Source organism: Arvicola amphibius, chromosome 12, assembly GCF_903992535.2.
Source record: "Arvicola amphibius chromosome 12, mArvAmp1.2, whole genome shotgun sequence".
Taxonomy (NCBI): Eukaryota; Metazoa; Chordata; class Mammalia; order Rodentia; family Cricetidae; genus Arvicola; species Arvicola amphibius.
The window spans coordinates 130,606,783-130,678,871 of NC_052058.2; the positions used below are offsets into that span (position 1 = coordinate 130,606,783).

General features: G+C 43.8%; 2 protein-coding genes and 2 long non-coding RNA genes across 5 annotated transcripts in view; all 4 read right to left on the reverse strand.

Annotated features, from left to right (window-relative positions):
- Positions 1–35,687: 35,687 nt before the first annotated feature.
- LOC119803097 lies at positions 35,688–36,709 on the reverse strand. Of its 2 annotated transcripts, XR_005283522.1 has the most exons (4): positions 36,456–36,709; positions 36,275–36,382; positions 36,014–36,145; positions 35,688–35,754 (listed from the first exon to the last, which is right to left on the reverse strand). It is a non-coding gene; the product is annotated as an uncharacterized LOC119803097 (long non-coding RNA). The 2 variants fall into 2 exon arrangements; XR_005283521.1 differs by lacking the exon at positions 35,688–35,754 and having other exon boundaries at positions 35,950–36,145; positions 36,456–36,707.
- A 2,982-nt stretch (positions 36,710–39,691) lies between these two features.
- On the reverse strand, positions 39,692–48,564 carry LOC119802994 (putative sperm motility kinase W). The gene is made up of 3 exons (XM_038314186.1): positions 48,438–48,564; positions 45,923–46,011; positions 39,692–41,261 (listed from the first exon to the last, which is right to left on the reverse strand). The coding sequence occupies exon 3, from the start codon at positions 41,201–41,203 to the stop codon at positions 39,692–39,694; it is 1,512 nt and encodes a 503-aa protein (XP_038170114.1). The 5' UTR covers positions 41,204–41,261; positions 45,923–46,011; positions 48,438–48,564.
- Positions 48,565–52,378: 3,814 nt separating this feature from the next.
- LOC119802719 lies at positions 52,379–56,787 on the reverse strand. The gene is made up of 3 exons (XR_005283496.1): positions 56,521–56,787; positions 53,391–53,489; positions 52,379–52,846 (listed from the first exon to the last, which is right to left on the reverse strand). It is a non-coding gene; the product is annotated as an uncharacterized LOC119802719 (long non-coding RNA).
- A 13,643-nt stretch (positions 56,788–70,430) lies between these two features.
- The window catches only part of LOC119802995 (putative sperm motility kinase W), a 4,124-nt gene continuing 2,465 nt past the window's right edge, over positions 70,431–72,089 (reverse strand). Inside the window, exons 2-3 of the mRNA XM_038314188.2 lie at positions 71,098–71,248; positions 70,431–70,616 (exon numbers count right to left, since the gene is read on the reverse strand). Coding sequence (XP_038170116.2) covers positions 70,431–70,616; positions 71,098–71,248 — 337 coding nt within the window. The remainder of the gene's footprint in view (positions 70,617–71,097; positions 71,249–72,089) is intronic.

The window sequence follows — 72,089 nt, forward strand, 5'->3', positions numbered from 1 at the left end:
AAACGTTAAGAATATAAATATTTAAGTGTTCCTGTACAAATCAATCTGGATTTATTTCTTTTTCATTATGACATGGTGGATACCACATTATAACTGTTTCTATTCATAAGAGTGCTTGAAATCTACATTTTTCTCTAGAAACCATTCATATCCTTTACAACTCTCCAATGGACTTATGTATATTATGTATTATTAATAGTTAACTAAATGGAAATTTTTAATTATGTATTAAATTTATAGATAATGCATATTTGTTGTATTATATGTAACATATGTATTTATAATTTGACTGCATAAAAACACACACAGCAGCAGACAGAAACAGGTCATAAAGAATCAGAAGCCAGATGCACTTGGCCACACAGACTCACAATCAGAAATTTCCAGACAGGAATGGAAGCTTCCATGTATATTTCTAGATCGAGGCAAAAGCAGATGCAAGGTCACACAGACATCCTGTCATATTAGCCAGTTTTCTGTGCTGTTAACAGGAGGCAAAACATTGGAAAAAACTACTTTTTATCCTCTGTTCCTATTTCAATTTTCTTCTTCATTTTACAACACTCATGGAGGAGGAAGACACAGATTAATCATCAGCTCTTAATGAGATAATCAAGTAAAATTCAGTCCTGTGGTGCTTTACAATCCTTGGTTTGAGATCTCTCTACTTATTGGTTCATAGATGGCATAAAAATGTCTGCTCTGAAGGATTTTACCAGTCAGGCTGCTGACTAAAGCCGACTGGACTTTAGTCAGCAGCCTGATAGTAAAAAACCACAGAGAAGAAAAAACTGTCCCTCAATTCCAGAGACATCAGGAAAGAGAAGCAATAGAAACCTAGGAAAATTAGGGTTTGTTGTGATTTCCCATGTTGCTACTAAGAGGCACCTGTTTCTGCTTGCAGTGTAGGAAATGTGTTCGAGTCTCTGAAGCCAGTGCTTCAGCCTTAATATCTGTGATTCGTGGATTAGTCTTGAATTCTGCATTTTCTGTAATCAAAATTTACTTCCATGGCCAATACCTGAAATACAAACAGGAAGTACTGATATGTGCCATTGAATGCCCGAGTAAGATAATTACAATACTGGGAGATTATTTCAGGTATATGGGATTCTCAAAAATTCAAGCGGTAGATTCCACAATCAGTGTGTTTGGGGACTATGACATGGCATTTCTGAATATGATAACAGTAAGCTGCAATCGGCAGCACAGGTTCACAATCATTGTCAGCAAGCATAAATGGGAAATTTCAGGTAGATAGGAAGGGTATAGACTTAAAGATGGTATGTATAATCATTTCCTAGTTATCTGCGATGTTTTCCATTTTTGATAATTGGATTCTGGTCCTAGGTAAACGACATTTTTTCCTGACATCCACTTTCACTTTCATTTTGCTGCTGGACCGCACAGTTAGATGGGAGGGAAAAATGTGTCAGAAGCTCTGATGGAGATCTCCAAGGTTACCACAGAATTTGTTCCTATTGGTTGTATTGAGATTATTCTCCTCATTGTTCAGGAAACAATTTGAATGCACACATTCCTTCAGTCACATACACTAGAACTAATTATATTTTAAGCATAGCAGGTCCTTTATAGTGAGTTTCTTGCTATACCAGCTCTCAGCTGCTTATGTTTATACCAGAAACACAAATGTACATTGACAAAGACAAGGCAGACTGCTATTGACTTGTATATGAGACTAAGTCAAGGGAAATTACCAAAGTCAGGTACTGGTTTATTCCCAGTATTAAAGTCACCTGCTATGGTCTCCTGTGAAGCAAATCAATTCTTGGTTAAGAAGCCTCTGCTACTCTTTTAATTTTTGGAACCACTGTCTCATTCTTGAAACACTGCAATATCTATAAGGAAATAATTCACTTCAGGTTTTAGCATCTGACAGAGTAAAGGGGAGTCATGATCTTTCCTCTTTTCTCTGATATTCTGTGTGGTAATTGTTATGACCTTGTAGGTTTCCTTTTCAAGAAAACTTAGAGTCATTGAAAATATTATGCAGTAACACATGAAGGCCCAACCCTACCTTGCACCACCAAAGACTCTCATAGTACAATGAGTTATAGAAGAGGAAACATACTTCTTATTATTTTATTACCTTTTAAGTTCTTACAGACTCAACTTTGTTGTCTTGGTTGGCATAGTTTTGTGTTTTGGCATATAAATATTCTTGTACATAATTTTTTCTTACCTGTATTCCCTTTTCTATTTAGGAAATCAGACAGCATGATCTTTGTTTGAAATCAACTATTTATTGATCATGGCAGCAAGGTATAACATACTACCCTTTAAAATAATTAACACATCAGATTTATTTGTTACTTGTAGTAGGAGGAGCAGGCTGCATCCTGCTGCCTAGCTAGGTTAACCCCTGAAATAATCACACAGAAATTGTATTAGTTAAATTACTGCTTGGTCCATAAGATCAAGCTTCTCATTGGCTAATTCTCACATTTTGATTCAATCCATTTCTAATAATCTGTACATTACCACGAGGTTGTGGCTTACTGGGAAAGATTCAGCATGTGTGACCTTGCCGCATCATGGAGTCTTGGCCCAATCTGCTGCTATTTTCCTCCCAGAATACAGTTCTGTCTTCTCTGCCAATCTAAGTTCTGCCCTATTAGGCAAGCAGTTTCTTTATTGATTAACCAATGAAAGTTACACAAATACAGAAGGACCTTTTATACCAGTTACTGTGTTGTTTTGTGTGCTTTGACAAGTGCATATCTTATCTTGTATCTTACATCTCAGACTCTGAATTCCTATGTCTGCTAGTAATGTTGAGACTGGTACTTTGGCATCAACAGTCTCCATTTGAATCTGTTCCAATATTTCTTCTATCTTTTCAATATAAATGTACATGGCCTTCAAGTAGGTTTTAAAGTCATGAAACATCTTAACATAGTACCACAACTCCTTGTATTATTTTTATAGAAAGAGCTTCCCTGCACATCATTCTGTTATTTTCCAAGTAGTGCCAATGGAACTTCTCTGATGTGGTTCAAGTGATGCTCATATATATGAGTATATCAGTATTTCATTTGGTTTTGTTTTTGTTTTATATTTGACTCTGGAAGAATAAAAGCAATTATTTTTATGTGAGTCTGTTATCATTTTATTATTAGATTCCTAGCCATAAAGTCAGTGTGTGTTATGCCTTTCATCACATAGTTTTAATAACAATATTTATTTGATTTCTCTCTTGTTTTTTTGGCCACTATGACAAAAATGTAACTGAAGAATTCTCACTATTTTCTCTTTTGGGCAAGGAGATAATGAGAGTGAAGAACTTTGGTCATGCTTGATTAAGGATTTACCTGCAATTATAACACAATTAGTCAATCCCATGTAAATTCTAAATGTTAGCAGATGTAATCGCAGAGATATGGAGGTGTTAGGAAAACTTGAGTGAATGCAATAGTCAAGATGTAGAAGGGACAGAGATGAGAACAAAGCAAGAGATAACTTGATTGAGGGAGTCATTATAGGGTTAGCAAAAACTAGGCTCTAGAGAAATTCCCAGGAATCTGCAATGATGGATTCACAGCTAAGACCCTAAGCTATAGATGTGAGGTGTCCCTGATCTTGACTTGCCCTGTAGTAGGCCGGATGCATATCTTAAATATCCCCATAGAACCTTCATCTAGAAACTGATGGAAACAGAGGCAGAGAACCACATGGGAGTACTGGACTGAGTTCCCAAAGTCCAATTAAAGAGTGGGAGGAATGAGAATATGAGAAAAGAGGTCAAGTCTATGATGCATTCAACTCTGAAACAGTATATCTGAGCTAATGGCTGCTCAACAACTCCAGCCAGACTGGAAAGGAACAAGCATAGGACCAAACTAGTCCCTCTGAATGTGGGTAACAGTTGTTTGGAACAGACTGCTGGACCACTGGCAGTGGCAGTAGGATTTATCTCTACTGCAGGTATTGACTTTTTTTTCTCATTTTTTTATTCAAGATTTCCATCTCCTCCCCTTCTCCTCCCCCCTCCCTCCCCTCCCCTCTACCCACACCCCCACTCCACCTCTCTCCAAAGACAAAGAGCCATCAGGGTTCCCTTCACCATGTTCAGTCCAAGGTCCTCCCAGCTCCCCCTAAGTCCGGGAAGGTGAGCAACCAAACTGACAGGCTCACAGTGAGCCCATCCATGCTGTAGAGTTCATGTTCATTGCCATTGTCCTTGGTTTCTCAGTCCTCCTCCACCGTCAGCCACATTCAGAGAGTCCGGTTTGGTCCCCTGTTCCATCAGTCCCACTCTGACTGGACTTGGTGGTCTCCCGTTAGATCTGTCCCACCGTATCAATGGGTAAAAGCACTCCTCGTGGTCCTGGCTTATTTGTAATAGCCAGAACCTGGAAACAACCTAGATGACTTTCAGTGGAAGAATGGATGAAGAAAGTGTGGGATATATACATATTAGAGTACTACTAGGCGGTAAAAAACAATGACATCTTGAATTTTGCGTGCAAATGGATGGAAATAGAAAACACCATCCTGAGCAAGGTAACCCAGGCCCAAAAAGATGAACATGGGATGTACTCACTCATAATTGGTTTCTAGCCATAAATAAAGGACATCGAGCCTATAATTCATAAAAAAATCCTAGAGAAGCTATATAAGAAGGTGAACCCAAAGAAAAACATATAGTTATCCTCCTGGATATTGGAAGTAGACAAGATTGCCGGACAAAAAATGGGAATATGGGGGTGGGGGGGATGGAGGGATGGGGGGATAGGGAGAGAAAAGTGTGAAGTGGAGGATGGGAAGAGCTTGGGGGAATAGGATGGTTGGGATATAGGAAGGGTGGATATGGGAACAAGGAATTATATATCTTAGTTAAGGGAGCCATTCTAGGGTTGGCAGAGACTTGACTCTAGAGGGGTTCCCAGGTGTCCAGGAAGAAGCCCCCAGCTAGTTCCTTGGGCAGCTGAGGAGAGGGTGCCAGAAATGTCCAGATCCTATTGTCATACTCATGAATATCTTGCATATCACCATAGAACCTTCACCTGGCATTGGATGGAGAAAATGACAGAGCCCCACATAGGAGCACCAGACTGAGCTCTCAAGGTCCTGATGAGGAGCAAAAGGAGGGAGATCATGAGCAAGTTATTGACTTTTTGTAATCCTAGTCTGTTTGGATGTATACCTTGCTCAGCCTAGGTATGGTAAGGAGGGCCTTGGAACTTTAACAAAGAAATGTGCCCCTCTCTGCCCCAGACATAAACCATCACCCACATTCTGAGTATCTAGTTTGGTACTTTGCTGTTTCTTTCACTGTCAGGCCAGAGTTGTTAGGTTCCCATTAGCTCTGGTAAGCTGTTTCTGTGTGTATTCCCATTACAGCCTTGATCTCTATGCATGTATTCTCACTCCTCCAGTCTTAAACCGGATTTTGGGAGCTCAGCCCTGTGACTGTCTGTGGATCTCTGCATTTGCTTCCATCAGTAGCTGACTTAAGTGTATTATGAATTATAATTCAAGTAAATGGATATTTTAATTATGTATTGTATTTATATATAATACATATGTATGTATTGTGTGTAATATTTATTTATAATTCCACTGCATAAAACACACACACACACACAAGACAGAATAGATCACATAGAATCAGAAGACAGATGCACTTTGCTGCACAGAGTCACAATCAGGAATCTCCAGACAGGAATGGAGGCTTCCATGCAAACTAGTAGATTCGAGGAAAAAGGAGAAGCAGCGTCGCTCAGACAGCCTGTCTTACTTAGTCAGTTTTGTCTGCTATTAACTAGAGGCAAAACACAGGAAAAATAAATTTTATCCTGAGTTCCCATTTCAATTTTTCTGCTTCTGTTACCACATGGGGAAGAGGGAGACACAGATGAATCATCAGCTCCTGATGACATCATCAAATTAAATGCAGTCCTTGCCTTTCAATCCTTATATGAGATCTCTCTCCTTATTGGTTGGTAGATTGCATAAAAATGTCTGCACTGAGGGATTTTACCAGTCAGGTTTCTGACTAAAGTCCGGCTGGATTTTAGTCAGAATCCTGACGGTAAACAACCACAGAAGAAAATCTGTCTCAGAGAACTACAGGAGAGAGATGCAATCCTAACCTAGGAAAACAAGGGTGTGAGGTGATTCCCATGCTCCTGCTAAGAATCGCCTGTTTCTGTTTACAGTGCAGGAAATGTGCTCGAGTCTCTGAAGCAAACGATTCAGCCTTAATATCTTTGATTCTACGGTTAGTCTTGGATTCAGCATTTCATGTAATGAAGACTTAATTTGGAAGTCAATACCTGACAGCACCCATAGATATACTGATAATATGCGCCACTGGACGCCCCTGTAAAATAATTGCAATGTTGGAAAATGTCTCCAGACACCCAGGAACCTGAAAATTTTTAGTTCCGGTTTCCCAATCAGTGTGTTTATGGACTCTGACACTGCATTTCTGAATGTGATAACAGGAAGCTGCAATCGGCAGCACAGAATCAAAATCAGCCATCAGCAGGCAATAATGGGAAATTTCAGGTAGATAGGCAGGATACAGACCAAAAAGAGTGGGTTGTATGATCATCTCTTAGTTATCTGCAATGTTTTCCTTTTTTGAAAATTGGATTCTGGTCCTGGGTAAGCTACATTTTTTTTCCTGTCATCCACTTTCATTTTCATTTTTTTTCTGCTGGACCACACAGTTAGATGGGAGGGAGAAATGAGCCAGCAGTCGCGATCAAGATCTCCAAGGTTACCACAGTTTTTGCTCCTATTGGTGGAATTGAGATCATTCTTCTCATTATTCCGGGAAGATTTGAATGCAAACACTCCTTCAGTAAGAGACAATGAGAGCTAGTTACGTTTTCAGAATAACGGGTCCTTACTAGTCAGGCTCTGGGTATATGCCATCTCTCAGCTGCTCATGTGAGAGAACCTCACCCGCCTGGGTGCAGGCCCATGAGGGAGAAGCCCCACGACTCAATTAACCAGTCCAGCAGATGTAAGAAGCAAGAGGCTTTATTACAATAGTGGCACCTGGTGTCTCTAGTCTCCAAAGAGGTAAAGCACCCAGAACAGCAATTCCAGCAACTTTTTAAAGGCAAAAATCACAATATTATAATAATGGGTATAAGGAACAAAACAATTGCATACAACATTTAGCATTATGGGTCAGTTTTAGGCCATAGCTATTTGTTACTTCTATTTTCCAGAGATACCATAAAAACCCTAAACCCTGTCCTGGAATGTCCCTAATCCCTATCATGGGTGCTAGTTGCTCTTGGCAGGCTGGTGGTAGGGTACTGTGGACAGGGTGTGACTTTCCTAGCAGGCTGGTGGTGCAGGGTACTATGGTCAGGGTACAAGTGGCAGTCAGGGCTGTTTTGCAAGTTTTGTAGAATTCCATTGCTGATTGCCATCTATCTAGTGCATGTGCTAAAAGCAGCTGCAAGCAGGCTTTTTGAGTTGGGTCTTACACATGTTTAAAACCAAAACCCGAATGTATATAGATGCAGACAATGCAGACTACTATTGCCTTCTTCTGTATGAGACTAAGCCCAAATATTAGCAAAATTAGTTACTGGTTTATTCCCAGTATTATACTTCTGTGTCACCTGCCATGGTCTCCTGTGCAGCAAGTCAATTCCTGCTTCTGAAACCTCTGCTACTCTTTAAACTTGTGGCACCACTGTCTCATCTTGAGTAGTACAATACCTTCAAGAAAATAATTCACTTCAGGTTTTAGCATCTGACAAAGTCAAGGGGACTCATGCCCTTTCCTCTGTGCACTGAGTTCCTTTGTACATATGGATATGACATTGTAGTTTTTATTTTCATTAAAAATTAGAGTCATTAAAAATTATGCAGTAACATATGAAAGCACTATCCTATCTGTCACCAAAGACTCTGAAGGTATAGAAGAGGAAACATACTTCTTTTATATTAGATATTTTTTTAAAAAAATTCACAATCCAAATATCCAAACCCTCTCCTCCTCAGATTCCCTCCACACATCCTCCCACCACACACCCATCTAATCCTAAAATATGGTAAGACGATTTGCTTTATGAAAGGTCCAAGGCCCTCTTTACTACATCTAGGCTGAACAAGGTATACATACAAAAAGAATAGGATAATAAAAAACCAGTACATGCACTAGAGTAAATTTTATTGCCAGTGGCCCCTCAGTTTCCCCCAAATTTCAACCACATTCAGAGGGTTTAGTTTGGTCCTATGCTTGTTTCTACCCAGTCCAGCTAGTGTTGGTGAGCTCCCATTAGGGCAGGTAAACTATTTCATGAACCATTCATGATCTTGACCCCTTTGCTCATTTTCTCATTCCTTCTACTCTTCAAATGGACATTTGGAGCTCAGTACAGTGCTCCAATGTGGGTCTCTATAATATTTTTTCTAAATGAAAACCTCCAACTATTGTTAAATAATCATGGCGTTCTTAGATACCAGAAGAAATTGGGTATGCTCAGAATGGATTTAAAATAACATTTCATAATTATTTTTATGTGAAAACACATATGTTAGAAATATATTCTATAACTCACGCATTTATTCATTGCATTTATCAAATCTGACAAGGTCTTTTAGAAAATACCAGCAACAAGTTTCAGTGAGCATCCCAGAATCACATCAGATATCTGAAGCCAGAATTGAGTCTTTCATGTTGATATCCCAGATATATCCAAATATTAAATATTTTGTCACTAGTACTTAACATGAGTTTTTTTTCTTTCACTAAGTGGTCACAGTGTCAGTAGTAAAGATTTTATCTTCTAGTCCACTTTTAATTTGGTTGATAGTGCTACAAAACATATTTAAAAATGTACGAGAAATAAATGATCAGCTATGATTGAACTCTCTCAGATTACCACAAGATTTATCTCCATTGTTGGAATAGAGATTGCCTTCCTTGGTGCGTCTTATTTCATGCTCAATTTGAATGCACAAACTTCTTCAATCAGAAAACAGGAATGCTTATCAAACTGTTAGCAGTGCTGGTTCTTAGAAGTGAGGCTCTATCTATAAGCCAGGTCTAAGTTGGACCTGGGTATAACCAAAACCTACTGTTTATTTATCTAGACAAGGCAGGCTGCTCCTGGCATGTACAGGAGTCAGAGTCCATGGAAATTAGAAAAATCAGAAAGTACATTCACAGTAACTATTCCAACTGTTTTGAAAATTTTGGAGTATGTATTCTATTATCTACCCTATCTCGGTGCTTACAAAGTTTTGTGCCAAAAATACCTTCTATATTAACTTGTATTACAAAATATCTTCTCAGTCCTGAAATTATTTTCTCTATTAAACATGGTAGTGTTTCATATCTCTCAAGCTTTTTAAACATTACATCACCCTTACGAAATTTTTTTGTAGCAAGGTAATATGTAAAATCATAACAATCTAGTCTTCAAACATATTAATGTACTGAGCAGGAGAATATATTACTTGAGTAAACAGCAAGTTCAAAAAAAATTATTTAAAACTATAGAATTTAGGAGATTGTGGCTTGTGAGAACAGACACACTAGTTTCTTCTGCAATACTTAGGCGTCTGTCTTTAGCTTACTGGACTAAAATATATCTCAGATGATGCTAAAAGACATTAAATTGAAGGACAGGCCTATTTCATCTTGACAAATTTCAGTAACCCATATCTTTTGTGTCCTTTTTGTCAAATGTGGACAGCATACTCTCTGTAGATGAAACAAGGGCAGCTTCTTGCCTGGTGTCTAACTTTGCCACGTTGAAATCACACTCCATTTGGAGATTCATTGAAGGCCATTAGCTTCTCTGTAGTAGATTGATGCTTGCAGGAGCAGTTGTATATAACTCTCATAATGAATCTTGTGCTATTAAAATATCTAACATTCTACATTCTTTAGACCTCTGATGTGTTTGAAAATTACCTCTCTAGGAAAATTCATCACTGATTTTCTTAGAAAACATATCTGACATTATTGCAATTTTTATTGTTAGCAGTGATTAACTACTACCTATAATTGTTGGTTTTTCTAAACAGTTTGTAATAGTAGCTTTCATGGTTTAGCATTTTGTGTTACATTTTACAATAAGTGCATGGAAAAAAATAACCCAAAGAAGAATAGAAATTTATGTACGGAATGTTGCAAAAATAATATGGAATCTCTAGCAATAAACCACAATTCATAGCAATGTAAAATATTTCTGATGAGTATCTCTACTTAGTTTAAACTAAGACTAAATAATCTAAGCTTTTAATGCTCTCATTCCTATATCATCAACTCCATCATAAATTCTATTGAAACAGACAAACTGAGCAATCAATCCACAGTAGTCACAGTGATAGAAATTTTGAATTTCCTTAGGTACAGGAATAAGAATCAGTTAATGTTTGAATATTATACATCAACCATTAGACATATGTGGGAGGAGTCACATCAAAGACAGATGCCTTCACTAGAGCCAACCGCATGGACTGGTTTGTGTAAGAGAAGGAAATGTGAGGAGAAATATTTGCAATGCCTGGGTCACTGGGGATTATAGTATACAATAAGCAGAAAAGACCCTAATACTTTCTGGATCTTTAGAATGCCTTGGAGAATATATGGTTTTGCTGAGATTTCTTTGACCAGTATATTTATGCAATTGGGAATATTTTGGAAGATCTAATTGACTAATTATTATGTAAAACAGTCGATAACAGAACATGCTATGTTTTATGAGGTAAGAGAGAGTATAAGAAAAGAAAGTGGTGAAAATGAGTTACTAGAAAGCAATGGTGGCAAGATTTGAGTGGAGCCTCAGTCATTCCAGGGAAATTTTTAAAGAAAGACATCTTTTGTGTTAATGCTATTGTACCAGGATTTTAAGACTTCCAGAAAGTATTAGGAATAATTTAGAAAGCATTCTAGAAGAAGACAAGCTTATACCTTTGGTGGGCAAAACCCATTTTACCTTTTCACTATGCTGCCCATTTTATCATGAACAGCCTAGCAATCCTTATTCCATTATGTTAAACAACCAAGAGACAAGGAAATAAAGCTTTAAACATGTAGGACTAATGTAAAAAAAAGAGGTAGATTTCAAGAATGTGAGACCTAACCCCTAGTTTGGATTGAGATACAATCTGACATCTGTCAGAATGGCTAAAATCAAAAACACCAATGATAGCCTTTGCTGGAGATGATGTGGTGTAAGGGGTACACTCATCCATTGCTGGTGGGAATGCAAACTCGTGCAACCACTTTGGAAATTAGTGTGGCGGTTTCTCAGGAAATTTAGGATCAACCTACCAAAGGATCCAGCAATACCACTCTTGGGAATATACCCAAGAGATGCCCTATCATACTACAAAAACATTTTTTCAACTATGTTCATAACAGCATTATTTGTAATAGTCAGAACCTGGAAACAACCTAGATGCCCCTCAATAGACGAATGGATAAATAAAGTGTGGAATATATACACATTAGAGTACTACTCAGCGGTAAAAAAAAACAATGACATCTTGAATTTTCCATGCAAATGGATGTAAACAGAAAACACTATCCTGAGTGAGGTAGCCCAGACCCAAAAAGATGAATGTGGTATGTAATCACTCATAAGTGGATTCAAGCCATAAATAAAGGACATTGAGTCTATAATTAGTGATCTACAGAAGCTAAATAAGAAGGTGAACCCAAATAAATCTTGTAGTTATCCTCCTGGATATTGGAAGGAGACAAGATTGCCAGTCAAAAATTGGATTGAGTATTTTAAAGCTAGAGAAAATAGTAGTACTTTTATAGCTCATTCAGGTAGACATGTTTATGGCATAGCTGTAGGCATTCTCAACATTACCCTGTAATAGGATAACTATTATGTCTAAGATTAACAGAATTCAAAATCTATAAAACAGACTTGAGGTAAGTTGAGTGATCTAAGCCTGGTGTGCAAATGTAGTTAAATCAAGAGGATAGAGGCAGGATCCAAATCTCTCAACTCATGCATTGGTGGATGAAATAAGGAGTTCCAATGATGAGATCTAAGTGATTGAATTTGTTAGACTCGGGGAAAATTAATGTGAATTTTTCACATCCAAAACATTTAGTTCATTTTATTTTTCATTTGTATATACAGCTTATATGTCTCAAATAATAAATAGTACTAATACATATGAACTACACATCCTCCACAAGACCATGCCTATATATATATTACTTAGTGTATCATTAATTTTGGATATTTTGACACTTTCTCAGAACAGGTGACAATGAAATTCACAAATCTTCACCTTCTTTTGTATCATTACAGATTTATTTTTAAAGTTTTATAAAATTTTATTTTATGTGCATTGTTGTTTTACCATGGGTGGCCTTCCCTTCATATCACTGACATGTTTCCAAACTAGTGCCAGAAGTAACATTTATGATGAGTGTCAGGATATGCACAGATATATAGGCATATGAATATATCATTAGCAATCAGTTTACTTTTATATGATTTTTCAGAAATAAGAAAACTTTCTGTATAATTGTCATCATTTTAGTCTCTGTCCAGTCCTAAAGAAGTGTGGGGTATCCTTCCTGGCGGTTGTGGCTCATGCATTTAATTCCAGCACTTGGAAGGCAAAGGCAGGTGGATCTCTGTGAGTTTAAGGCCAGCCTGGCCTACAAGAGCTAGTTCAAGGACAGGCTCAAGAAAGCACAGAGTAACCCTGTCTCAAAAAACCAAAAAAGAGAAAGAAAGAAAGAAAGAAAGAAAGAAAGAAAGAAAGAAAGAAAGAAAGAAAGAAAGAAGGAAGGAAGGAAAGAAAGAAGGAAGATTGGAAAGAAAGAAAGAAAGGAAGGAAGGAAGGAAGGAAGGAAGGAAGGAAGAAAAGTGTGTGGTATCCTTTAAAAATACTGCTCTTAATCATAATCCTCATAATTACTTAATTTCTCGAATGGTTTTAGAGCCACATTGACCAAAAGATATCTGAAGATTTTTTATGATTTTCACTTTTATGCCACATATCACATAAGAGTGGGGAATTTTTTCTGCTAATTTAAGCCACTATCATGTAGACTCAATTTTAGTCATGTCTCAAGTAGTCCATTCCTGTGAAATTTCTAATAGCAATGGAGGTATTTCTATTCTATGGGAAATAGGTTTGTAGGAACTTTAAAGATAGATGTTTTGCATCATAGTGGATATGGGAAAAGGGAAGAAGATATCTTAATTAAGGGAGCCATTTTAGGGTTGGCTCTAGAGTGGTTCCCAGGTGTCCAAGAGGATGTCTCCAACTAGGTCCTTGGGCAGTAGAGGAGAGGATGCCTGAACTGGCATTGTCCCATAGCCACACTGATAAAAATCTAGAATATCACCATAGAACTTTTGTCCAGCAATGGATGGAGACAGAGACAGAGACCAACATTGGAGCACTGGACTAAGCTCCCAAGGTCCAGTTGAAGAGCAGAAGAAGGGAGAAGATGAGCATAAATTTAGCACCATGAGGGGTACATCTGCCCACTGAGACAGTGTGGCTGGGCTCAGGGGAACTCACCAAGGACAGCTGGACTGGGATTGAAAGAGCATGTGATCAAACTGGACTCTCTGAATGTGGCTGACTGAGAAGCCAATGATAATGACACTGGGTTTTGATTCTACTGCATGTACTGGTTTTTTGGGATCCTAGTCTGTTTGGATGCACACCTTCCTCGGCCTGGATGGAGGGGGAGGGCCTTGGACTTCCCACAGGGCAGGGTACCTTGCCTGTGGTACCTGGAGGGGGAAGGAGGAGTGGGGGAGCAGGAGGGAAATAAGAGAAGGGAAGGAGGTGGAAATTTTGAATGGTATTATTTATAAAGCAATAAAAAATCTAAAAAGGAGACATGTGTGACAGTACTGGAAGGTGCTCACTGAAGGAGGACATGATACTCTTAAACATGGTCGGTTTAAGGTCATGTATCCCATCCCATGCTTTTTTAAGTAAAATGAGAGAGGGCTGGTGGTGAGAAAAAAAAAACCCACTGACTGACTGTATCCATCATGGTACCTAAAATGTAAGTTGACAAGGTCTGAGCAGAGAAACACACTTAAGATTGCACTAATGCTACTTGGAGAGGATAGGGGCATGTCAGGAGAATACAAACGCCCTAGAAATAACTGTACATCCCTGCTCATGTCCATGCCATTAGTTGCTCCCTTTATGTTGACCTATGTTTTTATCAATCTGAGGTTAAATAAACCATACCTCTTGTAAGTGGAAGTCTCCCAACTACTAGATCACAGCTGTGATAAAAATTACTAGTATAGTGGCTGGAGACAAGAATGTAAGAGGAAAAAATTCAAAAATTACTATGGATTTGCCAAGCCTTGATTGGGCCTTTGCATGTGCTCACATGGAATTCATATGAGGTAAGCTAGATATCAGTCAATAGCAGGGCGCCACCTAAGACTGGGATTTGTTGTTGTCCTTCAGAGAAGCAGTTGCGTGCTGCAGGTTGAGCAGTTGAATTCAGTTGTTTCTCTTAGATTTGGACTTTTCAAAATCCTGAGGATCCTTATAGAGTGAGTATATTTCCCAGGCTTTCAGTTTGGTCTTTTGTCATTTGGTATCTATTTATTTCTTTATTTACATCATTGGTTTGGATTTTGATTTAGTCTTTACGTAGTTTTTCCTCATTTCACCCCATTTTCCTTTTATCAACTTCTTTTGTCATTTTTGCCTTTGTTCATGTGTGATTTACATAATTAGTGGTACATGCTAACTGTATAAGATGAGGAATTTGATCATGACTTCCCGTATCTGCCTGTATTGTATTTTGATCATATTTACCTGCTCTATTTCACTTACCCACCCTCTGAATATTACAAGGACTTCTAAATGGAGAAAGGTTCTTCCCCATGCTTCTTCATGACCCCTAGAAAACAAAATGTGACGCTTGTGTTTCTGAAACTGAAATATTTGAAGTGACACTTTCTCTAGTTCCAAGCTTTTCCTGAAAAGGCATTTCATTCATTTGATGTCTGATTATTGGACTTACCTATAATGTTGCATGTACACTATGCTGTGAGTCAGTTTGTGTGTGTGGATGAATCCTAATGTTCCTGGTGAATTCATCTTGAACATAAAGTATGTTCTCTTTAATGTGGTGTTGAATTTGGTGTGAGCTACTTCTCATTATATATCATCAAGGATTTTCTAATCTGTGCTATTCAAGGACATTGCCTGATACTGTCTCTTTTTAAGTTTTATGTACTTGGTTTGAGAAAAACGATAATGCATCTTTTATAAAAAACTTAAAATATTACTTCCTTCAGGTTGATAGGCTACTGAAATATTTGGAGAACATTGCTATTAGATGTTGAGATTGTAAAATTCATCAGTTAATTGCCTTGGTCACTTGATACTCAATAATCTCTAAGTGTTTTGTCTAGTTTTATTTCCTAGACTAAATTTCCTTTTGATTTATTATTTTACTCCTTTTTGGATGTATTATTTTAAGCAGGAAAGAGAGGGAGTGGCCAGAGGTTATAGAAGGGAAGTGTTGCTAGGACAGATTTTCCCAAGAGACAAAATGTTGTTAGTAATCATTGACACTCAATGGGTGTCTGAAGTTTTATTCCCACCAGACAAAAATGTCTCCATGAATTTCAAGGTTTGTATGAGAAAGGGAGTTACTGCAATACCAGGGAGCAGGCTTGGTTAATATGAGACCTAAGGTACATGACAGAGGATGATATCTGGAATTTAGGCTACTTGAAGAGCTCATTTATAATATTCAGGGGTGGGTGGGAGAGATATGTTCAATGTGTGACTGTGGCAGCAATGACTCTATCTTGACTCCTGGGAAGGTAAAGGGTTGGTTGGGGATGGATAGCAGCCCTCTCTGCTAAGAGCATTTGTCCTTTGAGGCAAGAATGTAAAAAAAAAAAAAAACAAAAAAAAAACAAACAAACAAAAAAAAAAAAAACAAAACAACAAAAAAAAAAAAAACCTCTGTATGTTGTTCTTGATATTAGCCAATAAAAGGCACTTCCTGTACTGGTTTTGTTTGTACTTCAGAGAAGTGGTTGGTTGGTGGGAGAGCAGTTGGACTCCATTGTTTCTCATATTCTTGGTCTTTTCCCCAACCTGTTGTAACTGGACATAGTGAGTTTGTCTCCCAATTTTCAGTTTGGGCTTTCAGTATTTGGCATTTATTTATATATTTACATTATTGGTTTGGGTTTTAATTTGTTCTATAAGTCCTTTTTTCTTCATTTCAACTTGTTTTTCTTTTATCAACTTCTTTTCTTGTTGATTTTGGTCTGTGTTCTTCTGGGTTTTTTTTTTGTTTTTTTTAAACAAATTTAGTGATACATATGAACTGTAAAGGATGAGGAATTTGATAGTGATTTAATATCTGTCTGTGCTCTATTTTAATCATGCTTATCTGCTATATTTCACTTCCCCACCCATTGAATTTGACAAGTGCTTCCCATTATACAAAGGCTCACCCCCTGCCTGCTCATGTTATTTGGGAAACAAAATCTATGGGAAACTTTTGTTTGTAGAATTGACTTGTTGTGGAATTGATATATTTGCAATAACTTTCTCTAGTTCCAAGCTTTGTTCTGAACAAGGCATTTCATTCCATTGATGTCTGATTACAGGACTTTGTGTGCTTGCCTGGCTCCCAGCCTCTTGGCTAGCTTATGCCCTGAAATAACAACACACAAACTGTATTCATTTAAACACTGCCTGGCCCATTAATTTCAGCCTCTTACTCACATCTTGCCTAGCCTATATCTAATAATCTGTGTAACACCACGAGTGGTGTCTTACCGGGAAAGATTCAGCATGTCTGACCTGGTGACTGGCTTCATGTTGACTGGCTTAGAGAGAAGAGAGGCATGGCATCTGTCTGAGCCATCTACCTCACTTCCTTCTTCCTGTTCTGTCTACTCCACCCACCTAAGGCCTGGCCTATTAAATGGACCAAGGCAGTTTCTATATTAATGAATGAAATTAACACAAACAGAAGACTCACCCACATCAGAGTCTCATGTACATGACTATGTGTCAGGTCCTCCTCAGAAACACCTCCGCTAGAGGAAAACTTTAAATACACATACATGGCAAGGTGTCCTGTCATGCTAAGAGTCTCCTCCCCTATAGCCAATTACACCCATATACATAAGGATGGTGTAAGCTAGCAGGCACCTACCTTATATGTAAACTCTTCTCTCTCTCTCTCTCTCTCTCTCTCTCTCTCACACACACACACACACACACACACACTCTTCTCTCGCACGCACACACACAAACACACACACACAAAGAAAGACAGATTTAGAGAGAGAGAGAAGTGGCGAGAAAAAGTTAAGAGGGGAGGAGAGAAACAGTAATAGAAGCAAAACTAGGGCTCAAGTCCTCGATGGTGTCCCCACACTTACCTCAAAAGTCCTACCCACATACATGCATAGGTTTTTGGTCCTGATAGTAATGCTGACGTCTAGAGTCAATGACAGAACACAGGACGGGTGTCACGTCACACCAGCTGTTCCTTCTGTCACAGCCTTTGCTCCACCTGCACATTGGTCTTAGATCATGCTAGATGTACACTACCTTACAACCAAAATTCAGACACACAAACACAATGCAGGCACACATGTGTGCTTGGCTATGTACCATATTGTCCCTCCTGTTCCCTCAGGAACAGATGAAGCCTCACCAATACACTCATGGCTATACCTCAAGTCCTTCTAGACCCTCCAGTCAAATCCACACACTCAACTTTTCATTTAGACTTTCTATGTATCCACTCCTCCATAGCCAAATCCCCATACACACACACACACACACACACACACACACACTCACACAGAGACACACACACACATGCACACACCCATGCACACACCATTATGTCTAAGTGTCATTGCTAGAAAACTCTCCCTTGGAGTGCCACACCTAGGTATGCCCCATACAGCCAATGGCTTTCATACATGCCTAGGTCTCATGTCCACCTCATTTATTCCTCATGTAAAGCAAATCTCCAAACATGCATGGAAGACTAGGAGTCACATCATGCTAGGTGTCTCTGCCCCTACATCCACTGTCACAGATACACATAGGCTGTGATGGCTGTTCCTCAACTTGTATTCAAAACCAACTCTCTCTACCTTCTCTCTCTCTTCTCCTCTCTCCTCCCCCACTCTCTCTCTCTCTCACACTAGGACCCTGGTCCCTTCGTTAATTCTATACCATATACCCAAGGGCAAACACCTCTTACACCTAAAATCCTGCTAGGTAACACACACCTTCTAGCCACACCATCTCATACATAAACAAGTAAATGTCTCGTTCTTCTAGACATTGCCTCCCCACAGCAAAGCCTCTAATGCACAAACAGAGCTATGTTTCAACTCCTGCTGATTATGATCTTCCCTACAGCCAAAGCTACACATGGAAAGATAGATGTCAGTTCCTGTTGGCCTCCTTCCTTCACCGCTGTTCCTTCATGTTTTATTCTCACCTTAGAAGTTTGGGAGATAGAAACAACAGATCGAGAAGGTTCCTGCCATAAGTCTCTTGGGATCTAGGATCTGTCACTTGATAGCTTTTCCACAGACATCCATTTACACAGAAAGATGGCTTTAAAACAAAAAGGGTTAATGTGTGCTGAGGATCTGAAGCTGAGCTTGGGGTTTTGCAGCTGCTGGCAGGTTACAGGACCCATTTCATGGTAATGACTAATACGGGAGATCTAGGCCCATCTCCATCCCTGTAAGTTGTCTTGAATTGTGTAAGAAAGCGAACTGGGACAGCCATGAGGAGCGAGCCGGTAACCATCTGTCCCCTGCTCTTGAGTGAGTTCCTACCCTAACTTCCCTAATGATGGACTTTAAGCAGGACACGAGAGCCAAATAAAACCTTCCCCACCAGTGGGTTTTGTCGTGATTTCTATCAGCAATAGATAGTACTATAGTGGTATATCATTTGTGTTTTAATAAATAAAGCTTACCTGAAGATTATTGGCAAAGCAGCCACAGTCGTCAGCCATATAAGCCATGCAGTGATGGCACACACCTTTAGTCTCAGGTGTCGGTAGGATCTGTGTGATGTCAAGACCATCGGGTCTAAAAATGATTGAATTTATCTAAAAGAGAAAGAGGTCATCCCAGCACTTGGGATCACACACCTTTAATCCCAGTACTAGGGAGGTGGGGACAGAAGCCGTGTGGATGGGAAAAGAATATAAAGGGGAAGAGACCAGAACTCAGTGGAGCGTGGAGTCTGAGGCTGGTGGAGAGCATTGCAGGATCCCCCTTTGTTTGTCTGACCCTTGGTAGAGGTAAGATCTCTAGTGGTTTGCCCACTTTGTTTCTGGACTTGGATGATGAGAGCAACAACCAGCAAGCAGGAGCCACACAGAGCCCAGGAGACTCTCACCTGAGCATCCAACACTGCATATAGGCCTGCCAGTTCTGCACCGTCAACTGTTCCCTGTCTTCCTGCCAGAGGATGCAGAGGACCATGCAGTACAACCAAGGCTGGGAAGGGAAACTAGTGGTGGATGCCTCATCTTCAGACAGCTTTTTGCCCTCTTCTGGAACCATGCCAAGTGCTGCCAAAAGAAGAAATGCTCGGAGCTATTATTCCTCAACATCAGCCAAAATCTCCTATTGCCACAGCTGCGGCACTGTCTCCAACAGGCTCAACGCTGCGCAGGAGGATGGTCAGCAGTCAAGGGACTGGTGTGGCAGGACAGCAGCAAGGCCTGCCGTCCCCAACTCCTGCTATTCCAAACACTCCCACTGGACAACAGTCAGTCACCCCACAGACACTCCAGCCCCCACCTACCTTTCACCCTCAGCTCACTCCACCCAACACCATGCCACCCTACTTGCCCAGGAGTCTATACCAGCCCTGTGTCCCAGGGTAAGACAGTAGGTCAAGGGACCATACCAACCCCACCTCAGAGTGCTCAGCCCTCCCTTCAGGGTGTCCACCTCATCACAGGGCTTCCACCTCATCGTTCATACATGCATGGGCAGCCCATTTACATTGGGCCTCATGATCTGAGTTGATGAGGACGACTGACCAGGTCTCTCCCTTATGTTTTCATTATAGGGACCTCGTAAACTGGCTATGATGGCCCCTGCCTGAAATTTTAGCACCTGGAGACAGAGGCAATGTATCAGAAGTTCAAGGTCGTTCTTGACTACATGATGAGTTCAAGGCCATCCTTGACTATACTAGACTCCAGGTCTTACAGAGGAGAAGCGCCAAAGCCACGACCCTTCCTTTTCTTTGCTTTTTCTTTTAGTTTATGGATGCTCTGGTCCCCATCCTCACCCATGGTGAGATCCTCACCCCCGGCCTTGTGAAGATCCAGCACATCTGTCATCTTCCTTCTCTCAAGCTCTACCTGCAGCCGTAGAAATGAAAAACAGTCAGTAAACAAAGGCTAAAAAGGAGAAATAAAAGCATTATTTTAACATAAGATGTGTTTGCAGGAAACAATGTGACCTGATGGACCACAGTACAGCTTCTACAGGATTCTTTTATTTCTGTTTTTGTTTGTTTTTCCCAAAGATTTTCTTTGAAAGACTGTTTTGGGTGAAAAGTTGCAAAGACAGAAAATGGATTTGAGATGACCAGGAGATAAGTGGTATCTCAAGGCTTGATATAGTATCCATGAAGAATACAAGTTTAAAAAAAAAGAAAAGAATGTTAGCATTCACCAAAGACAACCTTGTATCAGATCAACTCACCCAGCGGACACAGCACCTGTTTCTGGGCTAGGTCTGAGCAAGCATTCAAACATGCTTTCTGGCCCCTGAGCAAGCTGGCTGTGCACTCAGGTTGGTTTCCATTGGGTTGGGGATGGATGAGCTATAAGCACTAGTTTAACAGGGCTGGAGCTGTGAGTTTTTAGAGTGCTTCCTTGGAAGCTAAGGCCCTGGGTTTGTCCCTCCAGTCATTATTTCTCTCCTTTTCTTTATGAGGCCCTATAGTTAGAAAGAGAGCAGACCGTGGTGGTGCTTGTCCTTAGCACTTGGGAGAGAGACTGGCATATCTCTTGATATGGCCTTCATGGAGGGTTCTAGGCTAGTCCAGGCATACATAGTAAGACCTTGTCTTAAAAGTTTTAAAAGTTAAGAAACAAGAGAAGGAATGCCTAGGGACATGGCTAAAAAAGAAAAATTGTGGCTAGCCTGGGCTACAGCTACATAGATGCCCTGCCTTGCTGCTGCAAGTGCAGCCTGGATGGCCAAGACTGGCGGGGAGTGCCGGGATTGACACATGGAGGCTTCTTTTCAGGTTGAAGAACAGCAACCTTTATTTTGCCCAGAAACCTTTTATACCTCTACTCCTTCTGTGGAGACCCACTGGCTAGAAAAAACACAAACATCCTTGTCAATTACAGACCACAAGGAAGTTCCGCTGTCAGTAAGGGGGCATGAGGGCAGCTGGATCACAACACTGCCTAAAGAATAAAAATTATTGTGCCTGCAAGATGGCACAACAGATCGAGGTCTAATAGATAGAGCTCAATCTCGGATCCCAAAATGTTGCAGTAAACAACTACTTCCCAAAAGTCATCCCCTGACTTTATTGTATAGGTATGTATGTATGTATGTATGTGTGTATGTGGTAGAATGCAGGCACATACATGACACACTGCACATCTGGAAGTCAAAGAATAACTTTTAGAGTTTAAAAGATCAAACTCCGGTCATCTGACTTGTCCTGAAAGCCTTTTTTTTATGTTCCCTCCTTTGTTTTCTTTCACCAAGGTTTTTATTATTATTTTATTGTTAATAGTATTATGAGAGCAGGATGTCACTTTGTAGCCCTCGCTGGTCTGTAACTTGGTATGTAAACCAGGCTGAAACTCCTGAAGCTCCTCCTGCCTCTGCCTCTCATGTGCTGAGACCAAGGCAAGCACCACCATGCCGACGTGTTTGTTGTTTATATATAATTTCTGTGTTTGTGTAATTGTAATTGTGTGTTCCCTGTGTCCTGGTGACTGCAGAGGTCAGATGGGAGTGTTGTAGCCTCTGAAGATGGAGTTCCAGGCAGTTGTGAACTGTCTGATATGAGAACTGAACTTGGGTTCTCTAGAAGAGCAACAAGTACTCCTAACCACTGAACCATCTCTCCAAATTCTTATCCCAACCACCTTTTCTTTTTTCGTTTTTTTTTTTATTTATTTATTTTTATTTTTTGAGACAGGGTTTTGCTGTGTAACAGCTTGGGTGTCCTGGAACTCACTCTGCAGACCAGATGGGCTCAAACTCACAAAGATCTATAAGATTCTGCCTCCCAAGTGCTGAGATTACAGGTGTCCACCAGCACAGCCAAGCTAAACGTTCTATTTGTTTGTTTGTTTGTTTATCTGCATTGATGTTGTGACTGTATGTCTGTGAGGGTGTCAGATCCCCTGGAACTGGAGCTACACACAGTTGTGAGTTGCCATGTGGTGCTGAGAATTGAACCCAGGTCCTCTGGAAGATCAGCCAGTGCTCTTAACCACTGAGCCATCTCTCCATTCCTGTCATCTTTTATCTGAATCATTACAGGACTTTTCTATTTATCCCTCCTGCTGTTTCTCTTGACCCACCTTCAGTTTGGTCTACACACAGCAGCCAGACAGTGATCGCTATCTTATTTTTGAGACTCTATCTCCTGTAACCAGGCTATCTGAAACTCATTACATAGCAAAGGGTAAACTAGAACCGCTCATCCTCCTGCCTCTCCCTCTACATGGGTGTTGCAAAACAAATTTTGTTTCTCTGCCAGAATCTCCAGGGTTCTCAACCACTGAGGCAGGAAAATGACTGTGTCACTTCTGTAAGGTTTTGAATGTAACTCAAAGTTGGACACTTTCCTAGCATGTCTGAGGCTCTGTATTCTTGCCCCAGAAGTAAAAGGAAAAAAATCATTTGTGTGGATTAAAGGTGAAAATTCAGTGTTAGCATGATGGTTCAGTAAGTACAACCCTTTCCATGTAAACACAAGAATCTCAGATGATTTCTGTAGACTTGTAAATCTGTCTACAGCACACCCCTGTCAACGCAGTGCTGGGGAGATGGAGAGACAAGCCCTGGGACTGGCTGGCCATACAGTCTCAGCAATTTGTGATCTCCATATTCACTGAGAACCACTGTCCCAAAACAAAACAAACTTCCAGGCCATCCAGGGGTACATAATGAGTCTCTGAAACAACACCCTGTTAAACAAACAGACAGACAGACAGAAAAACAAAAACCCTCACTAAAGTCCAATCCTGTTTGCATAAACTCACAAATGGTCACTTGGCAGAGAATGAGTGTCAGTGGAAGACTCAACCACAAATGGGACAGTGCACAGCCTCTGTCCCCTGGGTCTCAGGGATCCGCACAGAAGAGGAGTTGACAAATTTTTTGTTTTTGTTTTTCTTTTTCAAGATGGGGATGAGTTCCAAACATGCTTGTATTATGCTGATTAAACCTTCCTTATTACAGTCTGGACCTACCTCTCTGGTGGTCTCTCCTGGGGGTCGTAATCTGGGCACAACACAGCCATGTAATCCTGTTTCCAAAAACAAACCAAAAAATGTAATAAAAAAGTAAAGTTGGCATACACAGGACGATGAGAGCAGCACCTCCAGGAGTTTTACACTTTGCTAATGCCATGCCCCTTCTCGTGCACGGCAGAGGTAACTACAACTCCCATAAGTGCCCGGGATACCCAACCCCTCCATATTGGAGGCGGGGCGCGGGGGGGGGGGGGGGGACAAGGAACAGGCTTATTCTATTTCCTACGATGTGATTGTTCCGAGCTCAGGTGCGGTAGCCAATGAGCACACTCTCAGTGAGAGGGTGGGAATATATGACTTTCTGCTACCTGTGACAGTGAGGAAATTGATTTTGGTATCCTGGGGAAATCGCCAGGCACTGAGGTAAGTGGAAAAGGGTTCAGTCCCGCCGGGAAAGGGAACCCCCGAAGACCTCACTGGGCGGACACGTCGTTTTAGCGACCCCTTGGGGGCAGAGTGTTGCAGGGTTGGTAAACTGAGGTAAGGAACTTAATCCCGACCAGAGACCACCCGGGTTCTTTTTTGCTCCTGTTAAGCTGTGGGCTCGGTCCGTGGAAGAAGGTAGGAAGGAAACGCCACCCTATCCAGAGGCAAGGAAACAGGGCTCGAAACTGCGACGCCTCTTCTTTTGTCTTCATGGTTTTGTGGATCTGTGCGGCCCGTCACTTCCACGGTGGAAGTAAAGGGAAATATGTTGACTTTTACTCCACGCTGGGGCGTTCACGGGCCTGTCTGCCAGTTTGGGCACAACCATCTTCATTAGGGAGGGCTTAAAAGAACCTGTTGGTTTCCCCTGGAAGTTGACCCAGCTGCAAAGGGCAAGAGGTTGCCACCAAGTATGTCAGTTTCCAAAGCCTTGTCATGTCTTCCATGGCGGCAGCCGGTTTCTAGCCCAAGTAAAATACATAAAATGTTTTGAATTATTTCAGTCTTGCAGAGTTGCCCTTCATCTTATTTTTCCCTCCAGGTTTATAACGCACGTGACCATAAAATGGAGGAACTAGGCTCTCGCTTGGGTGAGGAGAGCAACAACCAGCAAGCGGAAGCATCCAGACAGAGCCCAGAAGCCTCTCGCCTCCTTAGCATCCAAAGCTGCATACAGTCTCTGGTACATGCCTGCCAGTGCTACAATACCTACTGTTCTCTGCCTTCCTGCCAGAAGATGAAGAGGGTCGTGCAGCACAACAAAGGCTGTAAACGGAAAACCAATGGTGGATGCCCCGTCTGCAAACAGCTTATTGCCCTCTGCTGCTTCCATGCCAAGCACTGCCAGGAGAACAACTGTCAGGTGCTGTTTTGTATCTACATCAAACGACGCTTTGAACTCATCAGCAGCAGCTCCTGCGGGCTCAGCTGCTCTGCAGGAGGATGACCAGCCTGCCACTGTACTGGTGTGGCAGGACACCCACTGGGTCTGCTGTCCCCAACTCCTGAGACTCCAGCCAGCACTCCTGACCAACCGCCAGCCACCCCACAGACACCCTGGACCGAACCCACCTCTCAACCTCAGCCCAGTCCTCCCAACATCATGCCACTCTGTTGGAGCCCACAAGACTCTACAGGAAATGCACAGATTCATAAAGGCAGACCCACAGTGTACACCTTATGGGGTACCTCGTTTTGCAGATCTGCAGGTACATTTGTCTTTTGGAAAAGTTGTTGTCCTATCTGCGGAAGCCCTGTGAGGCTATGATTCCCCCTTCAAAATGGAATTCATTCCCAAACACCTCAGCAGTGTAACTTCTCCACAGGCAAGGGACTGACCTTTGGTTTCCCCACACCAGGAAGCCTAGAGCAATAACATTCACTCTTTGTTCTAATGGTCAAATTTACATAGAGTCAATCCCACACAATTACCTGCTAACAGACCACATAGAAATTTCTGTAGAAGACAGGCACTGAACAGGAAGGCAGCATGCCCTGCCCTGGGTGAAATCCAGGTTCAGGGACCTTTAGTAACTTTACCTGATGGTTTGGAATGTCTGATATTTCCCCTTGGGTGCTGGCTCTTTCCTGGGTGGTGTCTCCTGGAGTGCAGCTTTGTCAGGTTCTACCTGCCCTTTTTAATGATTTTAATTTGCACATTATCATTTTTCTTGCCTATGGAATTTTTCAACTATGTAAAAACTAGAAACCTCATGGAGATCACCCCTTATTCTTGTTGAGATTCTCACTGTTTATTCATGCAAAGGAATAAAGAACATACAGCAATAACTTGCTTGAGTTTTTTTTTTTTTCCCTCAGATCTTCACTTGCCATAGAAATCCTATTCTGAGACTGAGGTGGTGCTGAGGCTGTTACTCAAGGCTCTCCCCCATACCACCCTACTTGCCCTGAGGTCGAAATGTTTCTCAGGGTAAGGCAGCAGGTCACGTGACCAAACCAACCCCATCTCAGACTGCTCCTTCCTCCCTTCCAGGGTCTCCACCTGCCAGTAGAAATGGCAATGCAGACTCAGAGGGCAGCAGAGACACAGGGCCAGATGGCTCATGTGCAAATTTTCCAAATACCAGTCCAGCACCAGATGCCCGTGATGATGCCCATGACCACTATGGCCAGAGGTCCTGGTGGGCATTTGCAGCCTGGTGGGTCCCACAGGAATGCAACAGCAGCCACCTTGGGCCCAAGGAGGAATTTCTCAGCCACAGCAGTTGTACTCAGGGATGCCGCAATGATGTCAGTGGCCCATCATGGTCAGCCCTTGAACATGGCTCTACAGCCAGGATTGGGCAAATAGGTGTGAGCCCCCTCACACCAGGCACTGTGTCTCAACAAACCTTACAAACCTTTCGTGGACTCTCAGGTCTCCCAGTTCTCCCTTACAGCAGCAACAGGTGCTTAGTATCCTTCACGCCAACCCCCAGCTGTTGGCTGTATTTATCAAGCAGCGGGCTGCCAAGTATGCCAACTCTAATCCACAACCTCTCCCTGGACAGCCTGGCATGCCTCAGGGACAGCCAGGGCTGCAGCCACCTACCATGCCTGGTCAGCAAGGTGTTCACTCCAACCCAGCCTTGCAGAGTATGAATCCTATGCAGGTAGGTGTGCAGAGAGCTGGCCTGCCCCAGCAGCAGCCCCAGCAACAGCTCCAGCCACCCATGGGAGGAATGAGTCCTCAAGCTCAGCAAATGAACATGAATCACAACACCATGCCTTCACAGTTCCAAGACATCAGATGATGCAACAGCAGGGAGCAGGGCCTGGAACTGGCCCTGGAATGGCCAACCACAGCCAGTTCCAGCAGTCCCAAGGAATTGGCTAACCACCCCAGCAGCAACAGCAGCAGCGGATGCAGCACCACATGCAACAGATGCAGCAAGGGAATATGGGACAGATGGGCCAGCTCTCCCAGGCTTTGGGGGCAGAGGCAGGAGCCAGTCTGCAGGCATATCAGCAGAGACTTCTTCAGCAACAGATGGGATCTCATGCTCAGCCCAACCCAATGAGTCCACAGCAGCATATGCTCCCAAATCAGGCACAGTCCCCACACCTGCAAGGTCAGCAGATCCCTAATTCTCTCTCCAATCAAGTGCGTTCTCCCCAGCCTGTCCCTTCTCCATGACCGCACTCAGCCCCCCCATTTGAGCCCATCTCCAAGGATGCAGCCTCAGCCCTCTCCACACCATGTTTCTCCACAGACCAGTTCCCCACATCCTGGGCTGGTAGCTGCCCAGGCTGCCAACCCCATGGAACAAGGGCATTTTGCCAGCCCAGACCAGAATTCAATGCTTTCACAGCTCGCTACCAATCCAGGCATGGCAAACCTCCACGGTGCAAGCGCCACAGACCTGGGACTGAGCACCGATAATGCAGACTTGAATTCAAACCTCTCACAGAGTACACTAGACATACACTAGAGACACCTTGTAGTATTTTGGGAGCAAAAAAATTATTTTCTCTTAACAAGACTTTTTGTACTGAAAACAATTTTTTTGAATCTTTCTTAGCCTAAAAGACAATTTTTCTTGGAACATGTAAGAACTTTGCAGTAGCTGTGTGTGTGTTAAGCAAAAATGCCAGATGAGCCTGAGGGATGATAGATTACAAAGAATTTATTTTTGTTATGGCTGGTCGGTCACGGCAGCCATTTTCCCCACTTGTGTGTGTGGTTTATGTGAACTGGGAGGTGACTGAAGCCTGAAGCCAACCATATCTCCTGCCTTGCACCTCCAATAGGTTTTACTATTTTTTAAATTAACGAGAATATATATTATTAATAGTTATTGTAAGAAAACTCCAGTGGGCTGATTTTAACCTCCAAATGTCCAGGTGCTTGCCCCTAGTTAGCACTTGGGAGAGAGACTGGCATAGCTCTTTTTATATTTATTTATTTATTATGGATACAATATTCTGTCTGTGTGTATTCCTGCTGGCCAGAAGAGAGCACCAGACCTCATAACAGATGGTTGTGAGCCACCATGTGGTTGCTGGGAATTGAACACAGGACCTTTGGAAGAGCAGGCAATACTCTCCAGCCCCCTGGCATAGCTCTTGATATGGCCTTCATGGAGGGCTCTTGGTTAGCCAGGTGTACATAGTGAGACCCTGCCTCAAATGTTTTAAAAGTTAAGAAATAAGAGAAAGATTATCTAGGGACCAGGCTAAAAAAGAAAAATTGTGGCTAGCCGGGGCTACATAGAGAGACCTCGTTTGAAATATAAAAATTATCAGACTTGAAGGATGCCCCAACAGAAAGAGGCCTAATAACTTGACTTCAATCTCTGATCCCATAAGGTTGCAGGAGAGAACTGACTCCCAAAAGTCATACCTTGACCACCAGTCCTACACTTATACAAATAAATGTCAAGCATTTTTACCTTGATTTCTTTTGTATAACTGTATACCTGTGTGGAGGCCAAAGGACAAGCTCTCTTCTAACATGTAGATTCCAGAGTTGGAACTCAAGGCTTCAGGCTTGACTAAAAGCACCTTTACCTACTGAGGTATCTTGCCAGTTCAAAGGAAATTTCAAAAGTTAAAAGTACTGGAAGGTGCCGGGTAGTGGTCACAATTGCCTTTAATCCCAGTTCTCCAGAGGCAGAGGCAGAGGCAGGCGGATCTCTGTGAGTTCAAGGCCAGCCGGGTCTACAGAGCAAGTTCCAGGACAAACTCTAAAGCTACACAGAGAAATACTGTCTCAAAACACCAAAATAAAAAAAAAATGATTTGTCTTTATATACATGGACATTCTGCCTAAATGAATGTATGTGTTCCATTTGCAATGTGGTACATAGAAGAGGGTATAATGCCCTACAATGGAGTTTCAGCAATTTGAGAGCCACAATTTTTCTTTTTTAGCCATGTCCCTAGGCATTCCTTCTCTTGTTTCTTAACTTTTAAAACTTTTAAGACAAGGTCTTACTATGTATGCCTGGGCTAGCCTAGAACCCTCCATGAAGGCCATATCAAGAGATATGCCAGTCTCTCTCCCAAGTGCTAAGGACAAGCACCACCACGGTCTGCTCTCTTTCTAACTATAGGGCCTCATAAAGAAAAGGAGAGAAATAATGACTGGAGGGACAAACCCAGGGCCTTAGTTTTCAAGGAAGCACTCCAAAAACAGCCCCAGCCCTGTTAAACTAATGCTTATAGCTCATCCATCCCCAACCCAATGGAAACCAACCTGAGTGCACAGCCAGCTTGCTCAGGGGCCAGGAAGCATGTTTGAATGCTTGCTCGGACCTAGCCCAGAAACAGGTGCTGTGTCTGCTGGGTGAGTCGATCTGATACAAGGTTGTCTTTGGTGACAGCTAACATTCTTTTCTTTTTTTTTTAACTTGTATTCTTTGTGGATTTTATATCAAGCACATGGTTAGGCATCAGGTGTAGCAACATAGTCCCACCCTTAGAGCCTAAGCAAGCACACATACATGGATTGTCAGGAGTCAGGTCTGAGAGGATCTACTCTTCTAGAGCAATGCCACACACCCAGAGCCAGGTGTCTAGTCCTGCCAGGTACCCCACTCCTCAAGACAAGACTACACCTACAGGGCTAGGAGAAATCTATTGGCACCTTACAGCCTGGTGAAGGTTCCTGCAGACCTGAATGCATGATTGTTTGCTAGTTCACATGTGTAAATACATGTGTCTATGTGTTTGTGTGTGTGAACCTGGCATTTTACTGTTAGGAGGAGTTACATAGCAGGACCTGACCTAACCATGTATGTCTATGTAGTTGTATGTGAACAGATAATACCAGAACCTGATCTTGGACTTGTAAGAATGAATACGGGGTGCTGTGTATGGCATGTTTGGCTGTGGCATAGTATATGAAGGACCTAGCCCTGTGCATGTGACTTTATCTGTAAAGTAGGGGCTCTAAGGAGGACATGCTACACAGCTGTGTCAGAGGAAGGTTGGTTGCAGGGGAGGGTGGACTTAGCAGGACCTGACATCTAGCCCTGTACGTTTGCCATTGGCTAGAGTAGTGAGGATTCATAGAAGGACCTGGCATATATCCATGTGTTTATATTTTGGGGGTGATATTTCAATTTAAGTAGGGGGATACCTACCATGTGGTGGTGGCACACACCTTTAATCCTAGCACTCAGAAGGCAAAGGTAGGCAGATCTGTGTGAATTCGAGGCCAGGACAGGCTCCAAAGCTACAGAGAAACCCTGTCTCGAAAATCAAAAATGGATGGCGATACATTTCAGGTGATTACACTTAGACATGACGGTGTGTGCATGGCTGTGTATGCATGTGTGTGCATGTGTGTGCGTGCATGTGTGTGTGTGCATGTGTGTGTGCGTGTGTGCATGTGTGTGTGCATGTGTGTGTGCATGTGTGTGCATGTGCGTGTGTGTGCATGTGTGTGTGCATGTGCGTGTGTGTGTGCATGTGTGTGTATGTATGGAAATTTGGCTATGGAGGAGTGGATACGTACAAAGCCTACATGAAAAGCTGAGTGTGTGGATTGGACTGGAGAGACTAGGAGGACTTGAGGTATAGCCACGAGTGTATTGGTGAGACTTCATCTGTTCCTGAGAGAACAGGATGGACAAACTTCTACATAGCCAAGCACACATCTGTACATGTATGTGTGTTTGTGTGTCTGAATTTTGGTTGTAAGGTAGTGCACATCTAACATGATCTAAGACCAATGTGCAGGTGGAGCAAAGGCTGTGACAGAAGGAACAGCTGGAACAGCTGGTGTGACGTGACACCCGCCTTATGTTCTGTCATTGACTCTAGACGTCAGCATTACAGTCAGGACCAGAAACCTATGCATGTATGTGGGTGGGACTTTTGAGATAAGTGTGGGGACACCATCAAGGACATGAGCCCTAGTTTTGTTTCTATCTCTGTCTCTCTGTCTCTCTCTGTCTCTGTCTCTCTCTCCTCCCCTCTTAACTTTCTCTCGCCTTTCCTCTATCCATCTCTCTCTAAATCTCTCTCTGTTTGTGTGTGGGCCACAAAGAGAGAGAGAGAGAGAGAGAGAGAGAGAGAGAGAGAGAGAGAGAGAGAGAGAGAGAATGGTTTTCATATAAGGTAGGTGCCTGCTAGCTTACACCATCCTTATGTATATGGGTGTAAATGGCTATAGGGGAGGAGACTCTTAGCATGACAGGACACCTTGCCATGCATGTGTATTTGAAGTTTTCCTCTAGGGGAAGTGTTTCTGAGGAGGACCTGACACATAGTCATGTACATGAGACTATGTGAGGAGGTATACCTAGCAGACACTGACACTAACTGTACATCCGGGGACTTTGATGTTAATGGAGGGAATCACAGAACATGACGCCTAGTCCTATGTGTATCTGTTTATACGTAGGGTATGTGACTATACTTAAGGGAGTCCCTGGCAGGAGCTAACGCGTAATCCCCATTGGAGGGGGTTAACTGTAGGTGGGGGATTCGTAGGGAGACCTGATATCTAGCTGTATAAGAAGAATGTGGCTGTCAGCTAGGGTTTACCTAGCAGGATCTGAAACCTTGCCCTGTGTCTTTGGCATTGTGGTGGTAAGGAGTCCAAGAAGGCTGAAGAATAAGAATGCATATCAGTGAGGAGCAGTAGCAGGGGGTGTCTAGCAGCACCCCATACCTGATGGGGTGAATTAGTATCCATCCAGGCCTGTTAATATACGAGATTGGCAGTGGTTGGTCTGATATCCAGGGGTACCACCAGGGATATATACCTAGAAATATATTTGAGGGTGCTGCAGGGTGATGTGTGTGTTTCAAGGGCCTTCAGCTACCATTATGGGAGTTATCATGGCCTGAGTGTTTGGATACCAAGGTTTGATATCCTAAAATTTATAAGAGTTGGTGTCATGAGGTATCACACAGTCTGATAATTAACACTGGAGAACGTCACTTGTGTGGTGGGATGGTTTCCTGTGGGTACCAAATAATATCAGTGTGTTTTGGGATGAGTGAGAGATCATCAGCCATGGCCTGGTAACTAGCACTTAGTGGGGTTAAGTGAGTGTCATTCAAGGTCCATGCCTTGGTATACATACGAGGTGTGGGGACTCGATTGCTCAGCAGGGCCTGATACCTAGCAGCCTGTATGTGTTTGAGTGGGAGCTTCTTCATGGATCAGTATTTAGGAATGTATTTGAGGTTGTGTATGTGTGTGTGTGGGGGGGGTTGTTCAGCAGGGTCTGACAGCTGGCAGAGCTCCCTTCTTGGGAGATCCAGTCAGAAAGAGAAACACATTCACTGCTCAAGGCCCTTCTGAGATCCTTTCTTAGCCTGCTCACACAGGGTTTCTGGGTTATCTGAGAGGACAAAGAGGCACAGGTCACGTTCTGCACTGTCAAAATGCACAGGGGTCTAAGTTGGGCAGGGATACAACATCTATCCACTGGGAGGCTTTCCCAGGGGGCCCTTCCGATAGATTCCCCAGATCTTGTCAGTAATTTGGGTGGTTGTCTGTAGATGGAAGGCAGAAGAGCAACCACTTCATTGTCCTCCACAGGGTGTCCTCATAACGTCCAGTGCAGCCTCTGAGATCCTCAAGAGCTCAGGCAATGGTGTGCTAGTCGTCCATGAGAAGTGACAGTGACGGCCGAGTCCTCCTTCACTCTCACTACTGCTCAGTGTGCATATCCTCAGGTCAGGAATTTCGGGGTCTATGCTTCAGTTTGTGGCCCGGCACCTGTAAGAGAAGCCTTACTTTAGACTAAGGGTGAGGCTGGCAGAAAGATTCATTCACCAGTCCTTATCCTGTGGCCTTTGGGAAAAGAGCAGCTTTCTTTTTGGTGGTATTTGGGTCCTAATGAGGCAAGGTCAATGTCCAATTTCTTATGTGACCTTTCTAAAGGAGAACTCAGTATGGACTCCTCAGGAAGCTCTGGTTGCAGGGATTGGTTTGTCCTGGCTTCCCTGCTCCTGACCTGTGAAAAGGATCAGGGAGGAGAAGCAGGTTCCCCCCAACATGTCTGTATCTGGGCACTGTGCTTCCTGCACCCCATCTCATTCAGCACTTGCCTAGATGACACAGGATGCACATACGGTGACAATGAGCTTTGTCCCAAAGCATTTCCAACAGAACCTGGAGATCTGAGGAGAGAAGGGTAGTCAATGAGAGTTCTGGGGTTGACCTCTGCGACTACAAGGGACCCAGGCTGCTAATATCATGGTCATCAAAGCTGGGGACAAAAAAATTAACCAGGGATCCAACCAGTCATGCTCTGTCCAAAGAGCAAGCTTTCTGAGCATCTCTGGGACTCAATTTTCCCCCGCTACGAGGGAAACAGTACTGAGCAACATTGGGGTAGTGTGTGGAGAGATCTGCGTGCAAATAGCTGCTGTTGATTGCACCTCTTCCTGTTGCCTCCATCAGGGAGACAGTGAGGAAGGGGGATGTTAAATGTGTGAGCCTGATCATAAGCTGACTGCTAATAGTCTAAAGGCCACAACAGGCTCCCTCTAGTGGCCAGCGGTATAAAAAGTGCATATTACACTCACTGGGCCTCTTGGATATACTGTCTGCATTCTGAGATTCACGTTGTTAGAGACCATCACATGAGCTTGGAGCCCCTGGTCCACTTGGGCTGTCTCTGCTAAGATTCCAGGACCTTGTCACAGTCCCCAAGTCTTCCTTGCCCAGGCACTGGTGATAGTAAAGTACATCAGGACTGACTTGTCTTAGTGGTCACTTACTGATCAGCCAACGGCCGCGGAGGACGCAGCTCAACTTCTCTGGGCCGGTTTCCCTGCTGGATGTGTGAACCATCCTGCTTGTGGCTGTGGAGCCCAACATAGAAAAAGGTCACTGGTGAGTAGCAGAGTGAATGCCATCTATATCGTGTGCTGTTGTTATTACAATACCCTTGTGTAAGGAGTTGTTCACCTTCTTTGTTTCAAACTGTTCCTCCCCAGTGATGTTAAGATCAGAGGGGAGAGATGTGCTACCTACACCAAGTTTTCTCAACGTCCCTCTGGAGCCCATGCCTTGTGTGTTGTTTCTCATTCTCTTTCTCGTCCTCTGTAACACAAGCTCAGTGACCACTTTCCCTTGAGATTGAGGGAAGGCTTCCTGGCCAGCCTTAAGCTTCCTAACCCATAAAGCAGAGTCAAGTTTAGACCATAAACCAAACACATCTCAACTACCACAGGCTGTTCTATAGTGGTCTCAGTGATGCCTTCAGCCATGAGCTGCCCACAGATGAGCCTTGACATTCAACCCCATCAGAGTGGCCTTCCTTCACTGCATGGAGCAGCGATCTGCCTGTCAGGTACACCTGACAACACTTTAGACAATTAGCCCAGCAGGACAACCAAGCAGACAACTCAGCTAAAAGTCCTAACTCTATGGTCAACAAGACTGTCTAGGCCAAATCCCTATGATCAGTGGGACCTGCGTATAAAGTAGGTGTGAGAGCGCTGGCCCCACCTTTGGCCACTGTGTCCTAGGCTAGGGAAGCCCAACTCACTTCCAAAGCAGAACGAAGTTCCAGCATTCCAAAGTGATGCCCATTTTTCTCCAGCCGATGGTCACATTCCTGTCAGGAGAAAGGTACAGTTCTGATTAAACTCCCTACAGTGAGGCCCCTTCACAAACACAGTAACCAGAGCTGCACAGTGTGACTGTGTCTTTTCTGATGGGCAGAATCCAGGATAAATGAAGGTGGCAAACACAACCACCGGGGGCAGAGGGAGATGAAGGATGGGAAGGATCTCCCTTGTCTTGAAATGTGGGGAAACATTTCACTAGGACCACAAACCTGAAGGAATGGAGAGGTAAATGAATTCTGCTCAGGCATTTCCCTGCAGACTGGTCCACAGGGTCTGCACATTCACGGGCAACTGGGACATGGTATTGGCTCAAGTTTCCCTCTGACAAAGATGCCTTGAAAGGCCAGTCATTGGACAAATGCCCTTGACAAAATGGTGTCCTGGGGAGAAACCTGTGGGAGATGCCTTACCTCCTCTTCTGCTGGACAGAGACCCTTTATGCTGGGTGAGTGGGCACCCTGCCATCTGGAATTCCTCCAATGCTCCTGCTTCTGAGTCTCAGGCCACACTTGCAATCTCCACCCTGTGTCTCCTGATGTATAGAGCTCATCACTTTAAACAGGAAGGACACGTGAGAGGGGCTCTAAGGGATTCTGAAACATGCAGCACTCAGTCTCCACTCTCCTTACCCACTGAGCATCTCTCTCCCCATGGCTCCCCCACTCTGTCTCTTCCACCCCATCCACACTCCTTCTCTGCAAACTCTTTCCTGCTGCCTCTGCAGCCTCTGTCTCTCATCCTCTGGTTCCATCTCCAGCTCAACTATGTCACTTTAGTTAGAAGCAGGGAGAACTGTGGGACTGGAGATTCTGATGTCAGACTTGTAAATTTACACATCCATACAGGGAAACAAGTTAATGGGAAAATTGCAAAAGACAGGTGACAGTTTCAAATATAAAAAATTGATGAAAAAAATGATGGCATAACTATCTGAAGATATGGGGAAAGAGCACATGCTCAGCAGCAAGAGTCAAATTGTGAAATTTTCCAGAATTGATATGTGTCTTAATATTCCTGTTATATATGTGACACGCAAGTCCCAAATGTCAAAGAGAACTGTATTCTCTCATATGGAAAATCTGGAGGTCTGTAGGAGCCAGGACAAGAATGACAGAACACTGAGGACATGGAGTAGGACAGTGGTCCCCCAGGGATGGTCCACAATGTCCTGGGGAGGGGAATGATCACCTCTACCCTCACGGAGAGTCCAGCGTGTGCTGCAGAGTCCAAGTTGTTCAGTATCGGCAGCTCTGGGATCCTCACTAGACAGCAAGGATGAAGAAGGTTCAATAGGCAAAATACCAACCCAAAACAAGTAAAGAAATCACTGGGGCATCCATGAGCAAGTCCAGCCGTGGAAGCCAGCAGCCAAGGAGCCTCTATCTGTGTGTTGGATGAGTAGGACTGAAGCTCCTATCTAGAATTTGTGGCTTAATGTGCTGCCTTTATCACTGGTGTCCTTAGAGTGAAGGCTCTGACTTCAAAATCCCAAGACAGGAGCCCAGTGTCTCAGTGACAAACCTTGAGTCCTCAGCCTTGTTCTCATGGCCCACATGGAAAGAACTCAATCAATCACACCAGGAAACTCATCTGGACTCTGCTGGTTGGTCAGGATGAAGTCATATGACTTCTGCCGCGACTTCACTGGAGATTCTGTAAAAACATGGTTGGTGCATAGCCTTTAATACTCTGTGCCTAGACCCCAAGGATGTGTCAGCAATGGCATATGTCCCCAGGCCACTGACTTATGTCCACAGAAGAACTCCTGATGGCACTCCTTACCTCCAGGTGTCTGTTCATGCTGGACATAGACTTCTATTCTGAAGGTTAGATGTGGACTTTGCCCCCTGTTCCTAGTCCATCATGGATGAAAGTACCTTCAGTTCAGTCCTGTCAAGATAAAAAAAAAAAAAAAAAGCACAGAACTGGTACGATCCTGCATCAGATGTTTGGAGGAACTTACCATTGACGCCATACAGCTGTTGAAGCCAGGCATGGCAGTGTGCATCTGTGATGCAACATTCACGACACAGGGGTACATGGTAGATCTCTATGCGTTTGAGATCTGCGTGCTCTGCATAGATAGTCTCAGGACAGCCAGGACTATATAGTGAGATCCAGTCTGAAAACAGAAAATATAAAATGTGGATTCAGGAAATTCCTCTATCTCATTTCCAGAATTCAACAGAACCCTCAACCATTTCACAGCCCTGGCTTCACCAATAAGCAACAGAAACAAGACCTGACCACACCTGATGCCCATACACTGACAGTTGCTCTCACCCCGTAAGCATCTGCTTCTTGTTCTGTGTATGTGAGACTCACCAGTTGGTCAGGCTTCTAGAAAGTACCTGACTGCACAAGCTGGCTGCTGCCCTGCTGGGGTGAAGATCAGGCCAAATTTTCAATATGCACCAGTGTTAGCTAAAGGATCAGATGGTCAGCATGGAAGCCGGATGCCAAGTACAACAGAGAAGATGGTTCCTCCCTTGCCACACCTCCGCAGTCTCTCAGCTTCCCATTGCTCTTCAGTCAAGTGAGTCAATGGGAACTTTCCCTCTGTGTTAGGGGTGCTGGCAGAGGCCACCTCATGGGATCCTTTTCTTCACGACATCAGGACCAGGCTTCAGAAACTCCTCTTCTACCACAAACAGATGCTTACTGTACTCAGTCTTACCTTCAGGTGGTGATGGGCACAGATTGGGCCCTGGATTACCCGTTGAGTTTGGTTCCCCTTGGCAACTCAGCGAGCTGCTCCCTAACTGGAAGGTGTCCTGGAAAACAATTCAGACCCCACACTCACCAGTCTGCACAGTGCACCGCTGGCTGTCATCAGGAGCTCCATGATGACCAAGGTTTCCTTGTGCACATGCCCCTGTGGTGGGCATTGGTCATAGAGAAGTCCACTGGCTGCTGGCCTTGTGAAGGCAGAACTCAAAATTGGGCCTGGCAAGATATACTTACATTCCCATGATGGAGCAGAACAATGGTAATTTGATGTCTAATTTAACTTATAAATCCCTCTGCAAGAAGGAAAAATGATGCCAGATTCTTGGATCAGGCGATGGAGGCAACATGGAAAACATGGATGAAGGAGCCTGTGAGGACAAAGACAGAGATCCCATCAGACCTGCCATAGGCCATGTCAGACAGTGCCAAGGGAGGACTCCAATTATGATGGAGCAGCCTTCTGTCCTGAGAAACCCTTCATCAGTAGCCCCAGTCGGGAAGGCCTTTCCAAGACCGCCTCACACTTTTCTACCTTGACACATGTCAAAACCTTCAGAGAAGGGACTTTCCTCCTCATGGCTAGCAAGAAACCAGAGTTCCCACACTGTACTGTGGGAGACACTTGTTCCTGGTCTTATTTCTTCAAGATCCCTGAGCAGCAAAACCTTCTTTCTCCTGAATCATTTCCAGGTCAGCTCCTCAGGACAGACACTGGCCCTCTCTCTACATGTCCTATCAATTCCCCTTTCTCCTCAGCACCTTGCTTTCCCTGGTCCTCCCCCATTACTCCCTCCCCCACTGCTTTTACACTTCCTGCAGTTCTTCCTAAGACAGACAGAAATCAGTTTGGCGGGGATGGAGAGATCACAGAGGACTGAGCCTGAGACCTCTGTGCAATCTGTCCTGTCGACAGAGGCCGGCTACTAGATGCTGGGGAAGCCTGGTCCCACAGGATCCATGAAAATAGGGAGGGCAGCCTTCAGTGTTGGTGCTGCATGTGACTACGCAGGGATGCCCAACAACAGTGCAGGGCAGCAGTGAGTTGGAACTGAGACTCTATAATGGGAAGATGGACACCAGAACCTGTAGCCCTGACATACCATCACACAGGACACAGCATTCTTACCTGATCCTTCCAGTTACATTCCAAGATAGTATTTCAAATAGGTCATCTCATTTTCCCTCAATAAAAACCTAGGGAATAATCAAAGTCACTCTCTAGTGATTTTGACAGACAGTAGTTACTCAGCACTGAGACAGATGGGAATCCACTGACCAATAGGCCTCCCTTTGCTCCTGCCACACCCTAGCTCAGTAGGAAAGACCAGAATGACATTTCCAAGGCAGCAGCCTACATGTGTGCCTTGACACATGCTGAACCATAGAGGAGGCCCTGTCATGCTCATTGCTGGCTGTTCCTAGACCTCCCTATATGCTCTTCAGGGGAGGTTTCTCCCTGCTCTAGCTTCTCCAGAGACCCTGTAACAGGAGAGTACACCCATCTCTTTCATGTCACTTATGATAAAAGTTCCTCAGGACAGACTGTATTCTTTATTCTACACCATCTCTCATTTCCCATTTTCCTGTCTCGATCCTGTTTCCCGATTCGTCCCCTTTATCTCCTTTCACCCATCTCCCTCCTCCAGAGACTTACACACGTCTCGCTGTCCTTCTCAGAAGACAGTCAGAGAACAAGTTGGAGAGGTTAGAGTCATCAAGATGAGAGCAGCCCAGATTGGTATAAAGGCATGCCTGGTTGTAGAGTCAGCTGTTTTACATGCAGTGTGAATGGCCTCACAAGCACAACCAAAGCTAGGGAGGTAGAGGGTCATTGGGAAGCTGTGCCCTATGACCACCTCTTCCTACAACAGCAGTGCTGGAGCTGGAAGAAGCTGAAGGAGATGCAGACTCGCAGCTGATTCCCAGTAGATGGAGGATGGACGCAGGAGTCTTGGCCTGGGTTGGAGGGACTGGCACTCTGGAGGTCTGTCCTGGCCCCCTTCATTGGCAGTCATTCCTCCCCAGGGCTGGAATTCTATTAGGCCATTTCAATTTCCACACTTCAATGCAGAAAGAAACATGAAAGCACCCGTTAGCGACTGTGACAGAGGAATGTTTGGTGACTGGTTTCCTGACCAACTCCTCCATTCTGAAACTTTGTCCCCTTCATCCAAAATCCCCTCCCTTCCTTCACACCCTGTGATCAGTATGGTACGCTATCTGCTTCTGGCGCAGCATTCCGTGTATTTACATGAACAGGAAGCTGTGAAACTGTGTCATCTAATGTACTAGACTTCTTAATATCTGTGCCTTGTATGTGGGTTCAATTTGTCATTTAGAAATGACATTGAAACAATATTGTGAAAATACAAGGGAGGAATTCTTCTGGGTGACCAAACCGGCTGCACTCCATGTAGATCTCCATTGTCCTCTTTTTCCTGTGATGTCCCTGACACAAGGATTCAGGACTCACAGGGGTGTGGGCAGACGAAGGCAGCAGCAGCTGCAGCAGCACAGTGCTCTCAGTGCCTGGGAAATTCGCTTCCTCACCAGTTTCCAGCCTCGTATTGGCCTGGACCCAGATATTGTGGGTGCCACCTGGGACTGGTCACTGGGCATGCCTTCCTCCATGGATGGTTCCTCTGTGAAGCCCATGTTCACAAACCCGGTGAAAGTTCCATCCAGAGTTGATTCTGGGTAGCAGAGATTGCCAGGCAGACTGCCAACTGAATTCCTGTTGTCTGCAGTGTTCTCTGGAGTAGAGTTGATGACATCAGCCATAAAGGCATCTTTTTCTGGGAATGTGTTACCTGAACACGGCATCACCTCCAGGCTGCAGGATCTTTTGAGTGTGGTACAGCTTCTGCACCTCTTGACCCTTTCTTCCAAACCCTCTTTGTGTAGCTGCGTGTTCCCAGCAGGAAGAGCTGGTTCACTAGCTCTCCTGTTCAAGGCAACAGGGAGGCTAAGGGGAGCTGCATGGGTCACATTTAACCAGGTCTTATTTTGCATATGGCTATCTCCACAGCTCAGGTTGTATTTGATGATATTCATGGTGGCTATTAAATTATTTGGCTGCCTGTGCTTTAGGGAAGAAACAATCTCTTCACAGGTATAGCCGATAGTACACATAGCCTCCACGACCCTGGGAAGGAGTTCCTTAGTGGCAGGTGGTACATGCTCTTGAATGGGGCCCAGCCATGGTCGTTCCACAAGCTGGCATATTGTTATTCTGTACCAGGTGGGGACCATGAGTAATCTCGCAATTATAATATGGCAGGGTTTTGATAAATGGTAAGGAATGGGACACATCGTGGTGGTGATGAGCCTGTGCATAGCTTCCATGGTGGTTTCTACGTATGGAAAATGCCCTGTGACCAGGGTGTATAGGACGATGCCCAGGCTCCACATATCACCTGCCAGTCCATCGTACGGTTTCCTTGCCAAGATCTCTGGGGCCCAATAGAGCAAGGAGCCACAGATCTCCTCCAACATCTGCCCCTCTGTGGTTTCAATTGCCATACCAAAGTCACAAAGCTTTGCATTGCCTGCTGCATCGACTAGGATGTTTTCTAATTTAATGTCTCGATGTGCGATGCGTCTTTGGTGGAGGAAGTGCACTGCTGATGCAACCTGCCGGAAAATCGCTCTGGCCTCCTCCTCCTCTAGACAGCCCAGTGCCCTGAGGCAGCTCTCTAGATCTTCTCCTGCCACATACTCCATGATCACGTACGTGGTTGTCAGCGTGTCGATCATGTGAAAAAATCGAACAATGTTCCTGTGTTCTAAAGACTGAAGGATGTTTACTTCAGTGCTGATGTCAGTCACACTGTTGGTGTTCTTCTCAAGCACCTTGACAGCCACTCGTGTTTGAGTGGGCAGGTGGCAGGCCAGCATCACCTCCCCGAATGCACCACAGCCTAGGGATAGTAGGATCTTGAAATCCTTTTCAAGAGTGTCCTCTTCCATGTTGTTGGCCATGGTGTTGTGCTCAGTTTCAACCACTTTATCTTGTAGTAAGTATCAGAGTCACACAATCCTAAAACAAACAAAACAATCCATTCAGTTTTAGGAAGGATGTTCATAACTTTCAGTTCTCTGTTGTGAAATCTAGATGTTCTAAGCAACCTAACGATGCTATTCAATGATATAAACATATGAGGAACTCAAACCCAAAACATTAAAGAAAAAGCAATGGAAAGTTGAGAGTTGGAATCAGTTTAAGTGGGCATGCAAAGGAAAATCCTAAAGATTGCTGAAGGAATGAGCTGGTTATTTTCAAAACTGTTCCACAATGCAAACCCCTCACAAAACCTCATCAGGAGAGAGCAGATACAAATTACATTATAAAAAAAATGATGTTGTAACTGCTAGAACTATAGTCTAGAGGGTCTTTCAGTGATTCTACCGTTTTACACACCTGGAATTTAGAGAATATGAAATGAAATTTTAGACATGTGTGAATATTGAATTAAGATAAAATAAAAGCATGTAAACACACCAGGCATAATGAACAGGTTTGGAGTGTCAGCAAAAAAGCTCCAAACAAAGCAGAGACCTATCTCATGGATTTCCTGAATCATTCAAACCTTTCCAGAATGAAGACCAGGGTTATAGAACACACTTTTAGAAAGTGAAAGCAAAGAAAGACATTCAAACTTATCCCTGTGCCAGTGTTACCCTGATCCTACAATCAAGTAAACTCAGTGAATACATCAAGTGTAGGCTCCTTTCCGTGATGAACAGAGATGTGAGATCCTCAATGAGAGTCCTTGATACTGCACATCCATCTCAGCAACACACTAAAGGGTCACAATGGCCTCACCCAGGAGCTGGAGTAACATTTGTAGCAAACTGATCAACAGCACAGCATAGTCGAAGACTCTGGGATCCACACTCAGCCCAGTGAATGGTGAATGGTTGTGTAATAAGGAAAGAGCTAACACTAGATATAGTTTTCCCTGAAACAAAGCTGGTTCACAAACAGAAGTAGGATCTACTTTGTCTCCTCTGTCCCTTCTGGGTCATGAGGAAGGTAGGGGCTGAGCTTTTGTAAAGTCATAGAATATGTCATAAAGATGTGTTGGAGGCACCAAAATATTGCAGGGAAATATGATCAAAGTTCAGGTAGGCATGTATGGAATCTGTATCATGCAATTGCTCATTTGTAATATATATAAATTATATATGTATTAGTGAAATGTCCATCATACTTATTATATAATTGGGATCATTATAAGGTATAATAGATTCTTTAAACTAGTACACTTATATATTATAATAATATAATTAACATATATTATCATACATAGTGTCTATAGCATTATAATATATAGCACATATATTATACATAACATATTGTATACTATATATCATATAATTACAGTACAATAATTATATATTAAATACTATATAACATGTAGCACAACATATAATTTGTGTATATAGCATATAGTATGCAATATGTAGTATACAATTATTATCTCTAATAAATAGGAAAATGTGTTTTACAAAAGAAAAAAGAAACCAGAGGGAAATAAAAGACTGACTTTTCAAAAATCAAATTGGGTAATAGTCAATGATGAAAGACATAATATAAGAACAAAATACCCCTGGAAAAAAGCAAAAAGATTAATATAATCTTAATGTTTCTTGTTATGCCATGCTCAGTTGCTACCCCTAGGGAGCCTGCTCTTTTCTTAAGGGAAACTGAGGAACAGTGAATCAGGCAGAGAAAGGGGGTTGGGGACAACTGGGAGGAGTGAAGAGAGAAGATGATACAGTCAGAATGTACTGTAGGAAGGAAGAATGAATAAAATGCAAAAGGCAAAAGCATAAATATAAATATAAAGCAACAAACCTAACCCCAGGATATAAACCAACAAACTGGAAATCATCTTCTCCAATCTCAACAATAGCAGTGCGCCACATGTAGTTCCTAGTCCAGAAAACCAAGGAAGAGACACTTTCAAACTCTGTTCATAAAGGAAGGATTACTATAATTCTAACCCATATAAGACATTTTTAAAAGATCCTAAACTAAGGCAATATACTTGACTGACAGACGGAAAATCCTGAATGAGAGTAATAGATAGCTCACATCAGTTCAACACCATAGTAATAAGACCATACTTCATGATCAAAATGTCTCTAACCAGGAACACCGAGGATTAGTCCACAGGTACAAGATGTCAAAGAGCATAGGACACTAAGTCCTGTAATCAGACATCAATGGAATGAAATGCCTTGTTCAGGACAAAGCTTGGAACTAGAGAAAGTTATTACAAATATGTCAATTCCACAAACAAGTCAATTCTACAAACAAAAGTTTCCTATAGATTTTGTTTCCCACATATCATGAGCAGGCAGGGGGAGAACCTTTGTATAATGGGAAGCACTTGTCAAATTCAATGGGTGGGGAAGTGAAATATAACAGATAAGCATGATTAAAATAGAGCACAGACAGATATTAAAATCATTATCAAATTCCTCATAATACAGTTAATATGTATCACTAAATTTATATGAAAAAAGAACGCAGAAGCAGGGCTGTGCTGGGGCACGCCTTTAATCCCAGCACTCGGGAGGCAGAGGCAGACGGATTTCTGAGTTCGAGGACAGCCTGGTCTACAAGAGCTAGTTCCAGGACAGGCTCTAGAAACTACAGGGAAACCCTGTCTTGAAAAACAAAACAAAACAAACAAAAAAACCCAAAAAACAAAACAAAACAAAACAAAACAAAAAAACCGCAGACAAAACTGAACAAGAAAAGAAGTCGATAAAAGGAAAATAAGTTGAAATGAAGAAAAAAGGACATTTGGAAAAAATTAAAACCCAAACCAATAATATAAATATATAAAAATATGCCAAATACCGACAGCCCAAACTGAAAATTGGGAGACAAACTCACTATGTCCAGTTACAACAGGTTGGGGAAAAGACCAAGAATATGAGAAACAATGGAGTCCAACTGCTCTCCCACCAACCAACCGCTTCTCTGAAGTACAAACAAAACCAGTACAGGAAGTGCCTTTTATTGGCTAATATCAAGAACTCCATGTGATGTCACATGCAATGAACCAATCAAAGCTCTGTTAAAAAAAAAAACACACATACACACAGTTATTTTTTGAAAAAAAATTCCAGTTTACATTCTTGCCTCGAAGGACAAATGCTCTTAGCAGAGAGGGCTGCTATCCATCCCCAACCAAACCTTTACCTTCCCAGGAGTCAAGATAGAGTCATTGCTGCCACAGTCACACATTGAACATATGGTTCTCACCCACCCCTGAATAAAATCAATGAGCTTTTCAGGTAGCCTAAATTCCAGATCCCACCCTCTGTCATTTAGCTTAGGTCTCATATTAACCAAGCCTGTTTCCTAGTATTGCAGCAACTCCTTTTCTCATACAAACCTGGAAATTCATGGAGACATTTTTGTCTGGTGGGAATAAAACTTCAGACACCCACTGAGTGTCAATCATTACTAACAACATTTTGTCTCTTGGGAAAATCTGTCCTAGCAACACTTCCCTTCTATAATCTCTGGCCATTCCCTCTCTTTCCTGCTTAAAATAATACATCCAAAAAGGAGTAAAATAATAAATGAAAAGAAAACTTAAAGTCTAGGAAATGATACTAGACAAAACACTTAGAAATTATTGAGTGTCAAGTGACCAAGGCAAATAACTGATGAATTTTACAATCTCAACATCTAATAGCAATGTTCTCTGAATATTTCAGTAGCCTATCAACCTGAAGGAAGTAATATTTAAATTTTTTTTAAAAGATGCATTATCGTTTTTCTCAAACCAAGTAAATAAAACTTAAAAAGAGCCAGTATCAGACAATGTCCTTGAATAGCACAGATTAGAAACAGAAAATCCTTGATGAGAGATAATAAGAGATAGCTCACACCAAATTCAAAACCACATTAAAAAGACCATACTTTATATTCAAGATGCCTTCACCAGGAACATTAGTATTCATCCACACACACAAAATGACTCACGGCATAACGTATAGGCAACATTATAGGTAAGTCCTATAATCAGACATCAAATGAATGAAATTCATTTTCAGGAAAAGCTGGGAACTAGAGAAAGTGTTACTTCAAATATTTCAGTTCCAGAAACACAAGCGTCACATTTTGTTTATAGGGGTCATGAAGAAGCATGGGGAAGAACCTTTCTCCCTTTGGAAGTCCTTGTAATATTCAGAGGGTGGGTAAGTGAAATAGAGCAGGTAAATATGATCAAAATACAATACAAGCAGATACGGGAAGTCATGATCAAATTCCTCATCTTATACAGTTAGTATGTTCCACTAATTATGTAAATCACACATGAACAAAGGCAAAAATGACAAAGAAAGGAACTTGATAAAAGGAAAATGGGGTGAAATGAGGAAAAACTACGTAAAGACTAAATCAAAATCCAAACCAATGGTGTAAATACCTTGTCAGTTTGGTGGCTCACCTTCCAGGACCTGGGGGGAGTTGGGAGGACCTTGGACTTAACATAGTGTAGGGAACCATGATGGCTCTTTGGTTTGGAGAGGGAGGGAGTGGGGATTTGGGAGGAGGGGAAGGGAGGGAAGGGGGAGGAGATGGAAATTTTTAATAAAAAAATGAGAAAAAAAAGAAATAAATAGATACCAAATGACAAAAGACCAAACTGAAAGCCTGGGAAATATACTCACTCTATCGAGATCCTCAGGATTTTGAAAAGTCCAAATCTAAGAGAAACAACTGAATCCAACTGCTCACCCCGCAGCACCCAACTGCTTCTCTGAAGGACAAGAACAAATCCCATTCTTAGGTGGCGCCCTGCTATTGGCTGATATCTAGCTTACCTCATTTGAATTCCATGTGATGTCACATGCAAAGGCCCAATCAAGGCTTGGCAAATCCATAGTAATTTTTGAATTTTTCCTCTTACATTCTTGTCTCCAGCCACTATACTAGTAATTTCTTTCACAGCTATGATCTAGTAGTCAGGAGAGTTCTACTTACAAGAGGTATGGTTTATTTAACCTCAGATTGATAGAAACGTAAGTCAACATAATGGGAGCAACTAATGGCATGGACATCAGCAGGGATGTACAGTTAATTCTAGGGCATTTGTATTCTCCTGACATGCCCCTGTCCTCTCCAAGTAGCATTAGTGCAATTTTAAGTGTGTTTCTCTGCTCAGACTGTGTCAACTTACATTTTAGGGACCATGATGGATACAGTCAGTCAGTGGGTTTTTTTTCTCACCACCAGCCCTCTCTCATTTTACTTGGAATGCTTTTATTTTTACTTGAAAAAGCATGGGATGGGATACATGACCTTAAACTGAACATGTTTAAGAGTGCCATGTCCTCCTTCAATGAGCACCTTCCAGAACTGACACACATATCTCTTTTTTTAGACTTTTTTTATTGCTTTATAAATAATACCATTCAAAATTTCTACCTCCTTCCCTTCTCTTATTTCCCTCCTGCTTCCCCACTCCCCCTTCCCCCTCCAGGTACCACATGCAAGGTCCCCTGCCCTGTGGGAAGTCCAAGGCCCTCCCCCCTCCATCCAGGCCTAGGAAGGTGTGCATCCAAACAGACTAGGATCCCAAAAAACAGTACATGCAGTAGAATCAAAACCCGGTGTCATTATCATGGGCTTCTCAGTCAGCCACATTCAGAGAGTCCAGTTTCATCACATGCTCTTTCAGTCCCAGTCCAGCTGTCCTTGGTGAGCTCCCCTGAGCTCAGCCACACTGTCTCAGTGGGCAGATGAATCCCTCACGGTGCTGACTTTTTTGCTCATCTTCTTCCTCCTTCTGCTTTTCAACTGGACCTTGGGAGCTTAGTCCAGTGTTCCAATGTTGGTCTCTGTCTTTCTCTCTCTACCCATTTCCGGACAAAGGTTCTATGGTGATATTCAAGATATTCTTCAGTGTGGCTATGGGACAATGCCAGTTCAGGCACCCTCTCCTCTACTGCCCAAGGACCTAGCTGGAGATATCTCCTTGGACACCTGGGAACCACTCTAGAGCCAAGTCTCTTGCCAACCCTAAAATGGCTCCCTTAATTAAGATATCTTCTTCCTTGTTCCCATATCCACCCTTCCTCCATCTCAACCCTCCCACTCCCCTAAGCTCTCCCTAATCCTCCCCTTCTCTCTTCTTCCTCCCGCTGTCACCTTTCCCCCACCCAATTCACCCCCATCAGCATGCTCCCAACTTTTGACAGGTTCTTGCTATTACAAATAATGCTGCTATGAACAGAGTTGAACAAATGCTTTTGTAGTATGATTGGGCATCTCTTGGGTATATTCCCAAGGTGGTATTGCTGGACATAAGCAGGAAGGTAAACACCAACAACAACAACAAAATCGCGTCAAGAGCTCCTGGAACCTGATCATGTTCACTAGGCTTCTCGCTGCCAGAGTAGGCAGAGCCCAGCTGCATAGACGACTCTCAGACCCGAAAAGCTGTCTAGAAGAGGCTTGGACTATCTGAGCACCTAAAAAGGATGCTCTCCATGCTGTCGAGCTGCCTGTAGCCTGTATAATGCGCTCCAGGTTCCCAGCTTTGTAAGTTGTCCCCCATGCTGGGGTGGGCCTTTGTGGTACAATAGACTTTGTTTCAGTGCTCCACCTGAAAGTAACCCCATAAAACTCATTGATTCACCAGGTTTGGTTTAGGCGATATCTATACTTTGGATTGCTATGGATTCCCTATCTGGGGAAAATGGACAGGGAAAACTTTGTCACATATAAACACCCACATATGGCTCACAGCTTGCTGTAACTCCCCTTCTAGGGCATCTGATGCCCTCTCCTGAATACCACGTGTGAAAAGGTAACGCATAAATACACGCACATAGAATACCCATACTCGTAAAGATAATTCAGCATTTAATGTATTTACTTTTTTTTTTTTTTGTTAGGGTTTTTTGTTTGGGTTTGGAAACAGTCTCCGATTCAGATTCACTCTATGGATCAGGCTAGCCTTAAACTGGATTAAAGGCATTTGCCACTACTGCCCTGCAATAAAGATAAAACCAAAACAAAAACAAACAAAAAAGATAAGGCTTGCTGGACAGTCAGGTGCAGACATTTAATCCCAGCAGTCAGGCCTATTTGAGTGAGAGAACATTCTGGTCTAAATACTGACTTAAAGCCCATCCATGGTTGCATAAAACCCATCTCAAAAAAAAAATCCCTTTCTCTCACCCCTCCTGGAAGACTTGTACACATGTGTGGACTCCATGTCTTCTCCTTGTTCCTCCTTCCATCTGTCTCCCCATCCCACTGAAATGCATTTGGTCAGGACCAGGTCCAGCTTCTCTGATGTGCGGCTGTTACAGGTAGAAACATTAGGGTTAGAACATTGAGTCTGAGAACACGGGGAAAATAAGGCTTACAGCTCAGTCTGAGATAGCCAAGCGACAAGATTGAAAGGACTGAGTTCCAGGAAAAAGAGCAGAGCTGGTCACATAGGACTCTGGCCAGTTCTCATAGAATGCAAAGTAGAAAATGAGAGAAGAATACGAATTAAAAGAAAATAGGAAATTTAGATTCCTCAAAATGTATCCCTTTTCCCAGAGGCCAAATGGATGTTTCCTATATTATTATGTTACCTGTTACCTACTTCCCCCACCCACAGAAGGGTTTCTCCAGGCTGGCCTGAAACTCCCTCTGAAGACCAGACTGCCCATGAACTCAGCATCTACCTACCTCCCAGTATATTTGTTTTGTTTTGTTTTGTTTTGTTTTTGGTTGTTTGACAAGACAGAGTTTCTCTGTATAAATTTGCAGCCAGTCATGGAATTCATTCTGTAGACCATGCTGGCCTCAGACTTCTGAGTGCTGCTCTACCCTGGCCCAGCCGCATTCCAGTAGTTTCAAAAATTCCTTTGAACTGGCAAGACACCTCAGTAGGTAAAGGTGCTTGGTGCCCAGCCAGAAGCCTTGAGTTTTATCCCCAGAACCTACATGTTGGAAGAGAGCCTGTTCTTTGACCTCTACATGGTATCGAGATATTCAAAATAAATCAGTAAAAGTAAGAAATGTTTGGCATTTATTTGTATATATGTTGGAGTGGTGTTCCGGGCAGGGATGGCTTTTGGGAGGCAGTTTTCTCCTGCAACCTTGCAGGATCAGAGAATGAAATCAAATTATTAGGTCTCTCTGTGTTGGGTCATCTTGGAGGTCCCATAATTTTAATTCTTCAGATAAGGCATGTAGCCCACGCTAGCCACAACTGTTAACATTTTATCCATATCCCTAGACTTCCCTTCTTTTGTTTCCTTACTTTTAAAACATTGGAAACAGGGGCTCACTAGGTATGCCTGGGTAGCCTAGAACCCTCCATGAAGGCCATATCAAGAGATAAGCTGGTCTCACTCCCAAGTGCTAAGGGCAAGCACCACCAAGGTCTGTTCTTTCTTTCCATAGGGCCTCAGAAAGAGGAGCGGAGGGAGAGAGCCTGATGGGGAGAAAGCCCAGGGCCTCAACTTTCAAGAAAGCACTTCACACACTCATGGCCCCAGATGTTCAAATAGTGCATATCGCCCCCATCACCTCCAGAAGAAGGAAACCTGAGGGCACAGCAGGTTTGCTCAAGAGTCAGAGGCTTGTTTGTATACTTGGTCTGACCTAGGCCACAAACAGGTGCTGTGTCTGCTGGCTGAGTTGATCTGACACGCAAGGTTGTCCTTGGTGAATGCCAGCATGTTCAAGCACATCTTACTTTATTTGCTTTTTTTTGAGATAGAGTTTTCAGTAGCTTTGGAGCCTGTCCTGGAACTCACTGTAGACCAGGATGGCCTCAAACTCACAAAGAACTGTGTGTCTTTGTTTCATGAGTGATGGAATTAAAGACTCCCACCTCCACCGCCGAGCTATGTGTGGACCAGGCTAGCCTCAAGCTCCTGACCATTCTGCTTCTCTTTCATCAAATCCATGGGTGTATGCCATCACAATCAACCGTTTTTTTTGAAACTTTTTGTGAATTTCTTATCCTCCTTACAGCACTTAACTTCCCAATCCTCTCAAATCTGTTCTCTGCCATTGTGACCTCCCACCCAAAACAAAATTCAAAAGAAAACCCCCAAAAAGAAATATAACAAAATTAGAAAATAAAAGACTCTTGTAGAAGCTGCATGTGGTCCACCGAGTCACACTTTCCCCAAGCCCATCTTATATTAAGATAGCGCTTCTCGACATCAAGACTGCAGCATGGTATGAAGAAATAACTCGGGCGCTGAGAACTGCCACAATGCCTGTAAATCCCAGGAGTCAGGATAAGGAGCAGGAGACACCGGCAAGTTCAAAGTCAGAACTAGCAAAGAATCAATCTCAAATCAAAGAACACTCCAAGTCATCCATGGGCCTGAGAGCTTACCCAGCATCTCCACTTGGGGCCTTATGAGAGTTTAGTGTCACAGTGAGGAGAACAGACTCTGGCCAAGTTGTTGACTTCCACATGCATCATGGATGTAAGTGTAGGCAGACAATAACACAATAACTAAATAAATGTACTCATTTATAAAAAGCTCTTTATAGGAGAGGATGTCCTATATCAAAGGGGAGAAAATTCTGTCTTTGAGACAGAGTCTCTGTATGCTGCCCTTGGTTGTCTGGGAACCTGCCATGTAGACCAAACTGGCTTCCAAAGAGATCTGCCTGCCTCTACATCACAAGTGATGGGATTAAAGAAGTGTGCCAAGATGGAGAGTTTAGTAGGAGGTTACGAATACTGGCTGCTCTTCAAGAGGTCCTGAGTTCAATTAGCAACCACATAGTGACTCACAATGCTCTATAATGAGATCTGGAGCCTTCTTCTGATGTGCAGGTGTACATGCAGACACAGTGTGTACATTAAACAGATGTGTGTACAAAAGGCTGCTCTTGGAGGGGTAGCATGGTGTAGGGAAACTAAAAGGGTCACCATCTCCCGAACTTCAGAAAAATTATAAAACTTTATTACATGTATGTTACTTGGCATGCCAATCCTTCCCTTTTGCTCCTGGCACGAAATAGTCTTGTGAAATAGCAGTTTTTCTTTTTCTATTGTGCTGAGGTCTATTAAATTGTTTAAAAGTTCTGAGGCAGGGTTTCATGTAGCCTAGACTGTCTACCAATTTGTTGCATAGCTGAAAATGAGTTCATGCTTTCAATCTGTCTCTACCCTCTGAGGACTGGGGTTTGCAGGCCCATGAGCACTGGGGTGGGGGAGCTGGTTAGGGACGGATTAGTCCATGCTAGGCAAGCAGTCTTATCACCTTCATTTCCAGTCCTGACCTGGTGTTCGCTGAGACTAAGATGAGCCTTAAAGAAGTGAAACAAGCCAAGGGGTCTGTCTCAGTTTCTCTAACAATAGGTAATAGGCATTCCTCCATGGGCCCCTGTGGCTGCTGCTGCTTTCCTGTGGGACCCCTGCTGAGCTCCAGATGTCCACACCAGGATCTCTTGCCATGAGGTGCAGTTTCATGCCCATAGAGGTCATTGGCATCAACTGGAGCATCTGGTGCTACACTGGCCTTTGGAAAATTTGGATATTGGCTATCTATGTGCTGCGTCTGTTTTCCTCAAAAGATTCATTGCCATTTCTACTACTGCAGTAGTAAAATCCAGTCTTGGCAGAGTTGACCTGAACTTGTATTTCCCCCGCAGGATTACGACCTGTGTATCTGCAAACAGGAAACCAATGGAAGCACCTCCTCTGCAGACATTTCTCCCTCTGCTGGTTCCATGCCAAGCACTGCCAGGAGAACAAATGCCCAGTGCTCTTCTGCCTCACTCTCAAGCAAAAGCTCTGGATGCACAGAAGCAGCACTGTCTCAAGCAGGCTCAGATGCTCCGCAGGAGGCCAGCATGCAAAGGCCTGGATTGGAGAGACAGCAGCAGGGCCAGCCATCCCCAATTCCTACTACTCCATCCATTTCCCCTGCTCAACAGACAACTCAGCCCCACCCCCGCAACCTCAGCCCACTTCTCCCACCACCATGCCACCCTACTGTCCCAGAACTCAAACTACTGACCCTGTGTCCCAGGGTAAGTCTCATACTAAGTAATCCACCAACCCCACCTCAGTCTGCTCAGCCCTCCCCTTTAGGGACTCCATATGCAGAAGAAATGTAAAAATAAATAAAACAGAATAGAGAAGTCTCTATTTTTTAAAGGTTTATTATGTTATCTTGCTCAGGTTGGGAGCCAGAGGAATCGTGCTTTAGAGACATGACCTATCCATGACCGTCATCCACACACGCTAACCATCATTTAGTTCTCAATTGATGTTTTTTGTAAATGTCTTCACCTCTGGGCAAGAGCCGCACACTTGAGAGCACGAAGACATGCTGTGTGTCAGAGAAGATCCCGCTCAGACTAAGTCTATGAGGTCCAGAGAGGGTTCAACCACCATGTTGCTCTGCTCCCCTTGGCCATCCAGATTCAGAGTAGCATGTGCCTTTTTCAAACTTGACTTCTGCCAACCTTTGTACAAGGAAGCACTCACAGGGCAGGTGTTCCTTGAACTGCATGGCTGTGGGTCTTATGATCCAGAGGGCAGTGCTGCTGAGGCAAGGAGACTCCAGAGGTGGTTGGTGGGGAGTTCAAGGCCAAAGGATGGATGCCCAAACCTGCCACAAAAACACATATGACTCAAAACTATTCTGAATTTCTTTTTTTTTTTCTTTTTTTTTTTTTTTTTTGGTTTTTCGAGACAGGGTTTCTCTGTAGCTTTTTTAGAGCCTGTCCTGGAACTAGCTCTTGTAGACCAGGCTGGCCTCGAACTCACAGAGATCTGCCTGCCTCTGCCTCCCGAGTGCTGTATTTTTAATGAATATTTCTGCAGAAATAGCTAAAGCTACCTTTTAAATTCTGTAGAATTGAAGGCAGAGAAAGAACTCTGCAATCTTCCACAATGAGCACAGCTATAAAATTTATATGTTCTGATTTCATGTGATTCTACAAGACAGTGAACACCATGGAGTACCGTCATGAAAGCAGACACACAGATGAGAGCGAGTAAAGAGGAAGACTCATCCACTGTAATATTTGGGAATAATTTTTCAATGTCATTTTTTATCATTTCAAGTAAAAATCTTGGTAAACCACACTTCGGGACTGAATTCCTCCATGCCTTAGATTCCCCACATGGCCCAATGCCTCATTCTGGCTTACCTTGTTCACAGTCTTCTGCCTCTCCCATGTTCACCTTTTTCCAGGGCTTTTTGCTTTGATCAGGAGAGTTGAACAAGTCTTCTCTTGACACTGAAAGGCCTGCATGTTGGGAGAGACATAGACAATATCTGGGGATAATAGTAAAACACAAGAATTTCTAATACACCACCACACTGAGTATTTAATAAGACGCATGAGGTAAGATTCCAAATGTGATTTCCTAACTGCATCTAGAGCAGACTCTAAGCTGTTAAGCTGCTTTGACCTGTACTATTCCTTGACTTCCCACAAGGGCAGGTTCTTTTCTAAACACCATTTGTTTGTTTGAGACAGTTTTCTCTGTGAAACAATTCTGGCTGTCTGGAACTAGATCTCAAAGACCATGCTCACCTCAAAAAAAAAAAAAAAAATCACTGAGATCTGCATGCCTCTGTCTCCCAAGTTCTGGGATTAAAGGGTTGCGCCACCAGGATTAAAGGGGTTCGCCACCACCACCCTGCATAAAATATGTCTTTTTAAAATAAATATAAAATTCTGGGTGGTGGAGGCACACTATTAATCCAAACACTTGCGACGCAGAGCAGGCAGATCTGTGAGTTTAAGGCCAGACTATTTTACAAAGGTTGCTCTGGAATATTAAGGCTACACAGAGAAACCCTATCAAAAATTATAAAGATATCTATATATCTGTTTATACATACATACATACATATATATATATATATATGTGTGTGTGTGTGTGTGTGTGTTTGTGTGTATGTATGTGTATGTATATATCGTAACCTGAAAATTTATCTATGTCCTCCAGGAGGTGGAGTTCCATGGTACACAACTTTAATCCCTTACTCAGTGGTAGGCACATCACATTGATTTGAGGCCCAGCAGGTATACACAGCAAAGTTTCAGGTCAGCCAGGACTACACAGTAGATTACTCCCCACCCGTCCTGCTTTTTAAAAGGCAAGCTTTCTCTATGTATCCCTGGCCTGCCTGGAAATCACTCACAAATTGGTCTACCTTGGCTTTCTGAGTGCAAGGATTAAAGGCCTATGCCAACACTGGCCAAACTTCTCTTAAAGTAGGAAAAGACCCGGGTGGTGGCGCCACCCGCCTTTAATCCCAGAATTTGCTAGGCAGATCTGTCAGGTCAAGGCCAGCCTGGTCTAAATAGATTCCAGGACAGGCTCCAAAGTAACAGAAATCTTGTTTCAAAAAAAATTACTGTAGGGACTGCATGGCTAACTGCAAGCTGTGGTTTGTGTATGCCTCTGCCCACCAAGACCTCTCATATGTGAGCTTCGACTCAGAGCAAACTTCAAAGAACAATGTCCACTGAATCAATTATTGTTCTCACACCGCTATAAAGTCAACAAACATGCCAGAGAGCAGAGCTTTATATAATACTACCATCAGGGGAGGGCTAAAGAGATGGCTCACTGGTTAAGAGCACTCACTGCTCTTCCAGAAGACCCAGGTTCAATTAAAGCACCCATGTGGCAGCTCACAACTCTCTGTAACTTCACTTCCTGGGAATCCAACACCCTTACATAGAATTACATGCAGGGAAAACACCACTGCCCATAAAATTAGTCTTAAAAACAATAAAATTAATATTAACTTTATTTAGGTGAACTTTGAATCAAAAAAGCAATGTGGAACTAACCCAAGCACCTCAAAAGAACACCCTGGGCAGAAGGCATTTAAGATCCATTCTTCCCTGGTCAGTATATGCACACCCAAATGATTTCAAGAGAAAGACAACTTCCTTTTTGAGACAGTCTCTGTGTAGCTCTGGCTGTCCGGGAACTGGCTCTGAACTGGCCTTGAACACAGATCACCTGCCTCTTCCTTCCCAGTGCTGGGAATAAAGGAATGAGCCACCACCACCTGGCTCAAAAACAAATGTGAGGCTGGCAGCTGTGGTGCTCCTGTTACTGCCTAGCCCACTGTCCCCGCAAGTGGATTCAAAGATTCTCTCTTCTTGCCGGGCAGTGGTGAAACAAGCCTTTAATCCCAGCACTTGGGAGGTGGAGGCAGGCAGATCTCTGAGTTCAAGGCCAGCTTGGTCTACAAGAGCTATTTCCAGACAGAATTCAAAGCTACAAAGAAACCCTGTCTCGAAAAAAACCAAAACCAAAACAAAAACAACAACAACAACAACAAAAACCTGTTTTCTTCCTACCAGAGGGAAAGCCAGATAAAAGTTGAGACCCAGATTGTCTCAAGGAGAATCTGAGCAGGATGCCACAGACAGGAATTGCAAGGGGGTATGGACCGCAGCTTACTCTTAAGCTCGGATCTTAACCAACTACTGATCCTCGGGTCATTGACCTTCTGAGAACCTCAGTCTTCTCACCTGTGACAGAACGTGTTGGCTCACAGAACATGGGGAACAAATGTGATACTAAAAACCCAGGGTTCTAAATACCACCTCTACTTCTTCCTAGCTGTATAATCCACAGCAAGTCAACTCCCAGTGTCTCAGCTTCCACGAAATGAGGACAATAACAGTTGTAACCATGAGAAGAGCGCTCCATAAACATTGGCCATTATTACTGCGTGGAAAAGGGAAGAGACTTCATATGGAAGGGGTGGTGGGCAACTGGCTACAATGTCATGGAAGACACGATAAGGTTTTGGAAACTGACACACTTGGTGGCAACCTCTTGTGCTATCCAGTTGTGTCAACTTCAGGGGCAATTGAACAGGCTTTTTTAAGCCCTCCCTAATGAAGATGGTTGTGCATAGACTGGCAGACAGGTACGTGAACGCCCCAGCATGGAGTAATAATAGTCAACTTCTATTTTCCTTTACTTCCCACGTGGAAGCGACAGGCCACACAATCCCTAAAGCACAGGACCATGAAACCAGGAAGACAAAAGTTATCACAGTCTAGAGCCCCATTTCCATGTCCCTGGAAGGGGAGGTGTTTCCTTTCTACCTTTTTTCATGAACCCCTCGGAATAAAAATGAACCCGGGTGGTTTCTGGTCAGGACTAAGCTCCTTATCTCAGTTTACCAATCCTGCAACTCTCCACCCCAAGGCTTTGCTAAAGGGGTGCTGTGGCACACCTCCAAGTGAGGCCTTCAGGGTCCCCTTTCCCGCCAGGGCTGAGTCCTTTCCCTCTTACCTGTTTCCTGCTATGTCTCCGTGATGCCAAATTCAACTCTCTCAACCGCAACCAGGTGCAAGCAAGTATCACAGCTCAGACGGAAAGGGATCCTGGCAGTTGCAAGCCAAGGGAATGGATGGAGAAGTATCCTGGCAGTCGGGGGGCCAGGATATACCCAGCATCACAGCTTGGGAGAAGAGTATTCCAACAATTGGGAGCCACGGAATAGCACAGGTCACAGGAAACGTAGCAGCTCACAGCCCTGCTCTAGGAAAAGGCTTCACTGCCAGGGAGAGTCCTCCTGTCCTTGTCTGCAGCAGCAAAGCTCAAAGGGCCAGAAGACACAGTGGCTAGGAACACCTGCCGCATGGAAAAATTAGTTGTTCAAGCTCAGGTAGAACTCAAGGCTGACAAAGAGGCACAAGCCACTCTGGATCCAGAAGACCCAGGGGAGCAAAGCAACCACAGTTGAGACCTCCTCTGGATGCTTTAATGTATCAGTCTCTGCTGGATCTGCTCTGAAACACGGCAGGTCCTCAGTATCTCATCAAGGCTGCTGCTCTTGCCCAGAAGAACCTTACAGAAAACACCAATGGAGGCCAAAGTGATCCCCAGCTTGTGTGCATGGTGGCCATGGAGAGGAACCATCTCTGACACAATTCCTCTGGCTCCCAACCTGAGCAAATTAAACATAATAAGCCCTAAAAAAGAAAATAAGAAAAAAAAAGATGCTCCTCTATTTTCTTCATTTTTTTTTTTTTTTACATTTTTGATGCTCCATGGGGAGGCCCTGCCAGTGAGGGCTGAGCACTCTGAGGTAGGGTTGATGGATCACATGGCCTGCTACATTACCCTAGGACACAAGGCAGGTAGTGTGAATCCTGAGGTGTCTGTGAGGTGGCTGGCTGTTGATCAGTGGGGGTGGTTGGAATAGCAGGAGTTGGGGCAGCAGGTCCTGCTGCTGTTTGCCACATCAGTCCCTTCCATGCTCGCCATCCTCCTGCACCGCAATGAAGTGCTAGGAGCCGCTGCTGCACCTGTGGCTGTTGAAGTTTTTGATTGAAGATAGCACCAGGCAATCCTTCCCCTGGCAGTGCTTGGCATGGTACCAGCAGAGGGCAAAAAGCTGCCTGCAGATGAGGTGTCCACCATTGGGTTCCTGTTTGCAGCCTTTGGTGTCCTGCATCGTCTTCATCTTCGGGCAGGAACACTTGGTGTTGAGGCACAGGCATGCCTGTACCAGAACCTGTTTGCAGCGTGGATGCTCAGGAGTGAGAGTCAACTGGGCTCTGTGGGGCTGTTGTGTGCTGGTTGTTGCCCTCATCATCCAAGCCAAGGCCTAGTTTCTCCATACTGTGGTTGTGGTTTTTAGTGTTATAACAGGTGATTCACAGGTCAAAATCCTGGAGGGGAAAACAAGATGAAGGTCAACTCTGCAACACTGAAGAAATTCCAAAAGCATTTTACATATTTTGCCTGGGCTAGAAAAATCCTTTTGTAAAAAGACAAAGCATTCTCTTCAGCTCTGTCACTTCCCACAAAGGCAGGCATTTTTAACATGTCTTTTTCTGAGAAAGGGTTTCTGTGTAACTAAACTAGTCTGTCCTCGAACTAGCTCCTGTAGAAAAGGCTGGCCTTGAAATCACTGAGATCTGCCTGCCTCTGCCTCCTGAATGCTGAGATTAAATTCATGCACCATCAACACCCATTTTATTTTAAGAGAAGGTTGCCAGTGGCTGCACGTGCCTTTAATCCCTGCACTCAGGAAGCCAAGGTAGGCTGATGTCTGAGTTCAAGACCAACCTGGTCTACAGAGTGAGTTACAGGTGAGCTAGTGATACACAGAGAAGGTCTGCCTTTAAAAAGTGTGTGGGATATCTAATTGTGTAGCCCTGACTGGTTTGTATATGCTTCTGCCTACCTTCTGCCTACCAAAGACCTCTCATATACACAGAGCAAACTTCAAAATACAAAATCCATTGAATAAACATTGTTTTCACACCACTATAAAGTCAAAACATGATGTCAGGAATCAGGGGTCTATACAATAATGTGTGGTAGAGGAAGGGCTCGAGAGACGGCTCAGTGGTTAAGAGCACTGGCTGCTCTTCCAGAAAATCCAGGGTCAATTCCAGCACCAAATGGTCGTTTAGCAGTTATCTCCAGATTCAGAGGACAGGACAGACTCACAGACGTACAGCAAGAAAATAGAAATGCACATAAGATTAATATTAAAACAATAATATGGAATTTAACTTTCATTTTAATCAGCTGAACATTAAATTTAAAAAATGTGGAACTACCACAAGCACTCAGAAGAACTTCCTGGGCAGAAGGCATTTGAGATCCATTCTTCCCTGTTCAGTATATACACAACCAAATGATTTTAATTCAACAACTTTCTTTTTGAGACAGTCTCTCTGTGTAGCCCTTGCTGTCCTGGAACTTACTCTGGCCTGGAGCACATTAGAGATCCACCTGCCTCTGCCTCTTGAGTGCTGGGATTAAAGGTGAGAACCACAACCACCTGGCTCAAAGACAAACTTCACACTCTCAGCTGTGGTGCTCTTGTTATTGTCCGGTACAAGTATATTCAATAGACCTATTTTCTTCCTAAAAGAGGGGGAAAGAAAGTCAGACATAAACTGAGACCCAGACTGTCTCAAGGATTTGAGTCAGATGTGAAAAGCAGCGAGACCACAGAAATACACGACTCACTACCACCGCTCGTGTTCTTAGCTGCACAACCACAGTGAGTCAACTCCACTGTCTCAGCTGCCACAAAACAAGGATGATATCACTCTAAAGTACTTTGGGAAGAAGGAATGACAAAAGCAAATCACTCAGAAGAGTGGTACATAAATGCTGGCCGTTATTACTGCTTAGAAAGAGACAGACTTCAAATGCAAGGTGTGGTGGATAACCAGGTGCCCTGCCACAGGAAAAACAGACAAGGCTTTGGAAACTGACATGCTTAGTGGCAACCTCTTGATCTTCTCTCCCAGCTTTTTCAATTTCCTGGGGAATACTAGGAGAAAGGCACGGGAACGCCCCAGTGTGGAGTACTAATCAACGTTATTTCCCTTTACTTCCTGCAGAGAAGTAAAAGGCTGCACAGTCCCTAAAGCGCAGGACCAAGAAACCAAGAAGACAGAGAACCGGAGGCACCTTTAGAGCCGCTTTCCCATGTCCCTGGATGGTGTTTCCTTCCTCCTTCTTCCAAAGACCTGAGGCCACAGAATAGAAACGAACCTGGGTGGTCTCTGGTTGTGACTGAGCTCCTTACCTCAGTTTACCAATCCTGCAACTCTCCATCCGCAAAGCATCACTGGAATGGTGCTGCAGTGCACTGAGACCTTTTCCCTCTCACCTCAGCTGCCTGTGATCTCTCCATGATGCCAGATTCAATTTCCTCAACCATCACTAGGTGCTGCAAAGCATCACAGCCCAGGTTGAAAGGGATCCTGGCAGTTGGAGCCAAGGCATCCTGAGTGCTCCAGCTGGGATGGAAAAGTATTCTGGCATTCGGGGGCCAGGAAACACCGAGGGCTACAGCTCAGGTGGAAGAGTATTCAGGTAGTCCAGAGCAGGGAGTAGCACAGGTCACAGTAAGCTTAGCAGCAAACAGGACTGCTCTAGCGAAATGTTTCCCCATTGTAACAGCTCAGCTCCAGCAGGAGAGGCTTCCCCAGAGAAGGTCTTACACTTTGGGTCCAGTGCTCCTGAGTTTAACTGCTCTGCTCTGCTAGGGGAAGGTTTCCCAGCCAAAGTGTTACAGTCCTGCTCCAGTCCTCTGTCTCTGGCTCCTGTCCTCTGGAGAAAGAAGGTCTTCACCCAAACCTCCTTCAAGAGATTTACTGGGAGGGAAGAATCCAGGAGAGCTGCTGCCCCTGCCAGGGTGAAAGAAGAGCAGCTGAAAAACTCAACAGGCACAGGGCTTATAGGCTTATAGGTTAGGGTTTCCCTGGGGTGGAGTTTTTCCAGAGAGAAGGTTTTCAGGGTGGGAACTGGTCAGATTTCAATCCCTTCAGCTTGTATTGGCTAGATTTCTCATCAGGGATTGGTTTGTTTCTCTGCACAGAGATTGGGTGGTTTTCTACTTAGCTGGTCAGGAGCACATTGGCTCTGGTTACAGGGACAATTTGTGTTTCCTTCACTGGCCCTTTTGAACTTTTGGCTCTGATGTTAAGGCCATGGCATATTTCTTTCCCTGACTCTGATTCTAGAGCCAATGTGTGTTTCTTTGGCACTGGTTTCAGAGTCAGGGTACGTTTATTTTGTTCTGGATAAAGGGCAAAAGTATTTCCTTTCCTGGCCCAAGACTCTGAGAGAGGATTGCTTTCACTGGTTCAGGTCTCTGAGTCAGGGTATGTTTCTTTTACTTGCTCTGGTTTCAGGGACAGAGTGGTTTTCTTTTGCTGGTCCTTTAGCCCCACAATATTACCCTCTCCTCTCACCGAGACTGTGCTCACTGACCACTGCACCTGAACTGCAGACCAATCACACCCTAGGAAATAGGAAAACCCAGTTCATTCTTTCCCAAGCCCTGCCTCCATTAAGGAGGCACTTAGTAGGGAGGCTTATGGGAATTGTAGTTTTCTTTGGCGTTCATGAGAAGTGGCATTGTCTTAGTAAAGCATAAAACTCCTGGAAGGTGATTCTCTCATCATCCTGGCATGTCAACTTTAAACCCTCCCCAGCACCCAGGATGGATGTGTCCAGGCACCAGGCAAACCTGTGCACCCTCCCCAGGTAGGAAGCCAAGGTGCCCTTCTACTTGGATTCTTCGAAGATATGCCTAGTCCCTTTGTCAACTCAGGCAGAGACTGGAATGTTCTTAATCCCTATGTAGGCTCTAATGTTCTGCTTGCTCAGAATTCTCAGAATCGGCCTGGTGATATGGTTTAGCATGGAGAGGCCCTTGGCATCTGAACTACCTGAGCTCAAATCTCAATCCCAGATGCAAACACGGAAGGAGAGAACCGACTCCATGAGTTTGCCATGACCTCCTCATGCACACCCCCACACATTAAACAAATGCACACACGCTAAATAAATGTCATAAAAAAGGCATTGACGGGGGAAATGGTTCAGTGGTTCGTGGCTGTTTTTCAGAGGACCCGGGTTTGATTCCCAGCACCCATAGCCCAACTCACACATGTCAGTGCCTCTGGCTGTAGTGGCTCCTTCTCTCTCCTGACCTCTGAGGATGTGAGACACTAACTTTGAAGCCCGGATGCAGGGAGGGTAAGAGGAGAGGGTGAGTGTAACATGTATATATGACCAGCCATGGTGACACAAGCCTTTAATCCCTACATTTGGGAGGCAGAATCAGGCAGATCTCTGTGATTTCAAGGTAAGCCTGGTCTACAGAGAGAGTTCCAGGATAGCCAAGGATACCATGAGAAACCCTGTCTTGCAAAAAACCAAAAGCAAAAACCTATATGTAGGAGCCAGCCATGATAAGCTAAATATGAACAAATCACCCAAAGGAAGTTCTTAATTCTAAACCATTATCCCCTGCCAGAGTAGGACTCAGCCATTGATAAGTTTAATGGAGGCCTGAGTCTCAGTAGTTTACCCTGAAGCCATACCTGGTTGCAGGACGGACCATGAACTGAGATTACCTGAGCACCACCCAGGAATATATCATCCAAAAGAAATGCCTAGTGTTCCAACCATTGTAGATAGGATCACCTGCCAGCACACTCACAAGGACACCCCTAGACAAATGTCAGCCAACCATAAGTCTTTAACCTGAGAAACCCCTCACCCCCACCCTTACCACTATAAAAACACAACTCTAACTGAACTTGAGGCTCTTATTTTATTCCAATACATTGGCCATTTCATTAGATGCTAAAAAAGCTGTTGAAAAAATTCAAAACCCTTTTATGATAAAGGTCTTAAGAGAGATTAGGGATACAAAGATTATATCTAAGTATAATAAAAGCAATCTACAGCAAGCTGGCAGCTAACATCAAATTAATTTGAGAGAAACTTAAAGCCATGCCACTAAAATCAGGAACAAGATAAGGCTGTCCACTCTCTCCATATCTCTTCAATATAGTGCTTGAAGTTCTAGCAATAGCAATAAGACAACATAAGGAAATAAATGGGATTAGAATTGGAAAGGAAGGAGTCAAACTTTCGTTATTTGCATATGATATGATAGTATACATAAGTGACAACCAAAACTCTACCAAAGAACTCCTACAGCTGATAAATACCTTCAGTGATGTGGCAGGATACAATATCAACTCAAATAAAAAATCAGTAGCCCTTCTATACACAAAGGATAAAGAAGCAAAGAGGGAAATCAGAGAAATATCACTTTTCGAGATAGCCACAAATATCATAAAGTTTCTTGACGTAACTCTACCCAAGGAAGTAAAAGTTCTATATGACAGGAAGTTTAACGCTTTGAAGAAAGAAATGGAAAAGGATACCAGAAAATGGAAGGATTTCCTATGCTCTTGGATTGGTAGGTTCAACATAGTAAAAATGGCAATTCTGCCAAAGGCAATCTAGAGATTCAATGCAATCCCCATCAAAATCCCATCAAAATTCTTCACAGACCTTGAGAGAACAATAATCAACTTTATATGGAAAAAAAAAACCCAGGATAGCCACAATGATCCTATACAATAAAAGAACTTCTGGGGCCATAAACAAAGGACATTGAACCTCTAATTTGTGATCCTAGAGAAGCTAAATAAGAAGGTGTACCCAAAGAAAAACATATATAGATCCTCCTGGAAAATGGAAGCAGACAAGATTGCTGGGAAAAAGCTGGGAGCCTGGGGCTGGGAGTGGGGAGGATCGAAGGGAAAAGGGGGAGAGAGAAGGGAGAAGGGAAGGATTGGGGAGAACTTGGGGGGAGTGGGATGGTTGAGATGGAGGAAGGGCGGATATGGGAGCAGGGAAGAAGCTATCTTAATTAAGGGAGCATTTTAGGGTTGGCAAGAGACTTGGCACTTAGAGGGGTTCCCAGGTGTCCAAGGGGATGTCCCCAGCTAGCCCCTTCACTATCTATTAAGTCTGGAGATCTTAAACCATTATATGATGTTTTACCCGGGGATACTGACCCCTCATCCCCCCAAATGCTTACTCCTGAAGCCAAAAGGAGCTCTAAAATTGCTCATGCAAAGTACAGAACAGGTGTATTTACAAAGGGTAGATAATGATAAGTACAGGACAGGTGCATTTACAAAGGGTAGATTATGATAAGCACAGGATAGGTACATTTACATGGGTAGGATATGATAAGTACAGGACAGGTGCATTTACAAAGGGTAGATTAAGATAAGAAGAGAACAGGTGCATTATAAAGGGTAGATTATCATAAGCCCATAAAATTATTAGTGTGAACCTCTCATTTTGCACCAACTGGAGTTTTGTGGCAAATGGGTCCCATCATGTGGGTACACATGCCGGCCTCTCCTTCCAGAGTGGTCACTCTGTATTATGATTCAGTATTACAACTATTATGGAAAGATAGATGAGCATTCAAACTTTTGGTAAGCAACATGATAGCATGGTTGTTCCATATGATAAAGATCAGTTGACACGTTTATGTAGTTTTGAGACGAGCAGGCTTGCTTTTCGTCCGGCAGGGCTCCCACTCGGCTGGCTTTACACCTGCAATAACAACACACAAACTGTATTCACTTAAACACTGCCTGGCCCATTAGCTCTAGCCTCTAACGGACTAACTCTCACATCTTGTTTAACCCATAATTAATAATCTGTGTAGCACCACAAGGTGGTGACTTACCGGGAAAGATTCAGCATGTCTGACCTGGTGGCTGACTTCATGGCAACTGTCCCAGAGAGGAGAGGCATGGCGATTTGACTAACTTCCCTTCTTCCCAGCATTCTGTTCTGTCTACTCCACCTATCTAAATCCTGCCCTATCAAAAAGCCAACGCAGTTTTTCTTAACCAATGAGAGTCCTCCATCACATTTACAACAATAGAATGATGATTGGACCCTGTTCTTACTATCTTCAAAAGCTCAGATTGATAGCCATTATCCTCAACATGCTTTACTTAGTTTGTTTAAAAACCATCCCGTTATTTCCCTCGTGTGGCCTGTTCTTTCCCTCTTGCTGGAGTGCGCACTGTATTCATGGAAGGCTCCCGTGAAGGATATTCAGTGGTGGGATTGAAGGACAGATGTTTCGACATCAGTGGGAGATGTTTCTGTTCGAGCGGCAGAATTAATCGCTTGTTTTCTAGCATTGCAAATATATAATGAAAAACCTATTAATCTGTATACAGATAGTATTTCTCTTTCTCAAATTATTGCTCCTTTAGAAACCGCATCCTGTGTTCCTCCCACTTCCCGCATTCAACAGCAGCTATGCTGTTTACAATATTTGTTATGGCGTAGGCATGATCCTATTTTTGTGAGCCACGTTAGAGGACATACCTTGCTTCCTGGATGATTGGATGAGGGTAATCATCTTGCAGATCGACATACCACGATACTCTTTAGTAGTCCTGAGGAAAAGACTCTGAAACTTCATAAAGAATTATCATTTAAATGCTTCTTCTTTGCAGCATCATATTGGATGCTCTAAGGACACCACCTTGAAAATTTCCTCTCAATGCCCAGACTGTGGCCCGTATCATAATACACCACACCTTGGAGTTAATCCTTGGGGGCTAAAGCCTAATGACATTTGGCAGACGGATGGCACTCACCTTCTTTCTGCTGGCTCATTGAGATATATGCATGTTTCTCTAGATACTTATTCTAAAGCAGTTTTGCTACCTTAAATACTGGGGAATGCATTAAGGATGTTTTGGCCCATTGTTTAGCAACTTTTGTATATATGGGGATCCCCGATATATACAAAAAAGATAATGGACCAGCTTGTACTAGTGCCAGATTTCAAACGTTTTGTTAAGACTGTGACATCATACACAAAACTAGGATTCTCTATAATCCTGCAGGACAAGTTATTGTGGAACAGGCAAATATGACTCTAAAACAATATTTTGAAAATATTAAAAGAGGAGAACATATATCCTCACCTACAACTCAATTGGCCTCTATTTTATTTATTCTAAAATTTTAACAGTTGATAGCCAAGGACTCTCGGCAATGGAATGGCACTGGCAGCAAAAAAATCACAATCATTAGTCCTGGTGCAATGGAAGATCTAATCACAGGCCAATGGAAAGAGCCAAGTTTCTTGTTGGCCAGGATGAGGGGAGCCCTGTGTGTTTTCCCTCCAGGATCAGACAAACCCTTTTGAATAACAGAGAGGTGTATCCATCCAATAGAGCCATGATACTTTGGGTATTCTTCATGATGATCATTTGCCTACCCACTCCCAGATGGACCAAGCAGATGGTATGGAACCTGGTAAGGAACCTGCCCATACAGATGCCAGCTGAGTAAGGCTAGCCCATTATTTCCATCCTTTTATGCCACCAACATTTTTTAACCACAGGAACTACCTCTGGTAATGTGAATCATTGTGTAGTGCTTAGCCATGCATCCATAGCTGATTGTCCTAATAATGCCACACACAGTAAAATGGTGGGATTGAAAGAGATGTGGTACCCCATTATTTTAATTTAAAAAAAAAAACATTGCATTAGGGCGAGTGCATCACACAAAATCCGGATTTGCTTAGAGTAGTAATGATATGTGGTGGTACGGCCACCAACCTGCAGAAAGGAATTCTCATCCTTCTAATGCTACAGAAAGGTCTTGCTTTTAATGCTACTGCAAAATATAATCAAACTGATATATTTGAAACATCCGTAAAGGTCAATTATACTGCTGGTCATAATTTCACCATTCAATTTCAGGCCTGCGTATTAGCTCCCCTTTTCTTCATTTTATGGAATAGTACTTTTGGGGAGAAGGAGTCTCTTAACTGCTCTTCCAGAAACTGCAGTCTTAGCAACTGCTGGGATGAATCAGCAGCAGCGCTTTTGGTTCGAGTATTGGCGTTGATTCTGTTGCCAGTAGAGGACGATCGATCCCAGACAGAAAGCACCTTCTATCGAGAGCAACAGGACTTTGGGATAACTGCCGCCCTGGTGGCCATTATCGCCACATCCCCAGAGCTGCCACTGTTGCTGGACACGCCATGTAGCAGACGTCAGTGGTTGCTGAGACTGTGGATAAGTTGGTGAGCCAAGTTAGCGAGGCGCTACAATCTCAAAATGTTCTTAATGCTCATACAAAGCTAGGCATGCTGAATTTCAATCAACAAGCTGCCCTACTGCAGGAACAAATTGACGCCCTTTGGTTGACACAACGAATGTCTTGTTTTTATAGTGTTTGTGTTACACCTTCTATTATATAGAATGCTTCTACCATGGTACTGCAACTTAATTGACTACTCAACTGTCACATCCAATTTATGACTTGAACCATACAAGAGTCCCTCTTGTATCTGCAGAAGAATGGTGGAACACTATGGCCCAGATAGGGGGTTGGGTACAGTGATGGTCGCCAACGCTCTCCTTAGCTATATTTGGTCTTTTGGGCTTGGGCCTTTGTTTTTGGATACTATGCAAAGTCATGCGGTCCACTCAGACCCAGAAGATGGTCACCCAGCAGGTGTCACTTGGTCTATCCTCTGGTAATCCCGAAGTATCTCAAGTCCGGCTACAAATGCTCCAGAAACGCTAAATATTTTCCCATGACGGGCAACTTCTACAGGTAGAGGCCCGTCTAAGACAGGGAAGAGGCCTCTCAATGATGGGTAAGGGTCTCCTATCCTAAGACAGGAAGTCTTCATTTTATTTTATAGTTCTGGGGGAGATGTTGGGATCTCTTAGTCTGGCCTCTACCCTACTCCTCTCCCACTGGTGACCTTTTGCTCTTTTGTACCAAGCTTCTGAAAACAACCCTAGTTCTGTAATGATTGGGCTGCGTGATGGAGGAGAGTTATCTGTCTATTGGTTAATTAATAAAGAAAACTGCCTTGGCCCTTTAAGAGACAGAAAATTAGGTAGGTGGAGTAGACAGAACAGAATTGTGGGAACAAGGAAGTAGAGTTGGGGAGACGCTTCAGGCAGTCGCCATAGTGAGTCTCCATGCTGCTCCTCTCCGAGATGGACGCAGGTTAAGATCTCTCCTGGTAAGCCACACCTCGTGGTGCTACCCAGATTACTAAATATGGGTTAAAGGAAGATGTGAGAATTAACCAATAAGAGGCTGAAACTATGGGCCAGGCAGTGTTTTAAAAGAATACAGTTTCCATGTAATTATTTTGGGTAAAGCTAGCCGGGTGGCGGGAGGCAGCCCTGCCGCTTCCCACTACAGCTGTGGGCTGCATTCCTGCTGCCTGGCTCCCGGCCGCCTGGCTAGCTTATACCCCGAAATAACAACACGCCAATTGTATTCTTTTAAACACTGTTTGGCCCATTAGTTTCAGCCTCTTCCTCACATCTTGATTAACCCATATCTAATACTCTGTGTAGCACCACGAAGTGGTGTCTTACCGAGAAGGATTCAGCATGTCTGACCTGGTGGCTGGCTTCATGGTGACTGGCCCAGAGAGGAGAGGCAGGGCAATTGTCTGAATTGTCTGAGCCGTCTACCTCACTTCCTTCTTCGTGTTCTGTCTACTCCACCCTCCTAAGCCAAGGCAGTTTCTTAATTAGCCAATGAGAGTCCTCCATCATAGTTCCATGTTTTGAGTTGTTTACCCAGGCCAAACTTCCTGGGACATGTTGCCCCTGCCCTGACCTCCTGGTCCTATGATGAGCCTACCATGTGGCTGGGCCTGCTTCCTGTAATGGGTCGGGTATAAAAACTTCCCCATACTCTAATAAAGGGCTTCCGGTTCTGGCTTAATTCAGTCGGTGTGACGTTTCTTGAATCCTGACTTCCTTCTCTTGGGTTTGGTTCCAGGCCATGCAGGCGTGGCACTCAGTGATGCCTTTAGCCATGTGTAGCCCACAGATGAGCTTTGTCATTCAACCCAATCCTTTACTGCATGGAGGATCAATCTGTCTGTCAGGTGCACCCAGCAACACTTTAGACAATTAGCACAGCCAGACAACCAAGCAGACAGCTGAGCTGAGTGTCGTAGCTCTATGGTCAACAAGGCCTGGCCCCTGTGACCCAGGGGACCTGGGTATAAAGTAGATGTGAGAGTGCTGGCCTCACCTCTGGACCCTGTGACCTAGGCTAGGGAAGCCCTACTCACTTCCAAAGTGGAGCACAGTTCCAGCATTCCAAAGTGATGCCCATTTTCCTCCAGCCGAAGGTCACTTTCCTGTCAGGAGAAAAGTACAGTTCTGATTAAACTCCCTACAGTGAGGCCCCTTCACAAACACAGTAACCAGAGCCACACCCAGTGTGACTGTGTATTTTCTGATGGGCAGAATCCGGGATAAATGAAGGCGGCAAACACAATCACAGGGGGCAGAGGGAGATGAAGGAGAAGGAGCTCCCTTGTCTTCATGTGGGGAAACATTTCACTAGGACCAGAAGCCTGAAGGAATGGAGAGATTAATGAGTTCTGCTCAGGCACTTCCCTGCAGACTGGTCCACGGGGTCTGCACATTCACGGGCAACTTAGACACGGTATTGGCTCAAGTTTCCCTCTGACAAAGATGCTTTGAAAGTCCAGCCCTGGCCATTTTCCCTTGACAAAATGGTGTCCTGGGGAGAAACCTATAGTAGATGCCTTACCTCCTCTCCTGCTGGACAGAGACCCTTTATGCTGGGTGAGTGGGCACCTGCCATCTGGAATTCCTCCAATGCTCCTGCTTCTGAGTCTCAGGCCACACTTGCAATCTCCACCTGCTGTCCCCTGGTGTCCTTAGAGTGAAGGCTCTGACTTCAAAATCCCAAGACAGGAGCCCAGTGTCTCAGTGACAAACCTTGAGTCCTCAGCCTTGTTCTCATGGCCCACATGGAAAGAACTCAATCAATCACACCAGGAAACTCATCTGGACTCTGCTGGTTGGTCAGGATGAAGTCATATGACTTCTGCCGCGACTTCACTGGAGATTCTGTAAAAACATGGTTGGTGCATAGCCTTTAATACTCTGTGCCTAGACCCCAAGGATGTGTCAGCAATGGCACATGTCCCCAGGCCACTGACTTATGTCCACAGAAGAACTCCTGATGGCACTCCTTACCTCCAGGTGTCTGTTCATGCTGGACATAGACTTCTATTCTGAAGGTTAGATGTGGACTTTGCCCCCTGTTCCTAGTCCATCATGGATGAAAGTACCTTCAGTTCAGTCCTGTCAAGATAAAAAAAAAAAAAAAGCACAGAACTGGTACGATCCTGCATCAGATGTTTGGAGGAACTTACCATTGACGCCATACAGCTGTTGAAGCCAGGCATGGCAGTGTGCATCTGTAATGCAACACTCACGAGGCAGGGGTACATGGTAGATCTCTATGCGTTTGAGATCTGCGTGCTCTGCATAGATAGTCTCAGGACAGCCAGGACTATATAGTGAGATCCAGTCTGAAAACAGAAAATATAAAATGTGGATTCAGGAAATTCCTCTATCTCACTTCCAGAATTCAACAGAACCCTCAACCATTTCACAGCCCTGGCTTCACCAATAAGCAACAGAAACAAGACCTGAACACACCTGATGCCCACACACTGAAAGTTGCTCTCACCCCGTATGCATCTGCTTCTTGTTCTGTGTATGAGAGACTCACCAGTTCGTTAGGCTTATAGAAAGTACCTGACCGCACAAGCTGGCTGCTGTCCTGCTGGGGTGAAGATCAGGCCAAATTTTCAGTATGCACCAGTGTTAGCTAAAAGGTCAGATGGTCAGCATGGAAGCTGGATGCCAAGTACAACAGAGAAGATGGTTCCTCCCTTGCCACACCTCCGCAGTCTCTCAGCCTCCCATTGCTCTTCAGTCAAGTGAGTCAATGGGAACTTTCCCTCTGTGTTAGGGGTGCTGGCAGAGGCCACCTCATGGGACCCTTTTCTTCACGACATCAGGACCAGGCTTCAGAAACTCCTCTTCTACCACAAACAGATACTTACTGTACTCAATCTTACCTTCACGTGGTGATGGGCACAGATAGGGCCCTGGATTACCCGTTGAGTTTGGTTCCCCTTGGCAACTCAGCGAACTGCTCCCTACCTGGAAGGTGTCCTGGAAAACAGTTCAGACCTCACAGTCACCAGTCTGCACACTGCACCGCTGGCTGTCATCAGGAGCTCCACGATGACCAAGGTTTCCTTGTGCACATGCCCCTGTGGTGGGCACTGGTCATAGAGAAGTCCACTGGCTGCTGGCCTTGTGAAGGCAGAACTCAAAATTGGGCCTGTCATGACGTTTTTACGTCCCCACGTTGGAGCAGAGCAATGGTAATTTGATGTCTAATGTAACTTATAAATCCCTCTGCAAGAAGGAAAAATGATGCCAGATTCTTGGATCAGGCGATGGGAGGCAACATGGAAAACATGGATGAAGGAGCCTGTGAGAACAAAGACACAGATCCCATCAGACCTGCCATAGGCCATGTCAGACAGTGCCAAGGGAGGACTCCAATTATGATGGAGCAGCCATCTGTCCTGAGAAACCCTTCATCAGTAGTCCCAGTCAGGAAGGCCTTTCCAAGACCGCCTCACACTTTTCTACCTTGACACATGCCAAAACCTTCAGAGCAGAGACTTTTTCCCTCATGGCTGGCAAGAAACCAGAGTTCCCACTCTGCACTGCGGGAGACACTTGTTCCTGGTCTTATTTCTTCAAGATCCCTGAGCAGCAAAACCTTCTTTCTCCTGAATCATTTCCAGGTCAGCTCCTCAGGACAGACACTGGCCCTCTCTCTATGGGTCCTCTCATTTCCCCTTTCTCCTCAGCACCTCACTTTCCCCGGTCCTCCCCCATTTCTCCCTCCCCCACTGCTTTTACACTTCCTGCAGTTCTTCGTAAGACAGACAGAAATCAGTTTGGCAGGGATGGAGAGATCACAGAGGACTGAGCCTGAGACCTCTGTGCAATCTGTCCTGTCGACAGAGGCCAGCTACTAGATGCTGGGGAAGCCTGTTCCCACAGGATCCATGAAACAAGGGAGGGCAGCCTTCAGTGTTGGTGCTGCATGTGAGTTCGCAGGGATGCCCAACAACAGTGCAGGGCAGCAGTGAGGTGGAATTGAGACTCTATAACGGTAAGATGGACACCAGAACCTGTAGCCCTGACATACCATCACACAGGACATAGCATTCTTACCAGATCCTTCCAGTTGCATTCCAAGATAGTATTTCAAATAAGTCATCTCATTTTCCCTCAATAAAAACCGATGGAATAATCAAAGTCCCTCTCTAGAGGCTTTGACAGACAGCAGTTACTCAGCACTGAGACAGATGGAAATTCATTGACCAACAGGCCTCCCTTTGCTCCTGCCACACCCTAGCTCAGTAGGAAAGATCAGAATGACATTTCCAAGGCAGCAGCCTACATGTGTGCCTTGACACATGCTGAACCATAGAGGAGGCCCTGTCATGCTCATTGCTGGCTGTTCCTAGACTTCCCTATATGCTCTTCAGGGGAGGTTTCTCCTTGCTCTAGCTTGTCCAGAGACCCTGTAACAGGTCAGTACACCCATCTCTTTCATGTTAC

Excerpts from the sequence above, each read along its gene's own strand:
- LOC119802994 (XM_038314186.1), bottom strand. The coding sequence starts at position 41,203 with ATGGCCAACAACATGGAAGAGGACACTCTTGAAAAGGATTTCAAGATC.